This window comes from Copadichromis virginalis, linkage group LG3 (assembly GCF_057382275.1).
Source record: "Copadichromis virginalis isolate Kocher_CV1m ecotype Utaka linkage group LG3, C_Virginalis_male_GT1.1, whole genome shotgun sequence".
Classification (NCBI taxonomy): Eukaryota; Metazoa; Chordata; class Actinopteri; order Cichliformes; family Cichlidae; genus Copadichromis; species Copadichromis virginalis.
The window spans coordinates 14022746-14085406 of NC_140620.1; the positions used below are offsets into that span (position 1 = coordinate 14022746).

General features: G+C 41.9%; 4 protein-coding genes and 1 pseudogene across 6 annotated transcripts; 1 reads left to right on the forward strand and 4 right to left on the reverse strand.

Moving 5' to 3' along the window:
* Positions 1-19609: 19609 nt before the first annotated feature.
* On the reverse strand, positions 19610-22187 carry LOC146712942 (butyrophilin-like protein 10). The gene is made up of 3 exons (XM_085445700.1): positions 22102-22187; positions 20908-21228; positions 19610-20080 (listed from the first exon to the last, which is right to left on the reverse strand). Exons 1-3 carry the CDS (start codon positions 22169-22171, stop codon positions 19932-19934), a joined length of 540 nt encoding a protein of 179 aa, XP_085301826.1. The 5' UTR covers positions 22172-22187; the 3' UTR covers positions 19610-19931.
* Positions 22188-23394: 1207 nt separating this feature from the next.
* Positions 23395-27273, reverse strand: LOC146712943 (junctional adhesion molecule-like). Its single transcript, XM_085445565.1, has 3 exons — positions 27135-27273; positions 25677-26021; positions 23395-25255 (listed from the first exon to the last, which is right to left on the reverse strand). The coding sequence occupies exons 1-3, from the start codon at positions 27271-27273 to the stop codon at positions 25101-25103; spliced, it is 639 nt and encodes a 212-aa protein (XP_085301691.1). The 3' UTR covers positions 23395-25100.
* Positions 27274-27393: 120 nt separating this feature from the next.
* Positions 27394-42169, reverse strand: LOC146712944 (uncharacterized). Of its 2 annotated transcripts, XM_085445415.1 has the most exons (10): positions 42012-42169; positions 40898-41015; positions 40612-40787; positions 40412-40524; positions 39086-39211; positions 38883-38986; positions 38744-38787; positions 38490-38609; positions 38274-38363; positions 32254-32315 (listed from the first exon to the last, which is right to left on the reverse strand). In XM_085445415.1, exons 1-9 carry the CDS (start codon positions 42135-42137, stop codon positions 38307-38309), a joined length of 984 nt encoding a protein of 327 aa, XP_085301541.1. In that variant the 5' UTR covers positions 42138-42169; the 3' UTR covers positions 32254-32315; positions 38274-38306. The 2 variants fall into 2 exon arrangements, with proteins under 2 accessions (XP_085301533.1, XP_085301541.1); XM_085445407.1 differs by lacking the exons at positions 38274-38363; positions 38490-38609; positions 38744-38787; ... (4 more) ...; positions 40898-41015; positions 42012-42169 and adding exons at positions 27394-27468; positions 28944-29270; positions 30475-30795; positions 35578-35895 and having other exon boundaries at positions 31992-32315.
* A 6555-nt stretch (positions 42170-48724) lies between these two features.
* LOC146712945 (uncharacterized) lies at positions 48725-55885 on the forward strand. The gene is made up of 15 exons (XM_085445835.1): positions 48725-49093; positions 49555-50052; positions 50131-50193; positions 50283-50846; positions 51357-51434; positions 51579-51733; positions 53064-53103; positions 53179-53376; positions 53601-53779; positions 53864-54043; positions 54154-54267; positions 54347-54430; positions 54653-54833; positions 54919-55077; positions 55156-55885. Exons 1-15 carry the CDS (start codon positions 48973-48975, stop codon positions 55320-55322), a joined length of 2781 nt encoding a protein of 926 aa, XP_085301961.1. The 5' UTR covers positions 48725-48972; the 3' UTR covers positions 55323-55885.
* Positions 55886-57270: 1385 nt separating this feature from the next.
* Positions 57271-59210, reverse strand: LOC146712946 (bifunctional phosphoribosylaminoimidazole carboxylase/phosphoribosylaminoimidazole succinocarboxamide synthetase-like; annotated as a pseudogene). Its single transcript, XR_014919262.1, has 7 exons — positions 59086-59210; positions 58822-59001; positions 58598-58711; positions 58435-58518; positions 58032-58212; positions 57788-57946; positions 57271-57709 (listed from the first exon to the last, which is right to left on the reverse strand). The product of XR_014919262.1 is annotated as a bifunctional phosphoribosylaminoimidazole carboxylase/phosphoribosylaminoimidazole succinocarboxamide synthetase-like (transcript).
* Positions 59211-62661: the final 3451 nt, after the last annotated feature.

Below are 62661 nucleotides of genomic sequence, written 5' to 3' on the forward strand. Positions count from 1 at the left end.
GAGGTGACAGTCTCCGTAAACTCATTCAAACTGTTAGAAGCAGCCCTCATTTTGTCCCAGTCTGTAGATTCCAAACATGTGCTCATGGAGAGCATGATGTCCTTGCTAGGAATGGCTGATGGCAGATTCCTCTTCACTCACATCTTCCACCGACAGTTGCTGGTGTGAGCTAGCCTCACCAACTCCGCGCTGCTGGCCGCGAAGGATTACAGCCTACTCGCAGAAGAAGATCGCATTCTCCTGGCTACTGGAAGCTTCGGCATCCAGGCGATAATCCCCGACTCACTGACTTCAATTCAATTCAATTTTATTTATATAGCACCAAATCACAACAACAGTCGCCTCAAGGCGTTTTATATTGTACAGTAGATCCTACAATAATAGATACAGAGAAAAACCCACAGCAGTAGTACATTCGTGTAGTTGTAAAAAGCTTGATAACATATTAAGTAATCCAAAGTATTCAGAATACGTTACTCCCACTGAGTAATGTAACGGAATACGTTGCAAAATACATTTTGGGGCATGTATTCTGTAATCTGTAGTGAAATACATTTTAAAAGTAACCTGCCCAACACTGCAAACCACATACATTCAGCCTGTTCATGAAATGACATTTATAAGGCTTTTCAATGAAGTGCATCCTGTTATGGTTAATAACAGTGTTCTTGTTGTGAGAACATGCTTATTTTATGCTTTGTGGTTAAGTGTGTCAGACTGCTTTGAAAGAAAATGGCAGCTTTGTGGTCATCCATCACACAAACACCCCCACCCAAACACCCAAGTTTCATGTACTCACTTTTTGGTAATAATAAGAAATAAGAAAATTGAAAAGCTGCTACAGTTCATAAACCATATTACTTAATTTTGATTAATTTTGTTATGATGCAAATTTAAAAAACAAAAAAAAATTGGCTATAGCAGAGATGTTGTTGTTGTACCTCAATCTGTTTTATTCCACAGAGACTGATTCAGCTGTGGTCTACTCAGCTGTGAGAAGTGAAGATGTCAGTTATTGTCAAACAACTATCAGAAAACAACCATCAGAACAAGGAGGCCCAGGTACAGCTGCTCTTTATCTTTGACTGTGGACAGAGACAAGCTAGCTAAGCTAAGCTGAACAAATGACATAATGACTCAACCTCAGAGGTCAGACTTGTGAATTACATCAACCCTAACCCTCTCTCTGTAATTTATTTTAAAGAGATACATAAAGCAGAATATAAGTTTGATTATAGAATTGCCTCCACGCTTGCATTTAGACAAAAGTCTGATTATGCTGTCCTCACTAAAGTTTGTTGCAGGCAACGTAATTTCAGCTATACAGCTAGCTTAACAATCTTTTATTCCCAGCACTTCATCCTCCAAGAAACAGGCCGCTTGTTGTGTTTGGCAGGATTTAATGATGAAAATAAATTCTCTCTCTCTCTTTTTTTTGTAAATCTATACAAAGAAAGGGAATACAAAATACACAATGAAGACATGTTCCATTACACTGGGAGAATAACATTGCTCTAGTGAAAACACACGACCACAGATGAAGCATCTGCTGACAAAATACAAGCATCTACCTGCCTCCATATGATTTAACTCAAAACAGTGTCAAAACTTACTAATACACATTAAATGTATAGGAACTATTGGATGAAGCCGATATTGTGGACTTTAACATCAGGATTGCAGAGATTGCCATCAGATTACAAATGCTGTCGCTGCAGCAGCTAAAGAGCACACTACTTCCTGTATACCACTTCCTCTACAAAAAAGACATTCTGCTTAGTTACCACTAGGTGGTAGTGTAACCCAGTGTTAATTTGGTTATCTAGCGGGAGGGGCTATGAGCTCACGTGGCTTGTAGCTGTGCCAGAGAGCAAGCTGGGGTGAGCTAGCGGGGAATATCGCCTTCTGCAGTAGCCTTGAAAAGGACTATTGTTCGTTCTCCTGCCAGGTAAAAATCTGTTTCGTATGTATATTATACTATTCCATGTGTTAGCTATGATGTGATGTGTAGTAATGGTTATTAAGGTGCTAATCGCTAATCGAGGCTAAGCTAGCAAGCTCGACAATTAGCCGCCATGCTAAGCGGACGTTGGTAGCCAAGTTCGTATGTCACTAAGGGGCTATGAGCTCACGTGGCTTGTAGCTGTGCCAGAGAGCAAGCTGGGGTGAGCTAGCGGGGAATATCGCCTTCTGCAGTAGCCTTGAAAATGACTATTGTTCGTTCTCCTGCCAGACGCCTCGCTGCTGTGCTGCCTCGCTGCTGTGCTGCCTCGCTGCTGTGCCATTAAAGGACAAGCGGCCGCCATCCCTTCATCCATCCGGACCTTGATTATTTGGACCGAAGTACTCACACACACGCCCGCACTCAGTGCCATACACTCTCTTTATTTTGCTGGCCAGCTAATATCATTTGTTTTTTTTGTTTTGTTTTCATTCACAAAGACTATCCAAAGACATTTTGGTTATTGTCAAATAGACACTCTTTGATTACGGACTGAGGAGGTTGTGGTGTTACAACCCCAGGACTGAGAAAAAGGACTCTTTACATAATATATTCACTTGTCTCCTGGTTAGGAAAAGTGACTATTGATGGAAATATTTTTCTTCTTCTTGTCTTTGTTTACATTGTATCCCAGAGAAGTTTTAAGTTGTTCAGGTTGAAACATTTGCACTTAAAGTCGGTTAAGTTTCCTTTGATATATCAGTGTCAAGCTGATGTTTAAGAGGGTATGTTAAGGACAGATGTGCTCCAGTCCATCAACCCTTTAAAGTGCTGGATACCGATGGTAAATTGCCATCAGACCCTAAATAAATTGTCCTCTGCTGTTATCCATATTGCTTCACTCATTCTTTGGTGAGTAGACGTATTGGTTACAGTAGTAACACTTCTTAAACACCTATAATATGTCCGTTCCATGACACTCCCCGCCTGGCATATTAACTCATTCACTGCCATTGACGTCTATAGACGTCAATTGAAAAACCCTGGCAGTGGGGAGTTACCTGATTTGAAAATGGCTGGCAGTGAATGAGTTAAAGATATGCCACTTTATGCCACAGTCTCAATCCTCTAGCTTGCTGATGAGTCATTGTCCTGTGGTGAAAACAACAAGATTACTTGAGAAACTGGTCTAGAGAAGACCTTCGCTATCTGGTTCCGTATCACCTTAACTTCAACTTTCCTAACAAGTCCATCTCTGCTGGGAACAACCTTGACAATAATTCCCATAGGCCACTGATTCCTCTTGGTTTGATCGTCCTTGAGCAGAACAATATCTCCTTCTTTGAGATTAGGTTTCTGAGATTGTCATTTGTGCCGACTCTGTAATGTGCTCAAATATTCACGGCGCCACCTAGCCCAGAAGGTATCTGCCAAGGCCTGAACTCTTTTCCACTGATTTTTGAGCAGATCCCCTCTTGAAAACTCACTTACAGTAGGAGAGGGAACACCCCCCTTCTGGGTCAGCAATATGGAAGGTGTTAGAATGAAAGGCGCCTCAGGATCAGTAGAAACTGGTATTAACGGCCTTGCATTGACAATGGCACTCACTTCAGCCATAAAAGTGGTTAAGACCTCATGAGTGAGTTTTACATGTCCAACCTGAAGAAGCATAGAATTTAAAATCCATCTTGCCACTCCAATCATGCGCTCCTAAGCGCCGCCCATATGAGAGGAGTGAGGTGGGTTGAAAACCCAAGTGCATTTTTGTTGAAGAAGGTAATCCTCTACCCTCTTATTGCCAGGATCCATCTTCAGCTCTTTGAACGCTCCAGTGAAATTGGTCCCACAGTCCGAGCGAAGCTTTTTGGCATGACCCCTGATGGAGAAAAACCTTCGGAGCGCATTTATAAAGCTTGTTTCAATAACCTCAATATGTATGGCTCGAGTGGACATACATGTGAAAAGGACAGCCCACCTTTTGTCTTGAGCTTGACCACCTCTGGTACGGCGTATCGCCACTTCCCATGGTCCAAAAACATCAAGGCCAACATAGGAAAATGGAGGGTCAGCCTGAAGGCGCTCTGTGGGTAGGTCTGACATTTGTTGCTGCTCGGTTCTTCCTCTTAGTTTCCTGCATGTAACACACTTGTGAATAATACTGCTGATGAGGCGTTTCCCTCCAACAATCCACAGACCACTGTTGCGAATTGCACCTTCAGTGAAATGCCTGCCCTGGTGCTTTACAGCCTGATGATGATGACAAACAAGCAAGCTTGCTACATGGCTGCGGCTTGGTATTATCAGCGGATGTGTCACGGGGTGGAGAGGGACAAGTTACCTAAGATATTTTTATTGTGCATGTTTGGTTGTGTTTTACTTTCTTTAATATTTTAATATTGTATAGTGTTTTATTCTTATGGGTTTTATTGCATGTTTTATGGTATTCATCGGTGACTTGTCCTGGAAAGTCTCCGCCCCTCCTTGATTATGAACCCGACACACCTGTGAGGTCCCGGAGGCCAATAAGAGTGATGGGAGACGAGAGAGAAGACACTGATGGTGGAGTGAGGACTGGGAGAGTGAACGGTATCAGGCGGTGGCGGCGGCCACAAGCCCAGATGGGCTGGTGCCGGTTGGTTTGCCATAGGAAAGCGGTGGCAGAGTTGAGAGCTCTGCCCATTTGGGAAACCGGAACAGAAACATTGATAGGGCGGCGAGACGCCGCCGGGTTTTCCCTTCTTCTAAGGCGGCTAGAGTTGGCTAATGCAGGCACCAGTGCGCAGAGAGCGACAGTACCAGCGCGGAGAGCGGAGACAGCACCAGCGGAAGCCACGAGACGGCTGTGCCGATTTCCAGTTTTAAAGAAGCGGCGGGCGGAGTTGAGAGCTCTGCCCACCCGGGGTAAGTCTCTGACTTATCCCTTTTTTATGAAGTAAACCTGTCTGGAAAGAATAGTGACTGCCGCTTCCTCTCCTTCTTCAGCATATCGGGGCGTGAGTGCGAGAGGGAGGCGAGGACTCCGCTGGTTCCTTTGGTTATACCACTTGCTGGATTTCTTAGCTCCCTGGGACTTTTAGGTCGTGGCGCAGGCCACTGGACTTTTAATGTTGTGCTTTATTGATTTTTATTGTGTTACCCCTTGGCCAAGGTTGTTTTAATTCATTTTACATTTTTAACTATTTAAATATAATTATATTTTTAATCATACAGTTTTAAATTGTGTGCTTTCCCTTGGCGGCTCCACTGCTCTGCCCGTTTGGAGGAAGGTTTCCTTCCTTTAAAAAACACAAAACACTGTGGAAATAAAATCAGCCTTCCGCTCCGTTACAGATGGACTTCACCACTTTCAAGCGTCCACCTATTCTTAACATACCTTCGCTGTCGAGAATGGGTCGGAGTTTGTACAGAGTGCTGGTTTTCAGAAGGTCATGTTTCATTTTGATGCATTTCAGTTCTTCTGAATACATTTCTTCTTGCACACATTTTATGATGATCTGTTCTGCTCTGACAATGTCAATGACTGACAGGCCACTTTTGCACATATGCCATCCAACACACCTTTAATTCTTTGAGGAGTGAGAGAAACACTGAGCAATATGACACAGACGTGCCACAGTCTTACTGAGTGTGGTCCAGGTAGAAAAACGCTGGAAGCGTTTTGAGCCAAGCTTGTCTCTACTAACTTGTGTGGTGAGCGAGGTTACCTCAGGACGTACCTCAGCATCAGCATCTGGGATCACAAGGTCAAATGTTGATCCTTTATCGCCACTGGCAGCTACCTTTGGTTGTTTCATTAGGAATGCTGGTCCTGTTAGCCACGTGACCCATGATCAGCCGGATTTAGTTCTGAAGGAATGTAGTTCCACTGATCAGGTCGTGTTGACTGCCGGATGCGCTGCACTCTATTGTTCACATACACATAGAACCTCCTAGTCTCGTTGTGTATGTATCCCAATAAAACTCTGCTGTCAGTGTAGAATTTCACTGTCTTGAGATCTAGATCAAGCTCCCTCATTAGTAAATCGGCTATCTCAACGGCCATGACAGCAGCACACAACTCCAGTCTTGGGATTGTGAGGCCTGGGTTGGGAGCGAGCTTGGATTTCCCGAAAACAAAGCCCACCTCTTGGAGACCTTGTTCATTCGTTGCCTTATGATAAGCAACTGCAGATATTGCTTTGACAGAGGCATCACAGAAGACCAATAATTCAGCGTGCTGTGCTTTGGAAACAGAGAAAGAGGCATATGTTCCTGGAACATCCAGGTTTGTTTTTTTTAGTGCTGACAATGATTCATTCCATCTTCTCCAACTTTCTTTTTTAGCCTCAGAGAGTTCTACGTCCTACAACACTGTTTCATCAGACCTGCTCATTAGTATATTTTTGTTTTCATTTTTTTTTTATGGTGATTTTTATTTTAGATTTTTATTATTATTTGTAAATATGTGTACAAATGGTTGTTTTTTTGTACTGTTTTTATCAATAAATCTCAGCAACAAAGGACATACACCCATGTGTGTTGATTTCTCCCTAAGATGGCAAACTGAAACACTCCAAGTTGGTGACTTTTGGAGATTTATTTCCCTGGATGATTGAGAATGCATCAAGATGAAACACAAAAGGAAGTTCACAGCTTTTAGCAGCTCCCCCACCCCCTCAGTCACACACCCCCACTCCCCTCCCTCCAGAATTCCCAGGTAACAACCTAATTTACATATGAATGACTAGCCAATTTAGCTTCCACTTGGCTGAAGCTAAAGCTTAGCTAAATGCCTACCAGCCATTTGGCTGGTGGCGGGTTTTAAAGGTAGAAAGGTAGAAGCCTGGGACTCCTAGTGTTAAAGAAGTCCAGACGCTTTTCTTTTCAAGCTCCTTTGACTTTGACTCCTTTGACCTGGATGACTGAGAACCTTCACAGACATAACATCTTGTAGTTTCTGACACTTTGCATGTTTAGCATGAGGCTAAAATTCCCCCTCAGTGGGTCACTGGTGACCTGCTGGAAGTTCAGAGGTTCATTAAATCCAACATGACTAAAAACACAAATGTCAAAGGAAATAAACAAAATATTTAAAGTCAATCATTCTGATCATAATTGTACTTTGACCTTTAACCTCTCTGCTCTGTGTTGTTTCCTCTTTCAGACCTGAAAACCATCACACCTGTGCCTGGACAGAAGAACGTCACCCTGCCATGTTGATTTACAAAAAACAACAAGATCATAGTTGTAAACTGAACTAGAGCTGGCCTGGGAGATGAATATGTGCTTTTGTACTGGGACGGTCACTTTGTTCCAGACAGCCAGCATCCATCTTTTAAGAACCGGGTGGATCTGCAGGACAGACAGATGAAGGATGGAGACGTGTCTTTGATTCTGAAGAATGTGACGATCAATGACACTGGAACATACATGTGTCACATTGTCCAGCAAAAGGGAGGACCCATGACTCTAATCAACAACATCTACCTAAATGTTGTTCCTCCAGGTGAGTGAGTAGAGTTGAGTGTGTGTGTGATCAGAGGTGAAGCTGCTTCCTGGTTGTTGATGTGTGTTTGTTGTATGGATGAGCTGGTGGATGTCAGAGGTAGACAGATGTTTCCAGCTGTTGTCTTTGTGGCTGGTAGTCTAGAGTTGTAGAGCAGCATTGTTTGGTTAGAGCAGAAACAAAGACATTTATGAATCCGTCTCTTCTTCTCTTGCTCTCTAACTCGTCTGTAAACGTGTGGGGAAATGTCTTTATTTAAAAACAAGAAACCCAGAATCTGACCAAAACTGCAGCCTCCATCTTGTTTTAAAAATTACCATCAATCAAAAGAAAACCCATTCCCATTATCTCAACACTGCTGGAGCATACACTGACTGATGTGATGATATGGCAATATTTAGGCCAAACTAAGCTAGCAGTTCCTCTGAATACATGCAGTGTTTATTGTAATATATCTTGTGTATATATCTTTACTGTAGCTGTGTTGCTGATCTCTTGCCTTAAGGTTCTTGAGACCAGCTTGGACCGATCTGCAAAGTGTAGAGGAGACTGATCACATTGTGGCTTTGAACCTCTGAAATTATCATCATCCCTGTGACTTTTTGATCAGCTGTAATAAACAGCTGTTCTGTCATGGCGTTATCTAACTCTGATTTTTGTTTTTAAATTACAGCTTTTTACAGACACTAGGACACATTTCGCAATACTTAGGTCACTTTTGCAAAACTCTTCACACAGTGAGCACAACAGAAGTCCATGTGGGCTAAACTGAGGATCAGTTATCATTGTTTTGGCACAAAATGCATTCAATGACTACATCTCTCAAATTTCATGAATCATCTTCTCACTCAGACACAACAACTGCCAAAAACCTTTGTACGGACAGGACATTTTGCATGTGCTTACATACTGTTTTCAAAAGTGTTACAGTTTTTTCTGATTGCTTAAGCACATTTTTTGTAACTATTGGCTAATTTTGCAAAACTCTTCACACAAATAAGAAAACCTGTCACCCAATAATCAAAACATTGTAGTTCTCTTGCAAAAGCAAACACAGCTAGATTAACTCTTCACACCTTCGTAAAAATGGTGTTTCCGTATCAAACAGTACACACAAGCCATCATCTACTAAGCACACAATGCGCCAACTGCACACTGATGGTATGAATACAAAACACATCTGGCTTTTGCTTTCTCTGTGCACAAGGTAGGCTATGTCAGTCTGAGCTCATACTTCTGTCATAGATCCATAAGCATAGAGGGATCCAAACTTCAAGTACTGGTGTTTATTCACACACATCAAAACAAACACAAGTGTTCATTTCCAAGTATAGGATTATTTGCAATCGCCATAATGACTATATGGGTTACTTGGTCTGCAGTGAACATGCTTCCTCTGCCCCAGCATCTGGTCATCTAGCAATTCTGTAAAGTAACAACTTCAGTATTTTTACATCAATGGTATTGGTGTGTTTCTCATTGGCATATGGCAGTGCTACAAATCTTTGTGCGAAGTGACTGTACTCACCGATTCTCATTTCAAGATGTCCTTATGGTACTTGCTACAGTGTAGCGGCTCGAGTTAGGCTGGACCCGTTGGCCAGCTACCCTCAGGGTCATTCCACGGTTGATTACATGGTCCACTATTGTAGCTCTGATGTCATCAGCAATTCTATTTCTTACTCTTCCTACCCTTCCTCTCCCCCCTCCTCATCTTCCTCTCCCCCCTCCTCGTCTTCCTCTTGCTCTTCCTTGTCCTTGTCGTCCTCTTCATCCTACTTCTTCACCTCCACGTCCTCTTCCTCGGCCTGCTCTACTTCTCACTCTTCCTGCTCCCTCCATTGTACTCCACACACAGAGCTTACCTGTATTATAGTGCTTAGGCTGACTGCAAAGTGAACTAATTATCTAAAGAAGTTTTCACATGTGAAAGTGTGCCAGACAGTTGGCAAATTAGTGTTAATGATAGCCATACATGTGTATACTTTTGCTAGGAGTGTGTTGGAAATTTGGTAATTGAGTGTTGTGCAGTGAATTGTGCCTACAGTTTTGCAAAGTGTGTGGTACAAAATTGCAAACTGAGTGCAAAGCAGTTTTTGTGCTTTTAGTTTTGCAAACTCAGTGAGTGGTTTTGCTATAAGTCTGAATAGTTTTAGAAATTGTGCTACAGGAATCACAGTTAGGGTTTAAGCATTCAGAAAAAACTGTAAACTCATGGTCAAAACAATAACACAATGCAAAACTTGAAAAGACAGCAAAATCCAACAGCAATATTTTATTGAAACATATTTTAACTCTAAAAATGCAGTTTAACCAGCCACAGCTTATTCTCATCGTAGATGAACATCTACACAGGTGTTACTTCTTCAATTCTGGCAACCAGAAGATTCTTTCCTAGGTGTATTGCCCTAGATGACATAAGATGTGATGTGGATGAGAACCTGTGGCCAAATGGAGAAGACCGAGTAGATTAGCATTACTATTGTATGTGTATCAGTGGATGGTGTGTATACAAATTCTTGTATTTTGGGATTACTTAGTGCAAAAAAATAAAAATACATAAACAAATATTAACGAATTCTGCATGATGTCTGATTCATTCCAGTAACATATATTGAAATTATAAACAGAGATGTGTCCTTGTTTTACACAGAAAAACACTGTGTAATGCTATATGTTGTTAGTGTTTTTTAGGTCATTGTTTTGTGGGTGACAAAGTGTGTTTGTCGGCTGTCAACCTTTGCTAGTGTTCTGGAAGAATGAGTTTATTTGACACCTGAATGAAGTGTTTTGGTAGTTGTAGTGCATTTTGAATGTGAAATGAACTGCTTTGCCAAGCTGAAGGTCAGTTAGGAGAAGTGTGTGAAGAGTTTTGCAAAAGTGACCTAAGTATTGAGACATGTGTCCTAGCGTCTGTAAAAAACTGTAATGATTTAATCTTTGTACTATAAACTTACCCGTCAGAGTGAAATAAATAAAAGCAACAATGTACAGTTTGTCGGTGTAACAGCTGCACTGAATATTGTAAATCTTACAGAAAGTAATTCACAAATTATCTGAGTTGATGATCACACTGAGCTCACTGAGGTGTTGTAGTTGAAAAAGTTCTCTTTTAGCTGCAACTTTGAAAGCAGTCTGTCAGTTTGAACTGTTTGAAGTGCTTCATATATAAACATTGTAAACTGTGTACACAGTGTAGTTTGGTTGGTGTAACAGAGCTGTTATCACTGAAGGTTCAGATGTTTCAGCCTCATAATAAACAAACACATGTTCAGAGACTCGAGGATTTGACGTTCTGAAAGTGTCAGATATGTTTTAACAAACTCTCACAGATCTGCAGCCAAACTGTGTGTGTGTGTGTGTGTGTGTGTGTGTGTGTGTGTGTGCGTGTGTCTGTGTGTGTGTGTATACATTATATAGAACAGCTGGATGAACCCAACATGACCTCTGATAAGCTCTCACGTCATGGTCATTTCTGTTTTTATAATTGTTTCTTTAGTTATGGCAGCCATTTTTTTTGAAAACCAGATTGCAGACTGCAGTTTTAGTCAGATCATGTGTTTCCTGTTCTTAAATTAAAAGCACAACCCGAAACCCACCAGTATGAACATTTTCTCACTTTATACATGTTGTGAATTATTTTTTAACCTAATCTCTAGTAGTTTGTATTAATCTGTTCTCCTGAACTACAAGATGATTCTGTTCTGTTCTTCACTCATCACCTACCTGACAGCTGACACCTCACACCTGTTTCTCACCTGCAGGTCACACAGGAGGAGACACAGAGGATGTTAAACTGATTGTTGGTCTGTGTTCTCTTGCTGTGCTTCTTTTTCTTGCTTTCTTGCTCCACAAAACATATGGAATCCAGAAATCCTTTGCTTTGGTTTGGAATTTTGTTTTGCATGGAAGGTGGTTAGTCCCTACAGATGACAACAAGTAAAAACAGTTGCTTCTCTGTCCGTAGTGTGGTTATTTTAAATATAAGAGAGAGAGAGACTAAGAAATTACTATAGCCACTACAGTGGCCATCAAAACAATGAAAGATTATTGCCGTAAACAGTTTATTTTGTGACACCACGAAACAAATAGCATTCATAGCGTATATTATGAAACAATACAAGTTTTCATATCGTCATCCGATATATATCCTCATATCAAACAGCCCTGTTATATAAAGATTTTATACTGTTGTACAAATGATTCCGATTTTCTTACATTGGTGCTTTTTTGAGTCAAATTTGGCTCGTATCTCTTCAGATGAAGTTTCAGATCCACAAGTTTGGCTCAAATTAGAAACATTGTGATTTTTTTTTTTTTTAGGGAAATTTGACCCTGTGAATATGTACACGTCATGTTTGTGTGGATTTTTAATGAGATAGTGATGTCAGAGGTCAAAGGGCACCTCGAGGTGTTCACACCACATTTCTTCTGCTGCCCACAGAAACAGACTCTTTCAGTGAATTAGTAAAATAATGCATGGAGCACATGAAGAACAGAGGTCGTACATGTCTGACCAACTCTACAGCTGCTGAAGTGGATTCTGGGTCTCTGACTTCCTCCCACAGTCCAAAGACATTAATGAGTGTTTGTTGTTTAGCTGTGTATGCTGTGTGAATATGTGGTCTCATACAGAACTTTATGCTCAGTGAACATGAGTACATCACATTAGCACATGAAGCCCAACAGTGTGGCATTAATCACTCCAGCAGTGTGATGAACTGATGCTCTGATCTCTGGTCTGACCAAAGCTTTAACTCCAAACATCTCTCCACTGTTAGAGCTTCTGCACTGTTTCAGGTTCAGTTCAAATAATGACTCTTATTTTTATGGCCTATGGTGTGAAGCTCAGCTGCTCCACTCCTTGAGATTTTGTACCAAAGTAAGATGGATTGTGCCTTACAAACCAAACTAGCTGCAAAACTTTTGTACTCTTCACTCTTTGACCTTCTTCAAACACCATGTTTTTGTGTTTGTTGTGTTTTGCTCAGTTGATGTGTCCACTTTACCTTCATGAAGACTGTTTTTCTATATCGCTGTAAAAAAAAAACAACACTTTTTTAAAAAGACAAAGACAGTTATGAGTGAATTCCTTCTGTGAACAATTGAAATATAAGCAGTATGTAAGTGATAATAAAGAGTTACATGTAAACCTGTTGAATGATTTTTTTTTTTCATTGTTTTTGTTACAGCTTAAACCTTCTGAGTCTGTCCCTGTAATAACAGACAAAACTATTTCTGAAGATCCTTTGAGCACTAATAGACGTCTTTCTCTGTAACTGAGTGCTGAGCGTAAACATGTCTGCTCTTTATTTCTGTGCCTGTAAACAGCTCTTAAATATGAAACAGTGGATGGATCTGACTATAAAATTATAAACCTGAATCTGCCGTGTGACCAGACTGATCCCTGGAGATGGTTTATAGTTGTAATAATTAATTGGACATGAGTTTATATGCAGATTGTTTTTGTGTTCATCTTTCATGGATTCAACCAAAGAAAGAAGAACTACCTGATTTATGCTTGAAAGATTCATATTTCAGTATTAAATAAACACCTTCATCTGTCAGCTAGGGCTGCCACAAACGATTATTTTGATAGTCGACTAGTCACCGATTATTTTTGCGATTAGTCGACTAATCAGATCATCATCCATTGGACATAAAACGTACAGCTTATTGCACCAGCAGCATCTGCTCTTATATAATTATCATTAGCTTACAGCTTTAAGTGTTTAAGGTCTGTGCTAACTAAAAATAAAGACAAGATGATAGTTTGTTAAATTTTAATGAAATTTGCAGATTGTTTCGGTGAAGTTTAATAAACTCCTTGCTATCTAAAATATAACAGGACACCGGAGTATATTCTTGAGCATCTCACACTTCTGATCATCAGCTGTCTGCTATTCAGCTGTGTAAAAACTATAACTTTAATCTCAGCCAAACCGATTTACTCAGGAACAACTAAAATACTGAAAAAAGCCAAACAATAACATTTTTAAGTTATCTAAGTGACTTATATATCACGTTTAACCTGAGGAGCGAAAGACGGCGGTGGGTTTGAAGTCCGGTGTTCTCACGGCTCTAGTTAGCCTAGCTAGCAAGCTAGTGGGTAACAGACGTCTCCGAAAACGTCGGAGCGCTTTTGAAAATATGTGGTGTCCTGATAAACTGAGCAGATATTTGAGGTTTACACAGCTACATTCTCGCCTGAAAATATGTTAAATTTTTATTTTGTGACCCAGAAAGAATAATAAGAGTAACATTAAAACTAACTAGCTGCCGCCATTGTTGGAAACTGAGCTGGGCCGCGCTATGAATTCTGGGACACAGCTTCTTCTTCTTCGGGGTTTAACGGCAGCTGGCATCCTTGTACATGCAGTGCTGCCATCTTCTGTTTCAGTCCGTTATTACACTCTTAAATTCTGCTACTTATTCCTGCGTCTTTTGTGATCTTACAAAGCTTCAAACGACGCGTCGACTATTAAATCAGTCGTCGACGATTTTGATAGTCGACGTAATCGTGACTAGTCGACTAATCGTGGCAGCCCTACTGTCAGCTAAAAGGACTGAAAATGAGTGAAAAAGCAGCCAATGTCCAAAGAAAAACTTTGAAAGACCCTCAGAAAGCTGGAGAACTGCTGCCTAACATCACGTTAAAATTTCAAAGACAGTCTGTCTGCTTGGAATCAAAACATGAAGAAGTGATTGGTGGTTCAACACTTTTGCACAGTACTGTTAGCCAATGTTAAGTTACACCACAATATTATATGTATGGACTATTATGACATTTTCATGAATTTTAAACAGGTGACCAAAGAAAATCTCTACATGTGATCCAGAGGAAGTGCTGCAGCAGCTGCATGCTCTGCAGCACTTCCTCTGTTGCTGCTCGTTGTTCTCAGAGGGCAGAATTTAATCCCAGACTAAGGAGATGTGACACTGCCACTGGTTGCAGTTTCTCATCTCCACATCTCTCTGCATTCAGTTTGTTTCCAGTGACGATGACTCTTATGGGTGGCTGTAGCTCAGGTGGTAGAGCAGGTCATCTACTGATCGGAAGGTTGGTGGTTCGATTCCCGGTTTCCCCTAGTCTGCATGCCAAATATCCTTGGGCAAGATACTAACCTGAAATTGCTCTCCGATGCATTCATCGGAGTATGAATGTGTGTGAATGTCAGTTGTGCTTGTGCGAATGGGTGAATGCACAAGTTGTGTAAAGCGCTTTGAGTGCTCAGAAGAGTAGAAAAGCGCTATATAAGAACCAGTCCATTTACCATTTATTTTTCTAGTGAGGAAAATTTTACACAGTTAATAAAGTTGTTCCTCTTTACTTTTAAGTGTTGTTGGACTTCCTGCATTGTTAGTTTCTCATCCTCTCCCTGCACCTTGGAAGTAGGTGAAGTGCGCCACAAATTTTTGCTGCTAGGAAAATTTCACTCCACACCATCACACTGCCTCCATCTTTGACAAAAGCTTGACTGGATTAGTGAGAATTACAGTTTTAAAATAAAGTCAAGAGTCACTGACTGCAAGAACACATCAGCTTCCTTAACATGACTGTGATCAGAGTACAGGAGAGTAACTGAGTACACTTCCTCTTTGTTATGAAGGGGATTTTTTTTCTTTGTATTGTGTCATTTTTTCTGAGCTGCAGTCAGTCACACAAACAGGTTGAACAGGGTGTGTTCTGTGCAGCACCTGCATGTAAAACAGAAGCAAAGCTGTTCCTGTGAAATGAAAGTGAAAGCCTCTCTGAGCGTCTCCCTGTAAAAAATGGAGGCTGAGCTCAGTCAGATCACTCAGCCTGCAGACAAATGGAGGCGTGTTTGAGACGTGCAGATAAACAGTCAGCTTTGTGTCGGCCTCTGAGGGCTCAGGGCCGTCCTGGTATCAAGTGCACGACCGCTCTCTGCACACACTCTGACTCCTTATTTGCATTTTCTTTAAGTCCTCATCTCTGTGGACCTGAGGGATTACCCACAGTTCATAGTGCTGTGATGGTCAAAACATTAAGAACAAGGATGGAAATAAATAAATAACCAAACTGAAGGCTCCAGTCAAATATCCCAGTCGGCAGGTTTGGGATATTTGACTGGAAATCTGACTGGAAATGCCTGAGCACTGTGCAGAGGACTCTGAGGACTGAGCTTCTGTGAGAGCTGCATGATTATAAAGTGACCTCTGTGATGTGCAGAAGAGCACAGAGCACGACTCACTGTCAGATCATCAGCTGACACTGTGACACGTGCCTGTATGTGCACATCTTTACTTTTAATAAGATGTTTCAACATGCAGACGTTAATCTAACACAGTAACAGCTGCCTTTGTTTCAGATCCAGCAGAGAAGAAGATCATTCACTGACAGAGACAAAGTTTTGGTGCTGCGATAACGACTCTGAGCCGATGACAGCTCTGATAACTCTGATAACATCTCCCTCCCAGTAATAACCTCCCAGCAACAACTGCCACAGGCACAACGGCCACGAGTCAGGAATGTTTCACTGTTCAACTTCCTGCAGTTACAGTGAAACAGTCTTTGTAATTCACATCTGACTCGTTTAAGTTTTCTTCTTCTGACAGTGAAACTCTTACAGATCCAGATGTGATGCTGCTGCACATGTTAGTAAATCTGTCTCTAAATGTTCTTTAAAATTTCAGCCTTTGTAGTGAACACATGTTTTTCAAACACCAGGGTCAGAACACACTGTGGAAAAGTAAGGTGCATGTTTTGTAGTCCATCTTCTGGTCATTGTAGTTTTTACCCTGTGGACGCTGTTAACGACAGACAAGTGTAAGGTCATTCTCAGCACACGGCTCTGTTACTTTCCTAACTCCTTATCAGTTCTCCTAGCGACTTTTCCTTCACCTCATTGGTGTTTTCACTGAGGTCAGAGAAAGGAGGTTAGGGAAGGAGACAGGAGAGACTTTTAGAGCACACAGGTAACGGCTGCCCTGAGCATGAAGGTGTGTCTGAAACATGATGAAGCTCGTCTGGTGCAATGATTACAATCTGCTCCGGGGCAGCTGGAGAGTCCTGTTTGCTGTTTTCCCCTTTTGAAAAATACAATAACATCCAGAAACTTCTTAACTATTTTCAGAAAATAGTCTTTGAATGTGTTTTATTTTATTTCGTAGGATCCATTAGAGTGACAGAAGATACATTTAATGATGTTAGTGGAGAATTGTCAGAGTGTTTAGTAAGAGGTCAGCGTGACAGTTTATGGTTCACCTCTCTATGTGTTTGTTTCCATCTTATGTTCTTATATGTTGTTTGTTTGAAACTTATGATCAGTATTTTAAAGCTCTTAAACTGAACTCAGACACTTAACAAACTGGTCAGACATTGAAATGAATTGTTCCTCTGAGTATCTGAACCTGCTGTTGTGTTGCTTTTGTGTGCTGGTGTCACTGATGGCTGCTGCTGTGACAACAGACACACAAACAGTTTGATGTCATCAGAAATCCCTCTGGAAATTGTTGGAATTAAATAATTTGCAGTGCCTCGATAATTCTATGCTTTTTATTAACAATAAGTGTTATAAAGTTATATAGTATTAAGTGGACACAGCCCTGAGAAATAATTGGATTATCAGATGCCTCTGAGGAATCAAAAGAACAAATGAGTATTTACAAAATACTCAGAAAAAAAAAGACAATTTATGGTTTGAAGCTGATGTACTTTCACACTCCAACACTGTTATTATATCCTGCAGTCTGAGTGTATAACAGCACTGCCCCCATGAGGTCAAACTGAAGCATTGCACATTATAATTCTCATCCAGTAAACTTTAAACCTCCACTATGGGCTCAAATTGTGCTCATAAATATTTTTGCATAGTTGTGAACTGAGTTTTGTAACCATGTAAACAAAATATCTCGAAATGTTATGTTTGTGCATCTACAGATGAGAATTTGTGTGTCATTTGTGTTTGTAAAAAACTAAAGTTACACAAAAGTTACAATTTTTTTGTTAAGGTATGTTTACTACAAAGAAAACGACCTGTGAAACTCTGCGCTCAAGTTTCCTGCTTGTGTGTGAGTTTCAACTTGCAAGTACAAATTTTGACCCGATTTTTCCTCCTTTCGGCTGATTGGTCAATGTCATGTCAATCACAAATTTAACAATCCAATCACAACAAATGGGTTTGGCTGTAGGAGTGGTGCTTTACTGAGCTGCAACCCGTCCACTCAGGGTCAGAGGGGCAGGAGAAACAGGCTGGGGTCCAGGAATGTCTGTAAAACGAGAGAAGGTTATTAGGAGAAAGCACTAAGAATTACTTGGCCAGCCGGAGCTACACTGATGGTAGTTAGCACAATGATCCAACGAAGAAGCAGACTCTCCCGCGTTCTTAAGTAGTGTGAGAGGGGCATCACTCATGATGAGAAGCCATTGGGTGAATATGGTAGATGGCCACAGGTTATAATCCAGAGCTTAACTTCACACAGCTTAGAAGAGGACGAAACATAGCCACAGGGCTATTGTCAACACACCAGTGGAAGCTGGGGGTCATCCGAGGGTATCTTTTGTGCCTCCATCACATAGAATGAAGTCCAACTTGGATTTAGCAAAACTGACCTTCCTCTCACATTTTACACACCTTTTAGACAGGTTCCACATTGTTGTCATAGCAACAAATGCGTCCTTCATTTCCACGGATTTGAAGGATGGGTCGGATGTATCCTTCATAGCCCAAGCTATCCCAGAATTCATAGCGCAGCCCAGCCAATTCCAGCTTCAACAATGGTGGCCGCTACTTAGTTTCAATATTACTCTGATTACGGTTTGTGCGTCATACTTTTAAGATATTTAGACGAGAATGTAAACTTCAAATATCTGCTCGGTTTATCAAGACATCACATATTTGTAAAAGTGCTTCGACGTTTTCGGAGACGTCTGTTACCCACCAGCTCGATAGCTAGAAGAGAACACATTGAGGGCACATTGTTTTCAGATCCCTGTGGTGTTTCGTTACTCAGGTTAAAAATGATATATGAGTCACTTAGACAACATAAAAATGTTATTGTTTTGCTATTTCCAATGTTTTATTTGTTCCTGAGTAAATCGGTTCAGCTGAGATTAAAGTTGTAGTTTTCACAACTGAATAAACTTCAAACAGAAAACTGATTAAACAGAAGTGTAAGATGGTAGAGAACGTACTCCAGTGTCCTGTTATATTTTAGCAAGCGAGGAGCAGACGGCTGAGTCTATTAAACTCCACCGAGACAGCTGGTGACACAATTCTGAAGGCTAGACCGTCCCATTTCGCAGCCTTGCACTTCCAGCCTTCTCGGTCTTCAGAGGACATGGTCGACGCAAACCGAGAAGGCTGCGTCCTCTGGGTTTTGGGACATAGCTAGAATCTTTGTCCACATCTCCTATTTTTCTCAAAATGACAGTAATAAATTACATTACTTTGACATTTTTTAATCGTACAAAAACAATTTGCTATAATTGGCAGCTTGCAATTTACTACAAGTCGCATTTACTGAAAAAATGTGTTGCAGGGCTGGTTTTGATCTTTACAGCTCAGTTACAACACGGCCAAATGTTCTGTGGCACAGACGTGGCGCTGAAGTCACTCCACACGAAGGAAACACAGATGAGCCCTGTGTGGGCCAAAAAACACAGACACTGTGTTTTTTGTTAAACAAAAAAAAGGGGGAAATTTAAATGAGGAGAAAATGAGGAATGGTGAAAACTCTGAGACAAAGGGCAAAAGGCAAGAGAGTGATTCTGGTCACTTTGTGAAGTCACTGAATGAAGAAGCAACAGTTTAAACCTCCAGAGAGGAAATTAATTTCATACTGAAACACATCAGGGGTGTCTCATTGTTGAATCGGCTGACCTCCATTACCATTGAAGCCCACTGCAGGTAACTGTCTACAAAAAACAATAAATACATTCAGTATTTTTTGTCTGGGAGATCCTAAATCGTCTGTTTTGATTTAGAAAAGTATAAAACTGTATGATTCTGAAAGATCTAATTTCGCTGGTTCTTATATAGTGAGACTCATTCACCCATTTCCACACCCACGTGTTTTCTGTGTGGAGCAGCTTGATGTTTGTATCTTTCCCAAAGACTTCTCAGAATGCAGACTGGAACACTCAGGGGTGAAACCACCAACCTTTCAACCAGCTCAACCTCTGAGCCACAGTTAGCCCAAAAACATTCAACGGGACACACAGAGTAGAAACGTCAGGAAGTGTTGTTTAATATAATATTGAAATACTAAGATTCAACAGGATGACTGGTGATGTTAGGATGTTTTCTCATTCATCATCATGTTGATCAGATTTAATCTTGATAACATAATAAGAATTAAGCATGATTAACTATTATCAAAGGAAACAAAAGTATAACTTTAAACTTTGTCTATTTATATCATCTGAGTCGCTGTTCTGCTGTCAAGTGTGATGATGATGACATTGATTATCATGTTTGGTGTCAGCACTGAGAGTTTAGAGCACATGCTGAAGACTCCGTTTACAGTTTAGCAGACAATCTAGTCCTGATCATCGGGAGGCTGGAAGGAATCCGGACTCTGTGGCTTTTGTTTTCTGCAGAACGATAAACCAGCAGCAGCAGCCACACCTGCAACTATCAGGCCAACTATCACTCCAATAGATCCAGTTCCACTCGGTCCTGATCCATCTGCAGGTGAGAAACAGGTGTGAGGTGTCATGTCTGGGCCAAAAAACCAGAGATACTGTATGTAATTCTACTAAAACACACCAGGGCCGAACAACATGTTGGTCCTGGACCAAGCTCAACACTGGAGATCAACAGAGGTCCCCCCATAAGCCTTTGAGGAAGATTTGGCCGATCGCCATCTGGGTCTGCACAGCCTGTTCTCCACTGCATGTGGTGATGACCCCAGGTTTTCTCAACCATCTGTCCCAGTTGCACCTGATCCTGTTCCAGTTGTGCTTGTCCTATGATCCCCGTTACATGTATGGGGCTGCAGTGGGCAAGCTACACCATGTGGACCAGCAGGCACAACTACTCAGTGTTGAACACTTGTTCTAATGTTTTAGGGAAAAAGGGGCAGTGCTTACATTCAATCTTTGGTTTGTATTTCTTTCCTCCTGAAAACTAGGAATCAGTGAGTGTTCTAAGGAGCTTGGAAAGAAAAGCGTCAGGACTTGTTTAAGTTGTTTAAGTTCCTTAGACTACGATGACCTGGATGACTGAGAACCTTCACAGACGAATCAGTGAGTGTTATTCCCGGCCACTATACAGTGATTACCATTATTACATCTTTCCCACTGTGAAGCACTTACAATGTTTGTGTGTCCCCCGACCACTGTTAGGTGACCAAAATAGGAAAGTTTAAATGAAGTGTAACATTTTCACTTACCAGCATGTTTTCAGTGAGATATAGATTCTCTGCTGGGGGATAGAGGAAGCTGTACCTTACTAAAAACCACTGAATGAAGTTTTCTAAATGATTTACAGAAAAATCAGAGTTAATCACTCACCTGGAGGAATTCTCAGATTGATGGTGATGTTTTTCCATGAACGTGTTTCTGCTATTTTAAAAAGACACTTGTATGTTCCAGAGTCAGCAGTGGTCACTTTCTTCAGGATCAAAGACACGTCTCCATCCTTCATCCCTCTGAGAGCCACTCGGTTCTTATATGATGGATGCTGGTTGTTTGGAACAAAACGCCCATCCTGGTACAAAAAGACGTTTTTCTGTCCCAGGCCAGCTCTGCTCCACTCTACAGCTGTGATCTTATTGGTAACTCGACATGTCAGAGTGACATCCTGTCCAGACTCGGCTTTGATGTTTATCTGGACTGAAAGAGGAAACAACACAGAGCAGAGAGGTTAAAGGTCAACATGCAATTATAAGCAGAATTATTTACTTTAAATATTTGTTTATGTCTTTTAACATTTGGATGGATTTAATGAATGTTATTGTCTTAAAGCCCAGCAGAGGCCTGTACTATAAAGCAGCTTTGGGTTCTGGGTTTTCTGTGCTAGGAAGTTGGTTCACGTCTTATAACAGTGCATTGCCATGGTAACTTATGCTGTGAACCTGCTCCAGATCAGATTAAATCCAGATTAGAGATCTTGATGTATAAAATAAATCTATGGACCAATAATGTTTTATAAGAGTTAATATCTGGTTGAAAACAAGATGCCTGCACTTCACTTGTGGAGCTCATGTTAAATTTGTACATAAACTAAGTTTAAATCCTGTTTTTGTATTTAGTCTTAAACAGCACAGAATCTGCATTCAATCAACATTTTTTCATTACCTGACTGATTACCAGCCACAAAGACAACAGCTGGAGAAACATCTGTCTACCGCTGACATCCACCAGCTCATCCATACAACAAACACACATCAGCAACCAGGAAGCAGCTTCACCTGAAGTGAACATAATGTGTGAGAGAAAGCAGCCTCTCATTATAAGACACTGTGAGTCTCTGCATGCTGCCTTTATGGAGCTACAGCTGTTTGTGTACACTGAACAAGAAGCTTTGTAGCTGCATACTGACTCCTGACACACGTTACACTTCTTTGTCTCTGTCACAGCTGGATTACAGATGTTAACTCCACACAAACTGCACCCAGCCTTGTGTCTCCTCCACACACAGACAGTCTACTTTACTCCTCGTTTTCTCAGAAGGGCATTATGTTAGTTTCTAACAGTAAATCTCACCTGCAGAGACGAACACGAAGACGCTGAAAAACAGCAAAGTTGAGCCGAGCGAGACACTGACAGCAGACATTTTTTAACTCCACCCTTCAGAGTCAGAGAGAGAGAGACGTTAGGCTGCGCACCGCTGGTCTGAAAGGCTCGTAGCATATAAACTAATACTATTTTACTTACTTGGGTTTTGTATGTGATAGTTTGTATGCAGGACTTAGTTTAAGGGCTGAAAATGAATCTGAATAAATCCTGTTTTTCCCTCTCAAAGACTCACAAACTCCTGGCATCCCTGTTAGAAAGAAACATCGATATTTGAGAGTAAATGTTTGAGAAAATAAAATAAAATAAAAAAAATCTGCCAACATTTTAAAATTTTGTCCCTGAAATTAAAAAAAAAGGTAAGTGTGGTTGCTGAGAGAGATCTGTCCTTAAATGGACTTTGGTGAGGCTGATCTGTTTGTTCTGTTAAAGTTTGTTAAAGTTTGATATACTTTGATTTTATATGATATAGAAAATTAACAAAAGAAATGATTTAAAACTCGTGTAAGTCAAAACATGATGGTGGACTAAAAGTTTACGTCTTTCAGTATTACAAAATTACTGTTATTTAAAAAAACAACACGCTTTTAATCTGATCGGTTGAGCTAAATTATGGCATAAATGTGATGATGAAATTAAAGAGCTGGCTGGAAAGTCGCCCAGTATTCATGAGAAAGCTCCTTTAACTCCAGGGTGAGAGATGATTTCACTGTGAGGGATCAGGCCTGCTGTCACACAGAGACTGATGACAGACATGCTGAGGCCGTTAAGTTTGCTTTTCTGATTAATATGTCTAATGAGAATTAGCAGATTTATATCATAAACCATGAGGAGACACGTGAGGAGAAACTCTCATTCTCTTTATTTGGACCTTTGTTCTGCTGTGGAGGAGATCATCCAGCGACGTCGGTCATCACGTCGAGGTTTTACACTGAATCTGCTGCTCCTCTTTCTTATTATTCTCTTTCTGTTATTCTTTGTGTTGGACTGCCATCTTGTGTTGCAGTCAAGAATGGTTTTTAATCTTTAAATGCACCGTGCATTTTGTGCATGCTTACACAATTAGAGTGATGAAACTCCATAAAAAGATTTGAGACAAGTAATATTAACTGTATTTATCTTGTACTGATGCTTTTTCAGAAACCACATCTACTCCTCGTGCACCGTCACATAGCACATGAAACTTTCTCTTGCACGTAAATCTCTGGATGTTAACTGTCCCTTCTGACTTAGGATAATTGCAGTAACACAATCCAGTATTAATTGTGTGTAAATATTTATTAACAAGGAGAAGTTGAAGATGACACAGGGTGTAGGTGAGGAACTTTACATTATTTACTCCTTGCAGCACGAGTTAAATTAAGGAAAGTGGCAAACTTCACAGTTCAGGATCAGAGAGAAATATCTACACATCAACTACACCACCGGGCAAAAGTTTTAGAAACATCGATGGATTTCCACTTATTTATTTATTTATTGCAGTTCAAGTCCAATGACTAGCTTGAAATGGTACAAAGGTGAGTATTGAACTTCCACAACAAAAAGGTAAGGTTACCCAAAACTGAAAAATAATGTACATTTCAGAATTATACAAAAGGGCCTTTTTCAGGGAACAAAAAACGTGTTAAAATTTAAAGCTGTTCTGCTGTAATGGAGGTCGATCAAGCCGTGAAAGCTGGTGCTACTAACTCCTACAGGTGTTTCAACTTTTCTGGATTTCTTCCAACCCTCTGTCTGCATAAAAGTGCTGGAACACACTGTGGTACCACACCCATGAGCATCGGTGAACAGTACTGCAGAAAGTAGTGTGCTGCTATAGAAATGGTGAGAAAAGGGCAATTAACAATGGAAGAGAGACAGACCATCATAACACTTGTAGAGTATGTTCATACAGAGAAATTGCCAAGAAGAGCACAGATTAATCACGGTCATAGCAAGCCTCAGTTTCAGCTTTGAAGGGAAGACTTTGAGCTGCAGGATTGACAGGATGAGTTGCAGCAGGAAAGCCACATGTCAGGATAAGACACTGGATTGCCTGGGCCATGAAACACCACCATTAGACTACTGAAGACTGAAAGAAGGTTTTTGGACTGATGAATCAAAATTGTAAATCTTTGGTTCATGCAGGATCTTTGTGCCGACGTTGAGTAGATGAACAGATGTTTCCACAGTGTGTGGCATCAACCAGGTGATGGTCTGGGGCTGTTATGTTGGATCCAGGATTGGTGACTTGTGTAGAGTGAGACACACAGCAGTGGGAGCCGTTTTGTTTGTTTACTAAAAAAGCTGATCTCTGCATGAGGATCAGTTTGTTTGGTTCACAAGTAAGTTCTTACAAACAGCTGAAGCTGAAGCTCCAACACAAAAACACTCACTGACTCTGAGATTAGAGCTCAGAAATTCATGTGTGTTTGTAACACAGTTTGACTTCAAATTTTTCAGAAGGAATTCGGGAGAAATATCTGTCATCTAAAAAGATTTAATTGCCTTTGGCAGGTGAAATTACAAGTACACAAGGCCGAACCCCAGTCTGTCTAGAAACATATGAACACAAAAACACACCCTGCATAGCCTTGATTATCTAATGTTATCCTTCAGCTTATTCTAAGGCTCGGTTCAGGACATCTTTATTCTTTAACCAGAGACTTATAGAAAACTATTATCAGTGTATGTGTGAGCATGCAGCAAAGACTCTCAAGCGCTCTGCGTCCACTCTTCAGTACTTCAGCCCAGTCTTAGCACCGGAAGAAGCTCATGATCCTCAAAACACAGAGTGCCAACTTGTTCATGAGCACATTTGCATTGTGTACATATTCAAATAATAAAACAGCTTTATTTAATTATTTTATAAACAATTTATATTTTTTCAACCCTAACAGCCGGAGTCTGAACATTAATCATCAGACATGTTAGACGTCTACAGTCGTCTGCTGGGTGTTCAGGAGAGTCCTGACTCATCATGATTTCAGTCACAGACCAGCTCTTGGGGGGGAAAGAGGCTGTTCATCCTCTGGATGATTATGAGTGTTAGAATGGCGTCGTTTTCTTTTGTAGATCAAAAATCCAACAACTAAAACAACAGCAGAAACACCGATGATCAGTGCAACAGATCCTCCTGTCGGACCTGCAGGTGAGAAACAGCTGTGAGGTGTCAGGTAGGCGACGAGTGAAGAACAGAATCTCTTTCTTTGTCAAGTAGATTACCGGTAGGTTAAAAAAAAGAAAAAAGGGTGAATAAAGAATGACAATTTGGACACTCTGCATTTGAAGTATTTCAATACTGCCAGAGCTGATAAGAGGATTTATATTTATGGGGGAAAATACCATTTAAATTTCCCAAAGGGTTAGGAGACATAAATGTCTTTGTTTCTGCTCTAACCAAACAATGCTGCTCTACAACTCTAGACTACCAGCCACAAAGACAACAGCTGGAGAAACATCTGTCTACCTCTGACATCCACCAGCTCATCCATACAACAAACAAACATCAACAACCAGGAAGCAGCTTCACCTCTGATCACACACACTCAACTCTACTCACTCACCTGGACGATCAGTAACTCTCAGACGTACGTAGCTGATATATTTCCATGAGCGTGTTTCTTCCATAAAGACACCACACATGTATGTTCCACTGTCAGCAGGCGTCAGATCGTTCACAATCATAGACATGTTTCCATCCGTCATCTGTATGTCCAGGAGATCCACCCGGTTCTTAAAAGACCGATCCTGGTTGTCTCGTTCAAAATTCCCATTCTGGTACGAAAGAACATGTTCACCTTCCAGACGAGATCCCATCCATTTTACACCTGTGATGGAGTTGTTGTTGTTTGAACTTTGACATGGCAGAGTGACATTTTGTCCAGACTCAGCTGTGATGATTTTCTGACCTGAAAGAGGAAACAACACAGAGCAGAGAGGTTAAAGGTCAAAGTACAATTATGATCAGAATGATTGACTTTAAATATTTTGTTTATTTCCTTTGACATTTGAGTTTTTAGTCATGTTGGATTTAATGAACCTCTGAACATCCAGCAGGTCACCAGTGACCCACTGAGGGGGAATTTTAGCCTCATGCTAAACATGCAAAGAAACTACAAGATGTTAGCTTCCACAGAACAACAACATGTGCTGATAATAAGTGAACATAATTTGTGGCTCTCATTGTAAGACATGGTGATGGGTGATCTGGCAGTAGAGAGCGGGACAAGAAATGGGCAAATAGTTCAAACTGTGAGTGCACTTTATACACATGTATGAAAAGAAGTAATGATTGCCTTTGTGTGTTTGACTGTCTGCTAACCAACTAGTATAGTATCATAGTATTGTAGCACTTTTTTTCCTAATATCTCTCTAATACATTTTTCTTCCTGAAGTCTATGTTTCACAAAAACTCTTGAGGCATGCTCAGTCATCCAGGTGACTAAGTCCCCAAAAGTTGATTCTGTTCATCTGGATGTTGGTTACCAGAGATTTCGTCACTCATCCGAGACACTTGGATGAGTGACGAAATGTTTCTCCCACTGACAACATCCAGATGAACACAATCAACTATTTGGGGTGGAACAAAAAGCTTTGTAGCTGCATACTGACTCCTGAAACTACAACACATTACACTTCTTTGTCTCTGTCACAGCTGGATTACAGATGTTAAGGCCACACAGATATGTGTCACCTTCATATGCACGAACATAATCAATATTAAAATTACTCTAAGAAGAGGCTTCAGGGAGACGTTTGCTACGTTGGACTGTAGGACCATCAGAAATGTGTGCAGTAACAAAACAGGCAGCACTGAAAGCAGCTCTAAGTGTTTGTGTTGTTCAATGATTTGTGCACAACAACAACAATGGGACCTCTCTCATCCATCAGTCACCATGTGGACATTTTTCTCACAGATGCCACAACTTTAACATCCACCAGCTCATCCATACAACATCAAACATCAACAAGCAGGAAGCAGCTTCACCTCTGATCACACACACTCAACTCTACTCACTCACCTGGAGGAGCAACAATCAGATAGTTGTTAATGAGCAATTTCCACGAGCGCGTTTCCTCCATGAAGACACGGCACATGTATGTTCCACTATCAGCCGTGTTCGCATCCTTCAGAATCAAAGACACGTCTCCATCCTTCATCTGTCTGTCCTGCAAAGTCAGACGGCTCTTAAAAGATGGATGCTGGTTGTCTGGATTTAAATGCCCGTCCTGGTACAAAAGGACATATTTATCTCTAAGGTCAGCCCTGCTCCATTTTACACGTTTACTGTTGTTTTGGAGCTCGACATGTCAGAGTGACTTTCTGTCCAGACTCAGCTGGGAGGATTTTGTGTTCTGAAAGAGAAAACAAAACAGCAGAGAGATGTTAGTTGTTTATTTACTTTTGCATCTGAGTTTTAGGGCCTTGTGTTGGTATGGTAGTTATCACTTTTGCCTCTCGGAAAAGTCCTTGGTTCAAATCCATGATCTACTCTTTCTGTATTAGCCCTGTAACAGACCGGCATCCTGTCCAGGCTTCACCTGCTACTAACTCAGTATCTGTGATACAGTCCAGGCCCAATAACCTTGGCTTAGTTAAACAGAAGGAGATGGATTGAGTTTTTTGCCATTTTTTTCTTTCATTCATGTAAACCTGCTAGCATCCACCAGATCATCAGTGTAGCCTCATGCTAAACACAACAGCTAGCGGACCTCTGAAATCCACAGCAACTGGGCCTCGCCCACCATAATGGTATGTAAGAAGGATGGGATATACTGTCTCTGCATTGTTGGCTATCCACTGGGCCCAGTAGCAGTTTTTGGTACAGGCGACATGGGCGGTTGCCCAGGGCGGTAAAAAAAAGTTGCTCGGGCTCATGCTGGACTCATGCTGCCCTGACATCATGCCGGCGGATTTTGGGGATGGCATAGGCACTGATCGGTTTTCTATCGCCCATTTGCTGGGAGTAAGGGCACCCTCCATTGGCGAGGTGCGCCTACTGCAGATGCTTTTCTTTCTGAGCTCTGTAGACATCCAAGGTCCAAAACAAAATGCAGCAGGGACCTGTTTTCAGAGTCCAAATTGCACCGGACTGCCTGATGACTAGACGTTGACAAGCTGTGCTGGCTAAAAAAAAAGAAGATAGAGCCTGAAGGACAGTTATCTCGGTGGCTGCAGAAGCTGACCTAATACACACTGGTCGATTGGTGTATTGCACACTGATGTTTATAGTCTTTCAGAAGACCCTGCCACCAGTCCTGCCCATGCAAACAGCAGGATCCCTCCAGGCACCAAGGGAGTACTAGTCATCAGGCAGTCCGGTGCAATTTGGACTCTGAAAACAGGTCCCTGCTGCATTTTGTTTTGGACCTTGGATGTCTACAGAGCTCAGAAAGAAAAAAAGCATCTGGACTTCTTTAGTTGCTTGAAGATGTTTCACCTCTCATCCAAGAAGATTCTTTAGCTCTAGAGTCAAATGGTGGAGAGTCCCAGATTTAAACCCTGTGAGAGAGTCACAGAAGAGGGAAAGTGGACCACCTAATGATCCTCTACGTAATCACATGAGCCAAGGTGTGAAAACAGGTTCATCAGCTAAGGTTTCGGGTGAGCTCAACCTAACCCCACCCTATCATGTGATGCCTTAATGCTCACTCACATCCTGGGCCATCTGACCTCAGGAAATCACATGACAGGGTGGGGTTCGATTTGAGCTCACCCGAAACCCTGGCTGATTTTTATCAGCATGTTTTCAGTGAGATTCTCTGCTGGGACTGCTGAATGAAGTTTTCTGAATGATTTACAGAAGTTTACAGTTACCTTGCTCACTCACCTAGAGGAACACTGAGGGTGATGGTGATGTTTTTCCATGAACGTGTTTCTGCTATTTCAAAAAGACACTTGTATGTTCCCGAGTCAGCAGTGGTCACTTTCTTCAGAATCAAAGACGCGTCTCCACCCTTCATCTGTCTGTCCCGCAGAGCCACTCGGTTCTTATATGATGGATGCTGGTTGTTTGGAACAAAACGCCCATCCTGGTACAAAAAGACATTTTTCGGTTCCAGGCCAGCTCTGCTCCACAGTACAGCTGAGATCCTATTTGTAATTTGACAGGGCAGAGTGACGTCCTGTCCAGACTCGGCTGTGATGTTCATCTGGTCTTAAAGAGAAAACAACACAGAGCACAGAGGTTAAAGGTCAACATGCAATTATAAGAAGCATTGTTTACTTTAAAAATGTTCTTTATTTTCTTTGACATGTTTAGTCCCCATGTTAATGTCTTAAAGTCCAGCAGAGGCCTGTACTATAAAGCAGCTTTGGGTTGAGGGTTAACACTGGGTTTTCTGTTCTAGGAAGGTGGTACGCGTCTTATAACATCCAGTGCATTGCCATGGTAACTTTCACTATCTTAAGTAGCTAGCTTAAATTATGCTTTGAACCTGCCCCTGATCTGATCTGCTCCTGAACCGGATTAGATCCAGATTGAAACATCCATCAGGTTCCACAGAACAAAAACGTGCTAATAATAATTGAACATAAAGCAGTCCTCTCATTATAACACACTGTAAGTCTGTGCATTCTGCTCTACAACTCGAGACTTCCCACCACAAAGACGACAGCTGGTGGTTGTCTGTCAAACCCAGACATCCACCAGAGGCCTTTACTTCATCTCTCAGCAGGGAGAGGCTAATGTTTTCAGTAGCCTCTAAAGTCTTTGTGTTTCCCTAATAAGCATCAGAAGCAAATAATATATATATATGTACAACTTTGCCACATTTTGTCACATTACAGCCACAAACATGACTCAATTTTATTGGAATTGCACATGAAAGACCAACACAAAGTGGTGTACATGTGAGAAGTGGAATGAAAATCATACATGAGTCAAAAACATTTTATAGATAGATAGATAGATAGATAGATAGATAGATAGATAGATAGATAGATAGATAGATAGATAGATAGATAGATAGATAGATAGATAGATAGATAGATAGATAGATAGATAGATAGATAGATAGATAGATAGATAGATAGATAGATAGATGTGTGTATACTTGTTCAAGCCACTGCATGCATACAGAACAGGCCTGTGTTTGAATTCAGTTTTAATATTCAATCTTTATTCGCAAATGAAAAAATGGAAATGGAAGTGTTGCAGGAATTGCATTAACTCATATGTGATGAAAGCTCAGTGGTTTGTGGTGTGTGCGTGAGCGTAGGCAACGTTTTCTTTACAGCATGTTTTCAGTGTCGAATAGATTATCTGCTGGGAGAATACAGAAAGCTGCACCTTAATAAACCAATGAATGAAACACAAACTCCATGCCAGATTTACAGAAAAATCAGAGTTACTCACTCACCTGGAGAAACTTTCAGATTGATGGTGACGTATTTCCATGAGCCTGTTTCTGCTATTTTAACACGACACTTGTATGTTCCAGAGTCAGCAGTGGTCGCTTTCTTCAGAATCAAAGACGCGTCTCCACCCTTCATCCCTCTGAGAGCCACTCGGTTCTTATATGATGGATGCTGGTTGTTTGGAACAAAACGCCCATCCTGGTACAAAAATACGTTTTTCTGTCCCAGGCCAGCTCTGCTCCACTCTACAGCTGTGATGTTATTTGTGACTCGACAGGGCAGAGTGACGTCCTGTCCAGACACAGCTATGATGTTTATCTGGACTAGAAGAGGAAACAACACAGGGCGGGGAGGTTAACGGTCATCGTACAATTATGAGCAGAATTATTGACCTTTTGTTTAATTGTTGTTTATTTCTCCCCTGTGAATTGAACACACTCGCATAAGACAAGGACTTTCAGAATAAAACAGGAAACTAACAGACAGAGGACCAGACAAAACACTGAACTGAACAGACAGACTCACGAGCATACACAGTGACACCATGGACAGACAGAGGGAACACAGGCAGGTATAAAACAAAACTCTAACACACAGCACACCTACACACAAGACATAACAGAATAAACAAGAACACAGAATAATATAAAGAGTCCTCAGACTCGGGACCATGACAGAAGGTGGTTTGCCTCTTTCAACAGTGCACTGCCATGGTAACTAGTGCTAACGTTTAACTAGCTAACTTAACTTATGCTGTGAAGATAATCTTATCATCATAATAACATAATCTGCTTTGGATCAGATTAAGATCCAGATTAGAGATCATCAGGTTTGAAACATCTATGGACCATTCAGTTCTCCAGAAAATAAATAGCATAACTACTCCTGGATGATCCCTCAGTCCTCTCCGTGCAAAGAATGGGAGGGTCTAATTTTGTTTTGTTTGTTTGTAATTGGGTCTAATGTCTTTGTTTCCCTGATGAGCATCAGTAATAAATAATAAATAATGTCAAATTTTAGATTCAACTTTATCCTGTGATTTTCTATTTTTATATTCTGTTAGAGGCAAAGACATTTTAAAACAGTTGTAGTGATCGAAAACAAAGTACCTGCACTTTGCTTGTCGAGCTCATATTAAATTTTGACAAAGACAAAGTTTGAATTCAGGTTTTGTATTTAATCTTAAACAGCACAGAGTCAGTATTTAATCAATGTCTTTTTATCCCCTGACTGATTATCCTGACGTCCAATGTCAGTTTGAATAAACTCAGCATACCCTGGATGTTTATATCACTTCCTAGAACAGGGCCCAGGTCACTAAGGACCATCTCTGGGTAAATTTCTGCCTCATGCTATATTCGCAAAGTGTCAGAAACTACAACCTGTTAGCTTCCATAGAACAAAATCATGTGCTGTCAACCTCTGACATCCACCAGCTCATCCATACAGCAAACAAACATCAACAACCAGGAAGCAGCTTCACCTCTGATCACACACACACTCGACTCTACTCACTCACCTGGAGGATCAACTCTCAGGTTGATGATGGTGAACTTCCATGAGCCTGTTTCTCTCAAAAAGACACGACACTTGTATGTTCCAGAGTCAGCAGTGGTCGCTTTCTTCAGGATCAAAGACGCGTCTCCATCCTTCATCCCTCTGAGAGCCACTCTGGTCTTATATGATGGATGCTGGTTGTTTGGAACAAAACGCCCATCTTGGTACAAAAAGACATTTTTCTGTCCCAGGCCAGCTCTGCTCCACTCTACAGCTGTGATGTTATTTGTGACTCGACATGGCAGAGTGACGTCCTGTCCAGACTCGGTTGTGATGTTTATCTGGACTGAAAGAAAAAACAACACAGAGCAGAGAGGTTAAAGGTCAACATACAATTATGAGCAGCATTACTTTAAATATGTTGTTTACTTTAAGTAATTTTAACATCTCAACATCCATCAGTGTCCTGTACTATAAAGCAGCATTTGGGTTCATTGTTAACATTGGGTTTCCAGTGCTAAGAAAGTGGTTCGCATCTAATATGAGTGTATCACCATGGTAACTTATGCTAACTTTTAACTAGCTAGAATAATTGTTACCTCACCAGATCCACGGCCCCGATCCATAGTAAGGAGCGCGCTGTCAAGTGACGCACTTCAAGGACAGCTTCCCGTCTCAAATCTCTGATTTTCTGCATTATTCATTGGCTTATTACCCACTGTTGTGTACACCGCTCTTGGCCACTGTCTTTTATTTTTAAGGCTATCTGCTATAAAAAGCCAGGCCAGGAAAATCTCATTCATGTTTTTCTGTGTTTTATTCTCAGTTACTTTGACACAAAGGCATCTGCTGTGATGTTCCCACCTCTGATGAAGTCTCACATGTATCAGTGCTGATAAATGATCAGAATTATAATATTTCTGACTGTCTGAGGCAAAAATGATTTGAATCAAAACCTTGTGAATCAGAATCTAATGGATTATAGAAATCAGTGATGATACCCAGTCCAAGTGAGTAGCCTAGGCCTGACAGAAGTGGATGTAGCTGTGGGTAATAAGAAAAGATGAAAAGAACTATTGATAACTTTTTGGTTAAGGCCTGGTCCGTCTAAAATTCATAACCAGTGCTCTGACACAGAGCCATTAACCTCTGAACGCTAGATAAAGCACAGTGTATCCAGAAAACACACCATAAGCCGTGATAAATGCACTGCCCAAGTGTCCCCTCCCCCCATTGCCTTTCAGCAGCATGCAACAGCAAACAGGTCATCAGAGGAGTAGTGATGTTTCAGTTACGAACGAAACAGCTCTTAGAGCCGGATCTTTGAAGTGAACGACGCAAGCCGGGTTTTTTTTTTTTTCTCTCACCCTCTCTCTCGCACTTTTTTTCCGCTTCACTCTGCACGCGAGCCTTGTGCTTATGGATTCAGAAAGTTTATTCATGCAGGCCCATATGACAGAGAATATGCATCTTCTTTTTGTTTTCATATTTTAACTTCATATTTAATTGCGTTGTGGTTTGCAGTGTTTTGTGTTGTTTCACTTTAAACTTGTTTAAAAGGAAAAAGCTGAAAATTTATATGAGTGCTTGTGTATAAATACACAAACAACACACATATGCTTTCAATTGTGTAATTTAAGTGGTCTGGGCAGCTCTGTTTTGGAAGTTCAGTTGACGCTAGAAATGCGTTTTGGAGTTTGCACGTGCTTTGTCTATATTTATACATAAACATATATAAATAAAACCACGGTATTTTTTTACGTTAGTAATTCCTTTTGTGCATAATTTTATATTTTTGTTAATAATGAATTAATTAAAGCAACAAAACCAACTGAATAGACGGTTGGGAGTCGGAAGAGTCGGCTCTTTTTAGTGAGTCGAGCCGAAAGAGCCGGTTCTCTAAAAATAGTTGGAAATCCCATCACTACAGAGGAGGCCGATATCATGATTAAGTTTAATATTGTCTACAATATTGCCAAAGAATTTCAAAGCACTTTAAGCACAAAATTGTTAATTAATCATTTACAAGTCAACACTGTCTGTATGGACATCAAATTCCCCCCCAAAGAAGTGCACATGTAAAACTGCGGTGTTTGTGTTTCCTGTTATGCCGTTTTTCTTCGGTAGCTACTCGTAATCCCTTTCCCCCACTCCCTTCCTCTCTCTCTCTCTCACACACACTCACACACACACACACACACACGCACACACACACGGCGAGGGCGGGCCGTCCCGCACATCCTCCCCACAGCCCGGAATACATTTCCCTTCAAGGGAAGGGCATAACATTGTGAACTGTGAACCTAGCCAACTTCTGCTTCCACAGAACAACAACACGTGCTCGTGAAACGTGAACATGTGTGAGAGAAAGCAGCCTCTCATTATCAGACACTGAGTCTCTGCATGCTGCCTTTATGGAGCTACAGCTGTTTGTATACACTGAACAAGAAGCTTTGTAGCTGCATCCTGACTCCTGACACTACAACACACCACACTGACACACACTGTTAAGGTTCAAAAATTGAGGAAGGAGAGTACAAACAACCATTGGTCCAGAAGCTCTTGGTCAAACAATGATTTTTAATGAATACACACATGTGGGAAGAACACTCTGTACGCAGACAGCAAGTGGTCTTCGACTTAATCAAAGCATACACAGATTTTTATACTGTCAGGGCTTAAATTTAATGACGCCCCTTTAACGTCACAGACAGGATATAGACATACGTCAGATCAAAACCACAAAGACCTTTTAACACAGTTTTTAAAAGAGCCTCGTCTTCCATCTTCATAACAGGTGCTTCCTGTCACTGCCGGATGCTCGCTTGTCATCTTGACACCTCAGCAGCAGTTCTGCGACAAACTGCTCTTTTGCAACATCAGCAAAACATAATTAAACTTTCCCCTATAAATGATTCTCTCTAACTGAGTGTATGTGTGTCTGTGTCTGTGTTCTAACCACAATTGCACCGTTTCACCTCGGGGACTAGCTCCTGACCTCTAACCAGACAGAGAGACAGATATAAGTGTTTTGTAAGCCTGTATTGCCATTTCCTTCTATGTTCTAGTTTTCCCTCAACATGTATCACCTGAACAGTCGCGTCAGTGAAGCTTCAAACCTTTAAAGAACCTGAACATCAACTCAAATAAGCACAGATATGCAATGTGTACAAAATAGTTATAACTGCATCTGAAATACAAGGTTAACATCATCATTGTATGCATAAACATCTTAAGGCCTTCTTAAAGCTATCTGTTACATTGTTAAAGCCTCGTCTTAGCCTGCTGCTCAAAATAACTTCCTGCTTTCACTTCTGCAATTTCTCTGCAAGCCTTGTTTCCTGTCAGCCTGTGACTTTTAGCCTTTCTAAAAGACACACTGTTTAAACCTCTAAATGCAATATAAACTCCAGATTATATTTTTAATGCAATGGTACTGTTGATAATTATTTAACAATAGCAGTAAAATAATTTCCCTGCTCCACAACACATTACACTTCTTAGTTTCTGTCACAGCTGGATTACAGATGTTAACTCAGCCTCGTTTCGTCTTCGTCTACTTTACTTATCGTTTTCTCAGAAGGGCATCATCTAACAGTAAATCTCACCTGCAGAGACGACCACGAAGACGCTGAAAAACAGCAAAGTTGAGCCGAGCGAGACACTGACAGCAGACATTTCTTAACTCCAAACTTCAGAGTCAGAGAGTGAGACTGATGTGACGTCAGGCTGGCTGGACCCGAGCCCACCAATGGTCTGAAAATCTCTGGACAAACAAACGTTACGTAGTAATTTACGTCCTCAGGTTGTGATGGTTTGAGCAGCTGTTTGTAACGAATCTGACCAAATCAGTTTTCCCCTTTTAAAGACTCTAAATTATTGGCATATTTGTTATAGAGAAACTTATATTTGGGAGTAAATGTATGCAAAAATTAAATAAAAAAAAAACTAGACACCTTTTAAAATGTTGTCCCTGAAAAAATGTGTTGTGTAGTTAATGAGAGATGTTTACTTTAGGCCAGTCTGTTTGTGTTTCCTTATTGGCAGATAAAGTTTGATTTGGAAAAATTAACAAAATATATTTTTTAAATCTTGTAATGCACAAAAGAAAAATGATGGTGGACTAAAAGCTTTACGTTTCTTAGTGTTAAATAATGTTACTTTTAAAAAACAGCCACCTTTAATCTGATCAGTTGAACAACATTATTGCATAAATGTGACGAGGAAATGAAAGTCGCCCAGTTTTCATGAGAAAGCTCTTCTGGCTCAGTTCCAGTGTGAGAGTGTTCACACTCAGCCTGTGAGGGATCAGGGCTGTCACATACAGACATGCTGAGGCCTTTACGTCTGCATTTATGATGAATTTGTCTAATGAGAATGACCACATTTGTATCATAAACCATGAGGAGACACGTGGTAGTTCAGATATTGAAGAAACTCTCTTTATCTTCATTCAGACCTTTGTTCTGCTCTACACTCTGCTGCTCCTCTTTCTCTGTGTTCATGACATACTTACACCAGAAGCTCGGTGGGAACAAAAGCAGGGAAATAAATCTATTTGTAGTGAGGATTGTTAAGAAAAGAGTTGGATGTTTTTCTTTCTTTCTTTTTACAGCCTCACTTCCTGCCTGCGTACTGTGCAGGTCAGATGGAGTCAAGCAAACCAACAAATAACATTTTGTGTTGAAAGCAGAAAAACTAGAGATCAGAGTTACAGCTGAATATTTTCTACCTGCTTTGTTTTCATGCTCAAAGCCACAGATGCTGTCTGTTGTTGCACTCTCTCTCTGTCTTTCTGCTCTGAGTCAATGGAGCTCACCCAGCAGTCTGAGTAATGACAGAAACCATTAGAATATATTGATGTCATTACACTTTGGATCTCAGCCTTTAAGTGGATGGATGGACTACACTGATCTTCATTCACAGAAAACATTCACAGTACCTCTCACACAGATAACCTTCTTACACTCTTAAATGCTGTTGATGGAGGAGAAGAAACCGTCCACAGCTTTCAGTCTCCACATTTGAAGCTCTGCAGGAAACCCTGACAGCAGCTTTTTAGCTCCAAAGCAGGTTTAGCTCTGGTGCAGAGTGTTGGTGACTCTGCCCGTGGACACAGTTATTTCTGCAGGTGACCTTGTTACAGGTGCATTTGTAGGAGACTCAAAGCTTTGTGGCAGGGAGTTTACTGCAGACTGCAGCATGTTTAATAGCAAGCATGATGTGAGCCTGATGTGGCTGATAGCTGCTTCTAGCAGTCTTCATGTATGTGGAATGAGAGGGGAGATGTTATCAGGACCAGTTGCTGATTGGACGTCTCAAAGCTGTGAGCGCAGCGCTGAAACTTTGTCCTGTAGCTCTTCACTCAGTCCTCACCCTGAGTGTTCAGAGCCCAGCCCCACATATTCCTGCTCCTCAGGAATTCTGGGATTTGGATGAAACACAGCTAAACTGACCTGAAGCTAAGGGGGAGGAGCCACAATACAAGCTGCATCCAGCCAATGGGTGCACTGTTGCCCCTGAGCCCATGGATGTGCAGAGGGTCACATGTTTAGTCCCATTTGTAGAAATGTGTCCATAATGAAGACAAATGCAGTCACACAGCTCTGCAACAGCACAAATCACTTTGATGGAGTTTGTTTGTGCTGCTCTCAGATCTGTCCAAGATGTGTGTCAACATGCTGCAGACTCACAAAGATGTGCCGTGTTAGCTTCATGTGTCCATCTATCACAAACATGCTGCTTCTTCTAACAGGAAGGACTCCTCAGCCGTGTCCACAGCAAAGTAGAATCAAGGCTTTAACCAGGCTTTTATTGTGAAACACTGAACATGTGGAAAAGTCAGCCTGAAAGTCAGAGAGAGAGTGGACAACGATCCCACAGGAAAAGAATGAAAGAGAGAAGACACATCCAGGGAGGAGAGAGATGGAAGCAACATGTAGCAGCTGATGAAGTCAGGCGGGTGGGCTGTGCACACAGAGGACTTTATGATCTGGTTCTCAGCTTCACCTCTCCATCGCTCTCCCCACGGCTACAGTACAGGTGAGCTGACACATCCATCAGTGGAGGCTGTGGTGGAGCAGCAGCTGAAGCAGGTTCATTCGTGTTGATGGTTTACAGGTTTCCTTGGTCAAAGGTCACTCAGACCTTTGACCAAGGAAACCTTTGAGATTCAGCTCTGTGATTTCACCTTCTACTGATGGAGTGTAGACCACATCACCTTCACAGAGGACGACCACACAGTCGCCCGTGTGCAGGCCGATGAGTTCAGTAGCCAGCGACTGAAGATGTTAGCGTAGCTTACCAGTGACAGGAGCCAGTGGTTTTTCCCAGCTGATCATGATGGATGCATCTCCCACTTCCTCCACTTCATGCTCTTTGGGATCATCAGCTTCTATGAAACAAACGTTGATGCATGACACAAACTGTATTTCAGTCTGGCTGCACTTATTTTTAAAATTAAGATGACGAGGAATAAAACCAGAAATGGAGTCAGAACTTAAAGTACGAGTGTTCGCACCTGTTGTTTGTCAAGTAGTAAGAATGAGGTTGTCCTCGCCTCCCTCAGTAACCTCGCAGACATTAACAGTGTACCAGGGAGAAGCTCACTAATGTTCACAGAGGTAGATGTGCAACAAATCTGTGATGAGCAGGAGAAGTTGTAATCAGGCAAGATTTCAACACAAAACATTTTTGAACTGAACTTGTAAATGTCTGAATCTGCCCCTGCCAAGAACAACAGGTGCTCAATGAGCCCGTACTCCACTCTGAAACCTGAAACTGTGTCCAAGGCTGCTGGAGGTCATATCGGTCACAGACTACAGGACAAACAGAGAAGGTCAGAGATTAGTTACTCAGGACAGTCTCATACATGCATTCACTGAGGTGACTCAGCCAGCCTCTCTTAACTTACATGATCCATAAGTAGTGGTGAAGTCAAAATTCATACCAGAGATGGTGTAGGAGTTTAGATGGCCAGAAACTGCCACCTCTCTCCTCGGGCTGTGAGATAATTGACTGAGGGACAGTTTACAGGCTGAAATTATTACACATGAAAAAAAGACATTAAGTTTAGCCCAATCATGGAGGAAGAGGAAACAAATCTAAAAAACAAACCCTATCAGCTCTCCATTTAAGGATGTACTGGGTGATGTGTGCAGACGAGTGGGCGTTCCACTGAATAGGGAGACTGGTTGGCTTCCTGATTCTGTGATGATCACCTGGACGGGACGGGGACCACCCGAGACAGAGACACAGGAGTAGAGACAGCTGCTTTACCACTGAGGAGAACAGTCACATCGGTTCTCCAGAGTGGGAAATCATTTTGTTAAACCAGTAGCTTTACATAACCCAGTTTAACAGTGAGTGGGTGTGTGGGAGGATTTTCCTGAACAGAGCAGAGAAAAAGTGTTAAAAACCAGCAGGTGAGATCCCAGCACAGTTTCCACCTTAGTTTACGATTTTTCCTGTTTCTCAGAAAGAAGTTAAAAAAAGTGAAAAACACTTTAAAAACTGACACCAGTATAAAGCTTGTAGTTCTCTTACAGTGTTACCTGACATATAAAACTTATCCTTCCACCACGAACAGCTTGTGTTGCTATATAGTCTCTTTTCCATCCAAGAAACATGTTTCACTGCAAAATTAAGCATCAAACTTCACTATATTCACCCAAACAGTGAGACTGCTGTTTGTAGATTACAGCTCAGCGGTGAAACACAACAGTGCTCGGCAGACTGTTCACAAAGCTGAGGGATCGAGGACAAATTAAAGAGAATCAGAAACGTTTAAAGCAGCAGATCAACGGTAAAATACACACCTGCCAAGAACAGGCTGCAAGTGCAAACCTTAATGTGGCAGTGATATCAGACGCAAACATTACCGTGTACATCATTACACGCTGCCTACAAACACTCAGTTTACCTGCACAGGTCCTGTTACAGCTGCACTTTGAATCTCAAGTCAGAATTATTTCACAATCAGAATACTTTATTAATCCCTGAGGAGATTATGCGAGGGAAATGGGGTTAAAGGGGGAGACTGCTGCAGACTTTGGGAGAGCAGCAATAGCTGTAGCTTGTTTGATGTACTACAGCACCACCATGTGTTAGAAATGAGTCATGGCAAAAAGCAGACTTCAGGGTTGTCTGAGGTGCAGTTTGACCTGAACTTTACAAACAGAGAACGAGTTCACACAAATCTCTGAATCTCCTGATCAGACACGGTGCAGGCTTCACCTTCAGGTGTACAGTCTGTGTAGGACGGGGCTCCACGAGTTACAACAACAAAGGATGTACCACTAAAAGCATGCACTGTGTATCCATGTATCTTCAGTAGGGTGGATTTCATATCAACACTGTGTGCACACCTCACTTTGTAGTTCTTCTAGTGTGAATTTATGAATAAAAGTGGAAAAAGTTCAACAAACGCAGTCAGATTTACCTCCAGCCTGCATCTGCACCCCGGGGGTCATGTGGATGAACTCTGGCCTCTCTGTGAGCTTGGAGCCACAGATAAACCCCATCACAGAGTCCGAGTGCTCCTCTGCCATTTGCACCTGTGAAACACAAAACAGCTGTAAGCTGAAAAGAACACAAAGCACATGTAAACAAACTGAGAACAAGTCCCACACAGTTGTGCTCACCGCAGCCTTTGTGTATTCACCAGCAGCCAGGGTTCCCTGGCAGCTCATCTGAGCTATGAGCAAACAGCCTCGGCCCAGAGGCTTTCCTACAGCGCTCAGACCTTTCACCACTCCCGGCCCCGGCACTGCGTGGGCATTCACTATGTGGGACCAGGAGGAAATCTGGTACAAACCACCTGGAGAAAAGACAGAAGATCACAGCGTTCAAATACTTTGGATATAAACAAAATGATTTTTAAGTTATCCTGAATTTACACGACAAAAAGAAAGTGTGAAATCGTCTCACCATCATACTGACGCTTGACTGTGTTCCCGATGTCAGCAAACTTGCGATCTTCAAAGATGAGGAAGTTGTGTTTGTCTGCTAAGGCTTGCATGTTCTGAATGAAGGCTGATGTGTAGTCCTGTAACACATATGGAAAAAACCATCAGCTTGTTTGTTACATGTACAGACTCAAGGTTTGAGTTGACCTGCCATCTTCAGAAGTTTTCTGATGACTCTGCGGTGGTTGGATGCATCAGCAGGGATGATGAGACAGAGTACCGGGCTGTGGTCGACTCCTTTGTCACGTGGTGTGAGCAGAATCATCTGCAGCTCAACGTGGCAAAGACCAAGGAACTGATCGTGGACTTCAGGAAGACCAGGAAACACTTGACCCCTGTTTCAATCCAGGGGGTCAGTGTTGACATTGTGGAGGACTATAAATACCTTGGAGTACACATTGACAATAAACTGGACTGGGCTAAAAACACCACAGCACTTTACAGGAAGGGCCAGAGTCGTCTCTATTTTTTGAGGCGACTGAGGTCCTTCAACATCTGCCAGAAAATGCTGAGGATTTTCTATGAGTCTGTTGTGGCCAGTGCGATCCTCTATGCTGTTGCATGCTGGGGGAGCAGGCTGAGGGTCGCAGATGCCAACAGACTCAATAAACTGATCCGTAAGGCCAGCAAGGTTGTGGGGATGGAGCTGGACTCCCTCAAGGTGGTGTCGGAGAGGCGGATGCTGTCCAAGATAAAGACAATGTTGGATAACACCTCCCACCCACTCCATGACATGCTGGTCAGTCACAGGAGCTCGTTCAGTGAGAGACTGAGATTACCGAAAAGCACCACTGAACGACACAGGAAATCATTCCTGCCTGTGGCCATCTCCCTGTACAACGCATCCACTTAACACACTGGTTACTGCTACAGCTACACATGTTTCTTTTCCAACTATTTATTTATAAGTGACTTATGTATGTATGTATGTATATATATGTATATATTGTACTATTCTTAGTTAGCGTATTGTCTGTCTTGTCTTAATGTTGGTTTATAATGGAGCACTGTAACAAAAAATAATTTCCCCCAGGGATCAATAAAGTATTCTGATTCTGATTCTGATCCTGCTGTACCTCCAGGATGTCTGCATGGGTCTTCAGCATGCAGATCTTTGGACCGAGCGACTCGGCCAGCTGCAGCAGCTCCTCGTTGTTGGTTACATCAGCAGACACACAAAGGTTGGACTGTTTCTCCTCCATAATCTTCAGCAGCTTTGATGCTAGAAGGTAAATGTCTGCAGATAAAAGAAGGAACAAATGAAGGAACAGAAAATGAGAAACCAAAGAAAACACCACCAGTCTCTGTTTGAACTTTAAATAATTAAATTAGGACAGATGGTTTGAAAGAGGAGTGAAAGAAGCCATCTATGTCCACTGTGAGCGACCATCTTTGAACAGAGGCGGGGGTTTACGACACCAACTCTCTGCCATCTATAATCCAGTTTTGAGATCCCTTCCCAGACGCCTTAACGCCCACTCACATCCTGGGCCATCTGACCTCAGGAATTCGCATAATAAGGTGGGGCCAGGTTTCACAATGAACTCACCCAAAACTCTGACTGATTGGGACCCACACCCAGTTTCACACCTTGGCTCAGGCGATTAGAGGATCATCAGGGGGTCCTTTTGTCCCTCTGTGGGGGGTCACTCCCACTAGGTTTATATCTGGGACTCTCCACCATTTGACCTTAGAACTGAAGAAGCTTCTCGGATGAGAGGTGAAACGTCTTCAAGTAACTTAAAGAAGTCCAGACGCTTTTCTTTGCAAGCTCCTTTGGCTACGATGACCTGGATGACTGAGAACCTTCACAGACTTTAAATAATTAAAGTTTTAAAACTACATACTTCCTAACTCGGCTCTTTCTGAATAACTAAGCTCCAGCTTCTTACTGGCAGGAGAGTCGCTGCCATTCTTGGGGCTGAGAGAGAGTGAAGGTGACAGAGTTACTGTACTGATTTTTTGTTCCTGGATTGTGAAGCAACACAAATAAACACATGAGCCTTATCTTATCCTGAGTGACCTGAAGAGGAGCTGCAGAAAGCTGCTGATTCATATAAACATCATTGAGGCTTGAGTGAGTGATTAGCTGCTGACAGGTCCAGTCTGATCTGTTTGAACTGCCTTACGCTGTGTGAAAGGAGGAGTTCCCTGAAACTCAACCATTAAGTCTGCTAAATTACTGTAAAACAAACCGCGAGTATTAATGTTACACAGGAGCTGACGAGTGCCTACACAGACACATTTGCCTTCAGAAAGTGCATCCAGCAGACGTTTCCTGTGTCCGGTATCGCTTTCAGCTGTTCTGAAGTCAGTATGCTGTGCAGTCATGAAGGCAGCACGTGGTTACCTGGTGCGTGAGCGCGGGGTGGGACACGAGCACCCTCAGGTGAATATAAATGGGTGCCAGCAGGCCGCTCTTCAGCTTGTATTCTCCGAACTTCACTCCGTTCACGTCGTGGAGCTTCAGGATTAAACTGTCAGTGGAAGCGCTACCTGGAAGCCTTGCGCCAAATGTTTCAGAATAAAAGCGTCAATGTATGTTTTGAGAGCATTTAATGTTTACAGATAAAACGTCGCGTAGGTCAGTGAGCATGTGTGATGAAGCCTGGTAGAAAGAGTCGTTGTTTGTGAAAGTTAAAATAACCTGATGGCAGACATGTTTCATTAACACCTCAACATAAAGAAGTGCTGAGGGGTGTTGGCAATGAATGTGAGACAGAGATCAGTGGATGAAACCATCAGAAGCTCATGTTCTGCAAAAAGAGAATACGTTTTTGTTTTCTGAAGCTATTCTGGACATTTTTAAAGTCTTCAGCATGAAGTTGTTGTTCATCGTACTGTGAGGTTACAGGCTAGACTGCTTAATAATGGCCTCCAAGTTTAACCTGACACTTTTATTCATATTTACTTCATATTTGTATTCTGTGTCTCCAAAGTCAGAATACACTTACATTTTAGTGTCGCTGATTTGCAAAACAAAAGCTAAACTCGGTTCAGACGTGAGTTACAAGTTACAAAACAAAGATCTCAAACTAAAACCCACGTTCTCAGTCTGTCCCAATAAGTAAACACAGTGAAGCCCTGCTGTAAGTCTTTCTGACTGAATAAAGTCATACAAAGACAAACTTGCATTATGCAGCATTTTATTCAGATTGCAACTAATCCATGTTCAGATGTTTTTACGTCTGTTCTACTGTATTCTACTGGTTACACTTTTATTTTTCTTGATAAGAACTGATTTATGCTGAGGTACATCCTTATACTATTCAATGTGGAACAACATTATAACTCACTGATTTTCCATGTTGTTGTTGTAAACAACAGGAGGAGATTCATTGTCTGTGTTTTTGCCATGAGCGGCTGAGTCTTTGTGTGAATGCATGTATGCATCTTTTCAAGGAGCGTCAACAGCAGAGGGCCTCCTTCTTTGTTTTTTGGACCTTATTGTCTCTATTTTCTCTCTCACACTGTCTCCTCTGCCTCAGGCCAACAGCCAGGTGTTGAAAATACCTGCAGTTAACAGAGACATGCGACTCTTGAGACGGCATTTCAGATAGAAACACTGCTGAGCCTGAAGTGTTTCTGTCTACAATCACCAGATTTCACAAGATACAGACACAGAAAGCTGTGTGTGCATCAATAAGAAGGCGTTACACAAAATAATAAATCTTCACCTTTATCATTTACAGCTTTCAGACTACAATATAACTCTTTAAGTAACGGTGCACTCACTTCGTGGAACGCACTAAATTACTTTTTTGTTGTGGGTTAAACATAACCTAAGGTTTCTAACCAAGGTCCTAACACGATTTACAGTCCACAAGTAGAAGTCTGTGTAACTGTGTAAACAGTACACAATACAAGTAATGCAAGTAAACACTGACAGTAGGGCTGTACCACAGTTATGTCTAGTTGTAGAATGCAGCTTCCATATTTAACAAAGCCCCAATATTTCTTCTTATACTCCTTATAATATTTCTTCAGAGTAAAAGATCTCTCAGCAGAATTATGCAACATTTTAGGCACACTATTGCCCCTATCAACTCAGTGAGCTGGGATTGTTTATTCTAAACATGAACTACTGTTAAAGCAACACACATGGACTACTGGAGCCCCACACGACAACATCTATACTGTCCAGTCTCTCCTGGTGGACATGGCATCACGTTATTCATGGTTACAAACAATTTTAGACTGATGTGGGCCAAGCCCAGCACCTACTTGCCAACATTGAGACCTCAGGTGGAAGCTGCGCCCACCTGAGGACCCGCCCTTCGCGGTCTGAGTGGGCGGGTCATACGAAAGCCGGTTTGGCCGGAAGTGAGCGACTGTGACGATCCAGCCTTCAGAATTACGTCACGAGCTCTCTCGGTGGAGTGACACTGCCGTCTGCTCCTTTTTATCTAAAATATAACCGGACACTGGCGTAAATTCTCGACCGTCTCGTTCTTCGAGAATTTACGACAGTGTCCGGTTATATTTATGTTTAATCAGTTTTCTGTTTGACTTTTATTCAGCTGTGTGAAAACCCCGGAGGAACCTCCCGAGGGATTAATAAAGTTTTATTTAATCTAATAACTTTAATCTCAGCCAAACCGATTTACTCACGAACAAATAAAACACTGAAAAAGGCCAAACAATAACATGTTTAAGTTATTTAAGTAACTTTAGCGAAAGACCGCGAGGGTTTGCTGCTCTCGCTGGAGCTCAGATATTTGAAGTTTACACAGCTACATTCTCGCCTGAAAAGACGCTAAAAGTTTATTTTGCGACCCAGAAAGAGAAATAAGAGTAATATTAAAACTAAGTAGCTGTAGTAATAGTAGCCATTGTTGGAAACTGGAATTGGCTGGGCCAATCTGGGATATGGTTTTTCAATTTTGTTGTCCAGGTGGGAAATCGGGAGATATGGGGAGAATGGTGGCTCCTGGAGAGGCACTGAAATTCGGGATTCCCACAGAAAAATCGGGAGTGTTGGCATGTATGGCCTAGCATAGCCTGTAACGTTATTGTGACGGACACATTTTATGAGTGAACTTGACTTTAAGTGACTTACAGGTTTCTTTGAAAACTACTTTCTTATATCCAGGTTCTTCCTCTTTGCTGCCGTCCTCCTTGCAGCGCAGGCTTGCCGCTGCTAAAACTAAACAGAGCTCCCTGAAAGGCACAGCCAATCACATTTGCCATATTTGTCACATGACGTAGGACTCCAGTAGAGGACGTAATTTAACTCTTTCTGCACCGCTGGGTGAATGAGACGCTGACAGATCGGGTTTTTTTTCTTTCTATCGGGTTAGTTTTTCTTTACTCGAAGACATCAAATTATTGGTGGGGACATGTCCCTTCCGTCCATGCCAAATCTACGCCTTTGTTCAGCAGGAAATACTTGAACCAACAGATTTTCCTCATCATCATTTCCCCATAACCCTTTAATGACTCTTGAGTACTTTTGAGATTTAATTTACAACAAAATAACACAATAAAAAACAATAAAACTGCCAATCGTGCATAGAAATTACTTTCCTGCACCGGATTGTATTTTCACATGAACCTCTATGAGGTCAGATGTAGAAGGGTTTAGGGCTACAGTGCAAATGTAAGATTGTTTGTTTCTGGGCGGGATTAAAGACAGAGAACAGAATCAGCATTGAAAATAGCTGCAAAATGTCATATTGGTGGGTTTTGTGTGGGTGTTTTGTTTTACTTAACTTTGCTAATTAATAATCTAATTATTGGACTTGGACATGAGGTCAAGGACACTCTAAACCCAGGCACAATGTACATTTCAAATTCCTTTAATTTTAAATATGTTTATATTGTCTATTCTGTAAAATAGTCAGATGTCTTATTAATGTACAGAATTCACCTGCTTGCTGCTACTGCTGCACATTTACCCAATGTATATACTATATATATATATATATATAATGTTCTTCCTCCAACCCCCCCACACCCCCTCCCATTTTTGCACGTCGAGGAGCGTGTCAGGCTACATTTCCCTGTGTGTTATACTTGTATAACTATGCATGTGACAAATAAAGAACCTTGAACCTTGAAGTTCTTTCTCTACTGGTGACCTGCTTTATTGTAGAGCTGTTTGCAGTAAAAGGTGAGCAGCTGCTAGTTATTTTGTTAATCCCTTGGATAACAGAGACAAAAAGGATACAGCAAATGGATGATAGTGGAAGATGGATGCAGATTGTTTTTTCTCTGTGAGGACACATTTCAGAATCCCAGAGTTACTAAAACTGATTTAGAGCCACTTCAGTTTTCACAACAGTCAAAAACGTTTTCATCATTTCTCTGCAAAAGCTGCATTTAACCAAATCAAAAACAAAACCCACAATTTCATTGTGTGTAAAGAAAAACAAAACATGAGAATGTAGAACAATGAGAGCGACATGTTTAAGATGCAAGATCCAGCTCTTTCACTACTTTTAAGGAGAGGTTTACACTTTTTACTGAATTTATATTGATTTCTGCGTGTGTTGTTGCTGACTGTGTCTATATGTGTCATTTTTTCTAACTGTGAGATACTTGCTGCAGGTCTCCCTTGAAAAATGTTTTTAATCTCAGTGGGATCTTCCTGGTTAAATATAGATTTAATAAATAATAAAGAGACAGATGATTGAAGCCTGTAAGTATTTCTGTGCGTTTCTTTAAGGCATACAGAGCTTTTGGATCGTAGCAGAAAAAGTGGAATCAAAACATGTAAACAGTTTGTTCACAGTGGCTCACAGCACAGACACGTGGACATGAAGTCGTGTCATCGAGTCAGCTTTCTTTTCTGACTCGATGCAATAAAACATTTAAATACTTGTATTCATGAATCTCGTGATAATTTGGGGGTTTTCATGATTTCTTTGAACTTTTGCTTTTCCAGGGTGTAATTATTGCACTTCATACGTCTTCAGTAAAGTATTTTCCACAGCAAACTGTGAATTGCTTGGAAATGGCAGTGTAGCCTTTCCACTTATTATGAGCCTCTACGATCTTCTTTCTGATTTCCTTTGTCTTTGGCGAGTAACAGTCGTCCCTGTCATGTGTTCGAGTGCCCTGTTCCTTGGAGTCTTTTTTATGCTGATTGGATGTTGTTAGGAAGCCAACTGATTTAAATTGAGGTGTGTTTTTAAAGGTGATTCATTACTGTAGGTGTGTTTTGAAAGCAAACATTCACATGGGGCTTTTTACTACATTTGGTACAAAGCAAGCCTACAAATGTATTTTATATTACAAAATGTACCAGAAGCTACTAAATAGCACCAGTGACTCTGATTATATCAAGTTTCATCAATACTGCATAAAATTGGGAAGAAGTTTAGGAAATTGTTCCATGTTTCCTGGGGGGCTAATAATTTTGGCCTCAACAGGATATTATGTGTCTGACAACTCTTTTAAAAAATAACAGTGTAAATTGTCATGTATTAGTGGGAAATGTGTTTTTGCATGAATGATTTTCTTTTCTTCTCTGCATGAAACAGTAAAGTCGCCTTGAGGCAAATCAAAACTGGTTTAACGAGGGCCAAATGGAGCAGAAACAAAATTCACCCGAAAACAAAAAAGCAGATTTGCTTCCCTGCTGTGAGGCTGCCATATATGGAGAGTCTTCTTGCTGCAGTTTCAGCCATTACCAAGCTGCTTCTCAGATTACACTTAGTCCCGCCCCCTCAGCACACAGCTTAAGCCACTGGTGAGGCAGCTTTTCAGCATGAAGGCGTTGCTTTCAGGCTTAACTGCCTGGTTTCCTAGGGAACCGTGCAGCAGACAGGCTGGGCGGAAAAGCGTTTCCGGGTCGGTCAAACTTGGAGAGAGGAGCAGAGAGACAAAGAGGAGGTGATAGTGAGGTGGGGGAGGGAGAAGGCTCCGTGGAGAGGCAGTGGGGGGAGGCTGAGGTGCTGGCTCTACTCTCAGTGTGGGAGCAGGGTGGACATCAGCACGTGGTAGAGAACAGAAGCACATTTGAGGGGATTTCAGAGCGTCTGAGGAGGCTCAGTGTTGTGCGCAGCTGGAAGGAGTCTCAGCTAATTCAGAAGCATGAGACTTCAGAGCAAGAGGCCTGATGCAGGCACGTCAGTGAACTACAGCCCAGGAGTGGAAGAAAGGCCACGGGAGGAAGGTGTGGATAATCAAAGAAGAATCTACCCAGTCCAGCAAGGTAACTGTGTTCAACACCAACTGTACTAACGACGATAACAACATGACTTTGTTCACTTGGGGAAAAAACAAAAACTAGCATCAAAGGATAAAGCTTGCTTGTGCTACAAACTCAGACAATTACATTAACCTCCTAAGACCTGAACTCTTCCATGGCATGCGTTCTTAATTTCTCTTTGATGTTTGGGCTGATTGGGACCTGTTGAATGTAAAAACAAAGAATTATCAGAATTGTTTTTTTCACCTGATTTTTGTTTCTAAGAAAAACGAGATCCACATATGGGGAGAAGAGTAGCAGTATAATGTCCTCGGAGGTGGATATCAGGCCCTTGTAGAGCAAAATTGAGTTTTGGTCTAAATGTGATGTCTCTATATGTGGATCCTAGGAGGTTAAAGTTTCTTTTATTTAAAAAAAACAATCACCCTTTAGCCAAAAATGACAATGTCTTCATGTTTGCACAGGAATAAAGATTCAATTTCATTCAGCTGTTTCTGACTCTACGAATGTGGCTGAAGAGGGAATCCGCAACTGGACAGATGATGAAGTAAAAGCGCTGCTGTGCGTCTGGGCCGACCGCAACATTCAGGAACGTTTGAAAAGCACGCTGCGCAACAAATCCATATTCCAAGAGATGGCTCGGCAGATGCAAAGAAAATATGGGGTGATACGCGACTGGAGACAATGCCGTACAAAATACAAGAATTTGAAATATGACTATAAGATTGCTAAAAGTGCACACGCTGCAGGAGGCAGCAGTGCAGGAAGCCTGGGGAAGTACATGAAGTTTTTTGATGAAGTGGAAGCTATTTTACTGGACAAAGGACTGGAAAATGGGAGCATGGAGATGCAGAAGAGACTGTATGATGGTGAACTGAAAGCAGGGAGGCTACAAACGCCAGCAGGCCACACAGGGCAGATAACAGGCTCTGAGAGTGAGGTGGTCATCGACATGGATGATGGTAAGCATCACGTTTGCAAGCAGTTGTTTTAGATTCAAGACTCCATGAAAATAATTTTCTTATTTTTCCTTATTTAAGATGACAACAGTGATGATTGCAACATGGACGGAGAAATGGAAATAAAGAGAGAGAGAAGTACAGGTATGCCAACAAAGAAAAGAAAATCTGCCACCTGTGGAGTTTAGCTGCATATGTAAGCTTTTCCTTCCATATCTGTTCTTTTATTCCAGATGCCCATCGAGCACACACAGACTTCTGCTCTGACCAAGTGGTCATGGTGTCGGACGCTGGTCGCAACTGGAGCGACCAAGAGGTGCGAGCCCTGATCCAAGTCTGGGCCGATGAGCGCATATGCAGGAAGCTGGAGAGCTCAACCAGAAAGAGGGACATCTTTGTCCAGATCTCGAGGAGGTTACTGCAGCAAGGCATCGATCGTGACTGGAAACAGTGCCACACTAAGTACAGGAACCTCAAGTATCTCTACAGGTCCCTTCAAAGGGGCAAGACTGATGAAGCTGACCCGAGATGCCTCATGAGGTTCTACGAAGAAGTGGACTCCATTATGAATCGCGCGACTAACGACTACACAGAAGAAGATTCAGACAGACTTACAATATCTGACAACTGTGATGAGAAAAATAACGTGGACGGCAATTTGGCAAACACGAGGAGAGCTGTGGAGGACAAAACCTGCACCTCTGATTCTGACTTAACCATCGAGGCATCAAACACGTATGAGTCAGAGCGGCATAAAATCAAGGAGCATCGTTTGGATCAAGAACACATGTTGATGAGTGAGCTGATCATTTAATCATCATTATCATCAGTATGAATTAGATGAAAAGGTTACACAATGCATTCAGTGGTCAGTTACCATGAGTAAGATAAGCAAGCAGGAACAGCACGGACAGCCAAAAACAAAGGTTTTGGCTGTTTTTGTCCCTTAAAATATTTCTCAAAATCTTATATCAACACAACATATTAGTTAGTATTTCAACTAAAACCATAAAATCTGCAGAGAAATTGTGATTCAGTAAACTGACCCTTTAACACTGAATAGACTTGAAGGTAGAGGGAAATAAATATTATTTTCAAACTATAAACTTTCCAGTTAGTAAACAACTTGGTCCAACTTGAGCTGCAGCCACCCAGGAAGTGGTTTTGAGATGTGTCTTATTTAAAATGAGTCTCGTGGTGGTCGTAAGCCAGTCTTACTTTGTTTAATACCAAGACAATGCTTTTCTTTTGCAGCAAAGAAGCATGTCTATATCTGTGTTTTAACTGCCTTAAATATATTTTTGCAGGTGCTTCTGAGAGTGAGGTCGATAAAGAGAATACTACTGCATCAAACAGAAGACTGAAGAGGAAAGCTGTGGATGAAGGTCTGAAATGTGTCTCCTTCTGAAATAATTAAATATGGATAAGAACACGGCTGTGAGCTAAAACAATGCACAACTCATGAAACCCTGTTAGGAGCTGACATGTTACACTAGTCGTACGTTAACCTTTGTCCTTCTTATTTCCAGACCCTGGACTGCACACATCACTGAAAAAGCTGAACCCTCTCGGCCCTGTTGCTGCTGACAGACTGCACACCCAGTGTAAAGAAGAGCAGGACCACATCCCCATATTAAAGATCAACTCAGTCTGTTCAGTGGCCCCCCCTGCTCCATCGCCACAGGTAACGTACACTGATCTCACGTGACCATTACAAAACTGACGTATTCTCCGACATAATGAACGCTGGTGTGGGTTCTTTTAAAACTACCCCAACTACTTGATTAATCGAGTAACAGATTATTATATAATTATTTTTCAAATAAAAATGTCCCACATTAAAATTACATTTGTCAACTTTAACATGTTTAGGTTTCAGATTGTTTCAGATTGCAAAAACAAAGATGAATTGATTCATGCAAATATTGTAAAGCCTAAAGCTGCAGCTCTATGATGTATGTTGGGCTGACGTTTGTTAATCAAACCTGAGGAAAAGTTATGTCTTAAGTGTTATTCACTCATCCATGTTAGAAAGTTCCAGAGTTGGTTTTGTTCACCTGGTCACAGGATTTTAAATGGGAGAAATATTTCACTGCTTATCCAGGTGACTCCTTCAGTATCAGCTGACCACAACCTTAACAGTGCAGTACTTAAGCAGAACAGCTGCATAACAACTGAAACCAGCACCACTGACTAACAATGAGCCACCGATTCAGTTCCAGGATCGTCAGTATGCAAACTGGTACCACGAGTACCAATCGCATCACTGTGAGATGATGAGCAATCGTTCAGAGGTGTCATCGCCTTTTCACGTAACGGCTCCCCACTCAAACCATGATGTGCACACCGTCACTGTGAGAGTTGCCACTGGCCTGTAGGTGTAAACAGACCACCGCGTCTCAGCCTGATGAGCTAGCTCTTCTGCGCTGTGCAATCTGCTAACCTGTGGTTGTCTGGTTGACTTTCTGAATTCAATGTAATTGGAAAATAAAGAAAAATACATTAAACTGCAAGCTAGTTGAAGGAAACCAGGGTTTTGGTTCATGAAGACATTTCACCTCTCATGCATGATGGATCGTTGACCTGCCCGGTTTCTATGCAGGTCGTTAAGGGTCCCATCAGTTGAGCTGACGTGTGACTCAATGCATGGGTTATGTGGGTCACATGACCTGTGGTGTGATTCCTATGTGGGACAGCTTCATGAACCAAAAACAAAGTCTAGCTGCCGTCAATTTAATACCTTCAAACTAGCCTGGTCTCAACACCTGTATCTTATGTTTCATCAGAAATAAGAACGTGGCAATCATGTGACATCCTTACAGACAAGCTGCATGATAACATGTCGCTAACAACAGTGACACTTGAAAAGGCGATTTGTGTTTCCACTATTTTCTTCTTTAAAAAAGAAACAAGTGCTGCCTGCTAGGAAATCAAATCCGGCTTTTATGGGCGTAGACTAAAATGAAGCAATTCTTCTGTAAGTTCACTGGCGTGTTGTGTGATTTGTCTTTCAGGCCTGCTCAGGATCCACGAGCGCCATGGCCCCCGCCCCAGGTACTGCACGAGCCTTAATCCGCACTTTAGCGCTTCAGTTAGATGTGCATGGTTTAATTCTTTCCTTGTTTTCAGAGTTGAAAATCGGCCAGAAGCTCAATGAGGGCAAGACTAAACAGATTTTCGAGCTCGTGGACCAGCCGGGACTGGTTCTAGTCCAGTCTAAAGACCAGATCACTGCTGGGAACGCCGTGAGCAAAGATCAGATGGAGGGCAAAGCTGCCGTTGCCAACAAAACCACGAGCTGCGTGTTCCAGCTGCTGCAGGAGTCTGGTGAGGTTTTTATTTCTGCACAAGGTTTTGGGAACAACAGATTTCATCAAAGGTTGATTCAGTGACAGGAAACAAACAGCCTAAATCTCGTGCATGAACAGAAATGATAATCATGCAGTAATACTTCATGTATACAAATTCAATAAAATGTAGTTTTTAATCTCAGATGTTGTCATTTGTCCGTGAGTTTGAGGTTGCTCTGATATCCACCCTTCTCTCCTCAGGCATTAAGACGGCCTTTGTTAAGCAGCACTCGGACACGGCGTTCATCGCTGCGCGCTGCGAGATGATACCCGTTGAGTGGGTGTGTCGCAGGGTGGCGACTGGATCTTTCCTCAAGAGGAATCCAGGAGTCAAAGAGGGCTACCGCTTTTCTCCTCTAAAGATGGAGATGTTCTTTAAAGTGAGTCTTGCTGCGTGCGGCGATTCTCTCCGTGTGTTTTCAGTCTGAGTGTTGCCGCAAACTCATCACTGATTGTGTTTTTAGGATGATGCCAACAATGATCCTCAGTGGTCAGAGGAGCAGCTGCTGGAGGCCAAACTGTGTCTGGCTGGGCTCACTATTGGTCAGTGTGAGGTGGACATAATGAGCCGCAGCACTCTGGCCATTTTTGAGATGGTGGAGAAGGCCTGGGCCACTCAGAACTGCTCCCTGGTGGACATGAAGGTAGGCTGTGCAGCAGCGCCCCCAGCTGGTTAAAGTCACATCTTGGTGCGATCACTTCTCTCCTGTAGCTGCAGCAGAACTACAACTAAGGACTTTTTCTTTGCTTCTAGATTGAATTTGGCGTCAGTGTGAAAAGTCGAGAGATTGTGCTCGCTGACGTGATTGACAACGATTCGTGGAGGCTTTGGCCAGCTGGAGATCGGAGCCAGCAAACAGACAAACAGGTGATGGACTGACTTTGATTTATTTTCATGCTGATATGAAAAAGAAACAAGCCTCAAACTTTTCTTTTCCCCTTTGTAGGTGTACAGAGAGCTGAAGGAAGTGACCCCAGAGGCAATGCAGATGGTGAAGAGGAGTTTTGAGTGGGTCTCTGAAAGGGTCAAGGTACAGCAAACAGATGCCTCTAATCTATTCTTGATCTTGTAGGAGTGTTTAGCTCTTTCTTTGCTTTGAACATCCAAACCAACAAACACTGTTTAACATCACAGAAGCCTGCAGCTGCTTTTGATGTAATTCAGGAAAAAACCAGCACAGCTGCACGATTTTTCTTTTGAGCAGGTAAAACTGACATAAAGTGATGATTCAATGGTTTCTGTGTGTCTACAGTTGCTGCTGGAGCCCCAGGCAAGCAGCAGGGTGGTGCTTTTAATGGGCTCCACCTCAGACGTGGCCCATTGTGAAAAGATAAGAAAGGCGTGCGCCTCCTACGGGATCCCCTGTGTCCTCAGAGTCACCTCGGCACACAAGGGTCCAGATGAGACGCTCCGCATTAAAGCTGAATATGAAGGTGAGCTTTAATATTGACGTAACTGCGTCTTTGTACTGATGTGGGACTCTTTCTAATCGGATCGTTTCTTTATGCTGTGCTGCAGGTGATGGCATACCCACTGTGTTCGTGGCTGTGGCTGGGAGGAGTAACGGCCTCGGCCCAGTGATGTCTGGTAACACGGCTTACCCTGTGATCAGCTGCCCTCCTCTCACTCCAGACTGGGGACCACAAGATGTCTGGTCATCCCTCCGCATGCCAAGTGGTGAGCAGAGCTCTTTACTGTAGCGTGCAGCGTTAATCGTTCGTGCTGTTTTTGGATTTATTTATTTTTGTCCTGCAGGTCTTGGCTGCTCCACCGTGTTGTCTCCTGAAGCTTGTGCTCAGTTTGCAGCGCAGATCTTGGGGTTGAGGGACCACCTGGTGTGGTGCAAACTGAGGGCATCCATGCTCAACACCTGGGTGTCTCTCAAGCTGGCTGACAAGAAGTTACAGGCCTGCAGCCTCTGAAGAGCCCAGCGTGCATCACACTCAACAAAAGAGCTTTGGTCCATTTAGCACCCTTGAAGCGAACTGCAGGACTGAAAACGACACAATTCATTTATTGAGACCAAGTTTATAACATGGAACAGTTTCTAACAGATTTGTTATAGTTTCTCATTTTAATGGAATTTTATAGAACTTTTTAATTTGTTTATTTATTTTTGCATGCATGTTGTTGCTGCCTGTGTTTCATTGTATCATTTTTGTAACTAGCTGCTGCCTATCGTCAGGTCTCCCTAAAAAAAGGTTTTTGTTTCAGTGGGATCTACCTGGCTGAAAAAAAGTTCAATTACAAACATTGTTTACTATGAAAACCCATTAACTGTAGATGTTTGTCACACATATGATTGAAGCCTGTATGTATTTGTATGCTTCTTAAGACACAGCTTTTGGATCACAGCAGAAAAAGTGGAATCAAAACATGTAAACAGTTTGTTCACGGTGGCTCACAGCACAGACACGTGGACAGGAAGTTGTGTCATGGAGCTTTCTTTTCTGACTCGATGCAATAAAACATTTAAATACTCGTATTCATGAATCTCGTGATAATTTGGGGGTTTCCGTGATTTCTTGAATCTCACTCAGTGCACGTACTCATGAATACAGTCAAAACATCCTGTAAATATTAGTCTCAGACTGGAAGAGAGGTTGCTGAGAGATGTGAGGGAAAGAGAGATGGGAACATAGATTTCTTAAATTATGAATAAAATCAGTTTAATATCGCTCACGTTTATACACTGTTCTTTTTTTTTTTTTTTTTTTTTTTAATCTTTTGATGCTCCCCTGATCTGCCTGGAAACAGTCACACTGAGTACAAGAACCTGAAGCTTCTCTACAGGTCCCCTCAAAGGGCAGGACTGACGAAGCTGACCTGACTCATGAAGTGGACTCCATGATGAATCACATGACTAACGACTCTGCCAGACACCGTTACAATATCAGTGATGATGTGTCTTTAAAATCAAATCAGTCTTTTATGTCTGATAAATATTATAAATATGTGTTTAACACTGCGTATCTAAACTAATTCAGCACCACAGAGCTAATTACAGACACGTTACTACTTCAAACAAACTCCCTGATTGTCCCCCACTGTGCTCCATCTGGGTGTTTGTGTGCGAGTCATGCTGTGTTTGCCACATACACAGCATCTTTATCTTTAAGTGATTATATGACAGACCGGGTGGCCGAGAGGCTTTGTGTGGTGAGGAGACAATAGCTCTGTGAAAAATTGTTTGTTGCTTAATTTGTTTATGCTGCTCTAAGAATAAAATAACGCGTCTTTGACGAAGTCGTTCTAACTACTATGATTGATGCTTTGACAAAAGCTAATTTACTTTTTTGCTTTACTTGGGAATGAAAATTCATTTTTTGAGCTACAAAGTCCCAGAAATGTTATTACACCAAATAAATAATGCATCTTAAACTATAGTGGGCAGAAAGGCTGGATTAAAAGCTGCTTGGCAAGATGGCTGCGTCTACATCGGCTCACTTCTCACCCTGTTTGTCATGTGCTTCATGGTGTTGTGATGTGAAGCTGTGCTCTCTGCGTGCAGACGAGTCTTTTGTTTTCTGTTCTCATGCTGACCTCCCACAAGCAGCCCAGTATGAGCAGGGGGCCTCTTTCCCCCTCCTCCAGTTGCCCATTGAGCTGTGCATATCTTCCAGTTACTACCTGTCTCCCATGTGGTGTCTGTGCTGTGTATGTGTGGTCGGGGTTTGCAAACTTGCATGTGACAAATGAAGGTTTCATTAAAAGTTTTAGGTCTAATCTTAAAGGTAGAGACAGTGTCTGTCTCCTGAATCCCAGCTGGTTCCACAGAAGACAGAACTGGAAGTACTGTGTTGTGACAATAAAGCACTATGAGATCTTTTAGAAGGTATTTATCCATCTGACCTGCAGCCGTACTGGCTTTATTTAAGGAACACTGATTATTTACATTTTTACAAAAATGACACCATTAAAACACAGGCAGCAACAACATGCATGCAAAAATAAATAAACAAATTAAAAAGTTCTATAAAATTCCATTAAAATGAGAAACTATAACAAATCTGTTAGAAACTGTTCCATGTTATAAACTTGGTCTCAATAAATGAATTGTGTCGTTTTCAGTCCTGCAGTTCGCTTCAAGGGTGCTAAATGGACCAAAGCTCTTTTGTTGAGTGTGATGCACGCTGGGCTCTTCAGAGGCTGCAGGCCTGTAACTTCTTGTCAGCCAGCTTGAGAGACACCCAGGTGTTGAGCATGGATGCCCTCAGTTTGCACCACACCAGGTGGTCCCTCAACCCCAAGATCTGCGCTGCAAACTGAGCACAAGCTTCAGGAGACAACACGGTGGAGCAGCCAAGACCTGCAGGACAAAAATAAATAAATCCAAAAACAGCACGAACGATTAACGCTGCACGCTACAGTAAAGAGCTCTGCTCACCACTTGGCATGCGGAGGGATGACCAGACATCTTGTGGTCCCCAGTCTGGAGTGAGAGGAGGGCAGCTGATCACAGGGTAAGCCGTGTTACCAGACATCACTGGGCCGAGGCCGTTACTCCTCCCAGCCACAGCCACGAACACAGTGGGTATGCCATCACCTGCAGCACAGCATAAAGAAACGATCCGATTAGAAAGAGTCCCACATCAGTACAAAGACGCAGTTACGTCAACATTAAAGCTCACCTTCATATTCAGCTTTAATGCGGAGCGTCTCATCTGGACCCTTGTGTGCCGAGGTGACTCTGAGGACACAGGGGATCCCGTAGGAGGCGCACGCCTTTCTTATCTTTTCACAATGGGCCACGTCTGAGGTGGAGCCCATTAAAAGCACCACCCTGCTGCTTGCCTGGGGCTCCAGCAGCAACTGTAGACACACAGAAACCATTGAATCATCACTTTATGTCAGTTTTACCTGCTCAAAAGAAAAATCGTGCAGCTGTGCTGGTTTTTTCCTGAATTACATCAAAAGCAGCTGCAGGCTTCTGTGATGTTAAACAGTGTTTGTTGGTTTGGATGTTCAAAGCAAAGAAAGAGCTAAACACTCCTACAAGATCAAGAATAGATTAGAGGCATCTGTTTGCTGTACCTTGACCCTTTCAGAGACCCACTCAAAACTCCTCTTCACCATCTGCATTGCCTCTGGGGTCACTTCCTTCAGCTCTCTGTACACCTACAAAGGGGAAAAGAAAAGTTTGAGGCTTGTTTCTTTTTCATATCAGCATGAAAATAAATCAAAGTCAGTCCATCACCTGTTTGTCTGTTTGCTGGCTCCGATCTCCAGCTGGCCAAAGCCTCCACGAATCGTTGTCAATCACGTCAGCGAGCACAATCTCTCGACTTTTCACACTGACGCCAAATTCAATCTAGAAGCAAAGAAAAAGTCCTTAGTTGTAGTTCTGCTGCAGCTACAGGAGAGAAGTGATCGCACCAAGATGTGACTTCAACCAGCAGGGGGCGCTGCTGCACAGCCTACCTTCATGTCCACCAGGGAGCAGTTCTGAGTGGCCCAGGCCTTCTCCACCATCTCAAAAATGGCCAGAGTGCTGCGGCTCATTATGTCCACCTCACACTGACCAATAGTGAGCCCAGCCAGACACAGTTTGGCCTCCAGCAGCTGCTCCTCTGACCACTGAGGATCATTGTTGGCATCATCCTAAAAACACAATCAGTGATGAGTTTGCGACAACACTCAGACTGAAAACACACGGAGAGAATCACCGCACGCAGCAAGACTCACTTTAAAGAACATCTCCATCTTTAGAGGAGAAAAGCGGTAGCCCTCTTTGACTCCTGGATTCCTCTTGAGGAAAGATCCAGTCGCCACCCTGCGACACACTCAACGGGTATCATCTCGCAGAAGGTGTGCAGGCAGCCGAGGAGGGGAAATGGGCGTGTCTTACCTGTGCCGGGAGCCAATCGCGGTCCTCAGCTCATCTAACCAGCCAATCACAGCCGGGCATTGATTTCCACGTGAGGAGAAGACGCTCAAACATCAAGAGAAGACGTTTAATTAGGTACAAATAAAAAATAAAAACCTTTGGAGCTTTTTTCGCAAAAGTTAATCGTTTTACTCTTTGATAAGAAGTGATGGCCAAATGAAGCTTTCTGAAGCTTGTGCTGAAAAACGGTTCATTACTTCAAGCTCTTCAACACAGTCCTGTCTGGTGACACCTGGTGGCCAAAAATATGAAGAGCAGCTTGAGTCTACAAATTAACGTGTACTGCTTCATCATGACTACCCACTCTACAGAGTGATTCACTTCCCTATAATCCACTGACTCAGATACTGAAGCAGTTACGTTCTAAAGGAAGCTTCAGTCGTCACTGATCATGTGATGTTTTTTGACACACACGTCGGAGCGTCAGCTTCAAGCTGGCCATCACTAATAAGAAGCTTGTCTTATCAAAAGCTCCAACAGGTCAAAACAGTGTGTTTTTGATCGAATCGATTAGTTTGAGAAACTGAGCTGTTTGCACGTTATCTGTGGAGGAATGTTATCAAAGTAAACAACATCATCTCATGACAGCAGTGGGTAAAGGCTTTGTTTATTTTGTGGAAAAGTCCTTTCATTCATCCTCATCATTGTGTATGTGGTGTGTTGCAGTGATGGACTGTAACAACATGACAGCTCAACCAAAGCAGGGCAGCAATGAAACCCACACAAATGGACGATTGAAACTATCAGCAACACCGACTCGTGATCTAGAGCTGGTGTCACCCAGAGTTTTGTTTTTAGAGATGTGTAACAGAACCAGGCACAATGGATCCTCTTACATCAGGTCTTAGCTGAAAGAAAAAAGGACAAATAGGAGCAAAGAGGCAACAAGGCTAAATGAATACAGGAAGCATAGATAATAACTGGAGTTAACATTCTAGACAGCAGCTACTGATGTTGTTGAATGTGATGTGTTGTTTTTACTTGTATTGGTCTGTAATGCAGTAATAAAACGCTAAACTCAGTGATCACACTGCAATAATGTTTCCCATTACAAACCACCAAACATGCCTTTGTCTCCTGTGCAGCGTGAGCTACAATCACCTGATTTCAGTTCATGCAGAGGAAGAAAAAGGTGGAATCATCTTACAACCTTTGAGGAGTGAAGATATGGACATTTCTTTGTTTTTAATTATTGGATTATTTTGAGCAGTATCACTGTGGTTGTGACTGTGTGGAACTTTTAACCTCCTAGGACCTGGCGTCCACATATGTGGACATCACATTTTGGGTTATTTAGACCAAAGTACTCGATTTTGCTCTACAAGGGCCTGATATCCACTTACGAGGACATTATACTGCTACTGTTCTATCAACGTTTTAAACGAATATTCTCATATGTGTCTCTTATTTAAAAAAAAAAAAAATAAGGTAAAAAAAAAAATCTGGTAATTCTTTGTTTTTGCATTCATCAGGCCCCAATATGCCCAAATATCAAAGAGACATTAAAAATGCATGGTGTGGAAGAGTTCAGGTCTTAGGAGGTAAAGGCCCCAAACTACCAAAACTGTCTCTGTGTGGTAGTAAATCATTTTATTTAATATGAATATAACTGTAGAACCAATTGGAAATGTTGACAAATGACCATGGACAAGTCAAATCTGTTAAATGTGAGGTGAGCAGTGAAAAATCATGTGACTGACATAAACTTGGGGGTGACGGCCTGGAAGGTAAAATGAGCTTTTTAATCTCTCTGAGACAAACTGTAAAGAACAAGAACAGATTCAGTGCGGTTCTTCGTGTGAGCACGTCTCTCTAAATCCTGTCACACAATCACATGATGAGATAAGCTTTGATTACAAAAGTTACTGAACTGTTGTGCTCGATCAGTCAACACCTTGCATCACTGCTGCACTGGAACGCTGACTCTGAAACAGCCCAACACACTGAATATTGTTCGGTGTCCACAAACATGTCCAGTTGTTCTGCAAACATACACTGTGCAGGATCGGCAGCGTTTTAGAGTGATTTTTTTATTCTGTTTCCTGGGACTTAAGACCATGAATGAAACATTTAAGACAGAATGAGACACAGGGGTCAAATGTCACATTTTGCAGAGCCTCTGATCCTCCCACAGGCTACAGCAATGTAAAGGTTTTAAATTTGACTTTTTAAAAGCATTTATGATTTTACTTGAGTGATTCCTGGTTTATCTTTTACCTCATTGTTCCAGTGAGCGATTAAAGGAAATCTGTCTCACATGCACGTTCAATTTAGGCTCACCAGTTTACCAAACGAGCGTGTGTTTGGATTGTGGAGGAAAGCTGGAGTACTTGGAGGACTGCAGGTAGGTAGAGAGCAAACAATCTCTTCATAATAGGTGTTCAAACCAGTAACCACCTTACTGTGCAGCTGAGTTTAACAAGCACTATCATGAGGCAGTTATTCCTCTGCTGTCATGAGACTGCATCGTGCCCCCAACAAAGAAACTGCATGAAAACAATAGCAAAGGAAAATCATCATCTCGATTCCTCTTGTTCTGTGTCAGTATACAAATCGCTTATCAGTACACTAAGCTAACGTTGTAACTAAAGAAATATAGTGATTATAATTGATGATGTAACCAGAAACCTCTCTGATTGACTCTGATGACCTTTAAAGTTATGGTGTAGAGTTTAGAGGGGTTTCCTGTTACACTATAAGTTATGGTGTGATTTAACATGTAGATTTCCAGCTGAGGCATCAAAGCTTAGTGTTTGTGTCCATTTCTGTAATGATACTGAATGACAAGATCTAGTTACTTTGTACAGATTCCGGTTTGAAAATGTCATTATGCACAACACAGGCGACTTTTTCAGCTTTTTTATTGAATGACTTTGAAGCTGAAATTGAGGCCCTGTGTCATTATGCTACTCTATAAAACATTTACTGCAACCCAGTAACCCAGGGGGCAGCTTTTCATTTTTCCCTTGTCAGTGTCCAGCAGTACTTCCAGATAGCAACTCCGTTCTATCCTCTTGTGGTGTTCATTCAGTTATATACCTTAATCTTAACTGTATCTCCCCCTCTAACTTCATATTTTCTCTCTCCTCCTCCTCCTTCTCCTTTCCCTCTCTCTGCTCTCTCCATGGCTGCCACCCTCAGATCGCCTGTCCAATCTTTGCTGGCCTTCTGCATTTCTTCTTCTTGGCTGCCTTCTCCTGGATGTGTCTGGAGGGTGTGCAGCTCTATCTCATGCTGGTGGAGGTCTTTGAGAGTGAGTACTCACACTGGTGGTGGGCATGTCTGCAGCCATAGACTACAGGAGCTATAGGACCAAGAAAGCGTACGTGTGAGTACAGGCCTTTTGCACCTGCAGATTGAGAAGTAGGATTGTG

Coding starts and splice junctions, on each gene's coding strand:
- LOC146712942 (XM_085445700.1), bottom strand. CDS start 22,171: ATGTCTGCTGTCAGTGTCTCGCTCGGCTCAACTTTGCTGTTTTTCAGC. Junction 21,229..22,101: donor CTTCGTGTTCGTCTCTGCAG/GTGAGATTTACT, acceptor TTCCTCTTTCAG/TCCAGATAAACATCAAAGCC. Junction 20,081..20,907: donor CAATCTGAGAATTCCTCCAG/GTGAGTGATTAA, acceptor TCTCACCTGCAG/ATGGATCAGGACCGAGTGGA.
- LOC146712943 (XM_085445565.1), bottom strand. CDS start 27,273: ATGAAGGATGGAGACGTGTCTTTGATTCTGAAGGATGCGAACACGGCT. Junction 26,022..27,134: donor TCTGATTGTTGCTCCTCCAG/GTGAGTGAGTAG, acceptor TTCCTCTTTCAG/GTCAGAAAATCATCACAGCT. Junction 25,256..25,676: donor GAGAGTTACTGATCGTCCAG/GTGAGTGAGTAG, acceptor TCTCACCTGCAG/GTCCGACAGGAGGATCTGTT.
- LOC146712944 (XM_085445407.1), bottom strand. CDS start 35,647: ATGTCTGCTGTCAGTGTCTCGCTCGGCTCAACTTTGCTGTTTTTCAGC. Junction 30,796..31,991: donor CCTGAGAGTTGATCCTCCAG/GTGAGTGAGTAG, acceptor TTCCTCTTCTAG/TCCAGATAAACATCATAGCT. Junction 27,469..28,943: donor CACCCTCAGTGTTCCTCTAG/GTGAGTGAGCAA, acceptor TTTCTCTTTCAG/AACACAAAATCCTCCCAGCT.
- LOC146712945 (XM_085445835.1), top strand. CDS start 48,973: ATGAGACTTCAGAGCAAGAGGCCTGATGCAGGCACGTCAGTGAACTAC. Junction 49,094..49,554: donor AATCTACCCAGTCCAGCAAG/GTAACTGTGTTC, acceptor ATGTTTGCACAG/GAATAAAGATTCAATTTCAT. Junction 51,435..51,578: donor GAGGAAAGCTGTGGATGAAG/GTCTGAAATGTG, acceptor TCTTATTTCCAG/ACCCTGGACTGCACACATCA.